Source organism: Sinohyriopsis cumingii, chromosome 1, assembly GCF_028554795.1.
Source record: "Sinohyriopsis cumingii isolate HCF-2022 chromosome 1, ASM2855479v2, whole genome shotgun sequence".
Lineage (NCBI taxonomy): Eukaryota > Metazoa > Mollusca > Bivalvia > Unionida > Unionidae > Sinohyriopsis > Sinohyriopsis cumingii.
Window position 1 is genome coordinate 40058764 of NC_142961.1, and position 72089 is coordinate 40130852.

At 35.4% G+C, this 72089-nt stretch overlaps 2 protein-coding genes across 2 annotated transcripts; both read left to right on the top strand.

The window, feature by feature from the left end:
- Window positions 1–2856: 2856 nt before the first annotated feature.
- LOC149806755 (uncharacterized) lies at window positions 2857–60356 on the top strand. The gene is made up of 20 exons (XM_089961015.1): window positions 2857–3020; window positions 5646–5762; window positions 7917–8174; window positions 10826–10954; window positions 11502–11648; window positions 12299–12424; window positions 19727–19975; window positions 20516–20635; window positions 33521–33643; window positions 34084–34218; window positions 34815–34931; window positions 43675–43788; window positions 44745–45023; window positions 46785–46820; window positions 47133–47245; window positions 52931–53091; window positions 53340–53454; window positions 54212–58079; window positions 59340–59378; window positions 60079–60356. Exons 2-16 carry the CDS (start codon window positions 5741–5743, stop codon window positions 52976–52978), a joined length of 2016 nt encoding a protein of 671 aa, XP_089817141.1. The 5' UTR covers window positions 2857–3020; window positions 5646–5740; the 3' UTR covers window positions 52979–53091; window positions 53340–53454; window positions 54212–58079; window positions 59340–59378; window positions 60079–60356.
- LOC149806756 (thrombomodulin-like) lies at window positions 36300–43302 on the top strand. The gene is made up of 7 exons (XM_089978777.1): window positions 36300–36556; window positions 37393–37509; window positions 37987–38241; window positions 38817–39083; window positions 39529–39642; window positions 40959–41072; window positions 41484–43302. Exons 1-7 carry the CDS (start codon window positions 36532–36534, stop codon window positions 41630–41632), a joined length of 1041 nt encoding a protein of 346 aa, XP_089834903.1. The 5' UTR covers window positions 36300–36531; the 3' UTR covers window positions 41633–43302.
- Window positions 60357–72089: the final 11733 nt, after the last annotated feature.

Consider the following 72089-nt stretch of genomic DNA (forward strand, 5'->3'; position numbering starts at 1 on the left):
GAAATGTGATTACAGCAAACACCGTGATGACATTAAAACTTCCCCATTCATTAAGTATGCCGTTTGCGTATGCAACCCTTACTGGGACGGTAAGTAAATTTAAAGTATGTAATGTATAGCATAGGTGAATAAGAAAGGAAAATCTATTCTTATATATTTGTGAATGATCCTTTTCTTTTACAAAAGCTTTTATCTTAGCACATTCTCTAAAACAATAATTACCTAAACGGCTGGATAGTAACACAGAAACTGATACATCATCGACAATGCATTAAGAATTTGATTTATCTTACAGACAAAAGGCCATAATCTACATTACGCGTTGTATAAGTGATTGTTGTTGTTTGTTTGTCTGTTTTTGTTTTTATATTTTCATGCTGATTTTGAGTCAGTTTTGAAACACTGGATATATTAAGAGAAATATTTTTGTGATGCACAAATATAAATTACAACCTACAGTACAGATAAAAACATTTTCTAGTAGCAAAATAGTAATTTTTTAAGTTGAAATACAAGATATATAATTTTGTTTCAATTAATCAGTTTTGTTTTTAAGACCAGTCGATTACTGCACATTTATATGAAGCGTGATAAAATTCTGAAATAAACTAGTATGCAAACACTTGTTGTGACTCTCATGTAATAATGTCACAACCAATTTATTTGCCATTTTGTTGTAATGTTATTGTTTGCATTGCAAAATAAGGTTTTGAATGTGAGAAAGATAAGGATGGGTGCGCGACCAATCCATGTTCCCAGCGGAGGAAATGTATTGACAATCCTGTAGAGATCCACAAAACCCTTGGAATTGGATATAATTGTTCAGAATGTTATGCTGGATACGTGACAGTCGGCGATGGGCAGTGTGAAGGTATGGCGGACATGTAATAATAAGTCCATGGTGTAAAGAATCATGCAAGTATGAAACGACAACTTGAGTGACAGTTTCTTAAGCTATTTTGCCTGATGGCTCTTAAATGTGTAACAGCACATGCATGAAATAAATTATTTCGCGTATCTTGCTCTGAATGTCCTTTTGACACTAGCGTTTTCAAGCAAACGAAAGAAATAATCTTTAAATAAAAACGAAATAGGCAGATGTTTATTTAGTCAAGATTGTAGCTTAATCCGAATTCGATAACAATTTTTAGAAGATTCAAGTAATTAACATGTTTTGAAAGAATTATGCTGTTGAATAAACAATATCCAACTTGATATTTTGAAAAACGTAATCTGGAAAATATTAAACTATGATCCTAATATTTTATTTTAGACATAAATGAGTGCAATTCCACCACAGAAATCGCATGTACACAAAGATGCATCAATATTGCGGGGAGCTATCGTTGTGACTGTAACGACGGGTTTAGGTTGGTAACATCTGACCAGAAAAGCTGAAGAGGCAAGTTTATTCTTCGTGTAATGGTATCATGGTATAATTGTTTTCAATGAAATTGATTATCTGATAACATCATATGGAAAATGAAATTAATTATCTGCTAACATCATATGGAAGGTTAATGTTACAATGACAATTATAACATAGTATTCAATTTCATTTAGATATGACAAACATTCATATGAATGTGTTTATTTAGCACGTGTTGAGTTACTGCAATATAGCCCTAACATATAGTTATTATTTTTGTCGCCTTGATCAGGATGGCAGGGAAATTAAACAGCAAATGTAAAGCGGTTCAAACATCATTCTTCATGAGATTTATGAGTGACACAAAAACTAAAGATTGAAGCAAGAAACATCTTGACAACAGCGCAGTATTGTGAAATTCACGTGGATTTAAAAAGACAGCAAAAGTTCTCAATAGACATCTGTATCAACAACTTCAGACCTGATATTGTAGTATGGTCAGGAGGTATCAAACAGGTGATTTTGTTAGACCGAACAGTGCCATGGGAAGTTAGAATGGAGGATCACCATGAGAGGAAATTCGCCAAGTATGAGCCACTTATCCATATGTGCCAGCAGAAAGGATGGACGGTCTCCAATCTACAGGTAGAAATAGGATGCAGTGGCTTTGCATCGCAGATCTTTTTGTGTGCCATGGAGTCATCGGGATTACAGGAGCAAACGCAGGAAGTTAGTCACCAAGGTTGGTGATGAAGGCTCACATTTGAATTGGTGAAATAAAGAGGAGTATTGGAAAAGCTATCATTTTCGGGCGGATTCTGATAAACACATTCAGCGCATCTTATGTTTATTGGTGTGGAAACATGGCGGAAACGCTCTAGGAAAGGGGATGCAATACAAGACTATATATATATATATATATATATATATATATATATATATATATATATATATATATATATATATATATATATATATATATATCGACAAGTGGTTCCTTGCGATTATACTGTTGCTGTAGTACAACAGAGTATAACATTACCTATTATTATAAGTCTCGAAATGGTAACATGGATATGGGTTTTTAATTAATTGTTCGTGATTAATACATACTGGTTTGAAGACGATAAAACAAGGAAGATAACACATATGCAGTTGAATTCATGGTGTTTGAAATGACAGATTCACGTCTACAACTACAAGGATGGATTTGAACTTGGTCATTATCACTAGATTTGTCTGTTGTCGAATTCCCCCCAAAATATACTCTCCTTGTGTCCCTTAGAGTTTAATTTCTCAAAGAAAGCTTAATATGATTTGTTTAGGTGCGCTTCCAGTTTTGAACTTGATCCACGCTGCATATGTTCCTGATTTAGCTTTAAATTGTCATTAATGTGTACTTATCGAGATATAATTATTAATTCGTAACATCCTTTTGTACCACACATACCATTTATTAAATTATTATTGTGTTTGATAAAGATACAAAAAAGCTAAGATTGTCTATATCGGTTTCGCTTTTCAGATATCAACGAATGCGAAGAAGGAACGAGCACGTGCAAACAAGTTTGCAACAATATTATGGGTGGATACAACTGCAGCTGTTTTGCAGGATTTGTTTACAATGCTACTACATGGAAATGTGAAAGGAGTGTGTATAATTTATCTAATGTAATAAATTTGAACGATAATCTTAGTGGCTGTATGTGTACACGCCTTAGATAATTTTGACATATCAGCTTAAAAGGTGAACGAATATGTATTTGTTCAAAACAGTTTAGAATGAAACTAAATGTTAGAGAGGAAATATCAAATTATTATTTACACATACACATGAAAATTAATTCAATATTTATTTCACTATTTTATGTATTTTACTAATTTTCAGTACTTTACGATTGCAGTACACCAAGATAAACATAGTGGTATGTAAATGACGCATTTAGTGCAATAAATGCCTTGTTAAATCACCTAAACCATTTGCAACTGACTTTAATTTACACAATTCCATTTGATATTTATTCATTTGATATGGCCTTGCATATTTTCATGTCATTCACTTCTTAAAAGTCTTTAATGAAGGAAAGCCATAATTAACAAACATTCCTGAATAGACATCATAACAATGTTTTGATTGACGTGAAGGATGCTTTGACCGCTATGGGTCATCTTTTCGTCGTTCTTCTAACGCATATTCTATTTCATTTGCGAATGTTTTCTGCGAAATAATCTTACTACTTATCTTCATGTTTCTTACAAGGGAATGTAGTGCTTTGTGTTCATAGTCATTGTCTTGTTGACCTCGATTTGATTATGACATGTTCTTGATGAAAGCATTTGAAATATATGTCATCATTGTTTCGTGTCGTTAATATGCTTCTATTGGTTCTAATGACAACAGATTGTTCCTCCCAGGAAACAACCTGAGTTATTTTTTTAGGTAAGACTTGAAAGAAGATTATGCAAGTTGACGTTTAAATGTTTCCAATGTCTGGAAAATAGTCTATTGATCAACAATATTTAGGGCTTTTTTAATCCTGTGAAGAGCATCCCTGGTAACGCCTTCTCCTACTTTAAAAGTATAGAAATATTAATCTGTTAGTTCAGTCGAGGTAGTGTGACAAAGGTTATTTTGTCTGAATCCTAATCTGGAGCGATGTATCGAGATACAAAAATAAGTGAGTAGCACTGGGTATCTTATCTAGTTTTGACATTATGTGTGGTTTAAAAATGTCTATAATTTGGTTGCTTATGCCATAGTCCGTCTTTACAGATCGAAACATGTTTGTCTGCTTCAAGGCATGTGGAAACACAGTTCCGAAGCTATTACTGATTATAGCATATATTGTTGATTTTGATTATAGGGAACATTTAACATGGGATTGAATACTCTTGAGTCTTCTGTGCGGATTTTGATGGTTTTGTATATATCATCTGCATTGGATTGTGTTACTAATACAGTTTTTATTACAATAGATTTGATTCCACCTTTATGTGGCTCAATGGACTGTTCCGCTACTGACGGTTATACACTCAATCAAAATGGCCAACCCACGTGTTTCTGCAATACAGGACACATGCTGAGCACAAATGGAACAATCTGTATTGTGACGTTTGTTTAATAACAGATACAATTATCGAAATATTGCATCTGTACCGATGGTTTCCGCTAAGACAACCAAGACTGTTTTAGACAAAACTGATGAAGTTTTTTAAATTCTAAAAATATACATATCAGGAACAAAAGTTTAAATCTTAGACCTCAGGTGAAAAAAACCCAAAGTATTTGCATATTGTGTTGATTATGGAAAAAAGATCTTGCGTGTTTTTTTATATTTATTTCCCTTAACCTGTGTTCCTCAAATTTACTAAATACACTGTTTTCCATATACATTATATGTTCCAATGAAGGTTTTACATACTTTCAATCATTATCCAACTAATCATCGTTTAGTAATATTTTTGAATCTCGACTTCAAAACCCAATTATATGTGTCAACGGAATGTTTAAAATGTGTATACTATCATCGTTCATGATGAGGTTTACATTAATGGAAAGCTTTGCTACGAGACCTTCATGAACCTTCATAATTCTTAATATTTGCGGCATAAGTTTACACATGCTTCAAATTATTTTTATCATATTTGATTCATGACAGTTTATTCAGGGTGAGGATGGTGCTCAAGCTCATACAAAATAGAAGAAGAAAAAAACCCAGGAATATTCTTTCAAAAAGAAAATATTGAAGGCCAGCGTAACTATCAATTGGAATCAAATAGGATCCTGCAATTGTTTAGTGAATTAAAGATCTTCTCAAGCCTTAATTTGAGGATCAAATTTAAAATAATGCTATAGTTAATATTGAATTACACTGGTATTTACATAGTGCTGTCAATGATAAATAAGCAATATAGATGAACAAAACATGTGCTTTATATCCAATACTACACTAACAGTAAACTAACACAATACATGTAATCCATTTGGAACAGAAAACATGCAGGTCTCTGATAATTGCACGACGTAGTGTATTCCCATCATGATTTTAGAACTGGTCATATGGGTAACACTCTTGCTTCATTACTAAACTTCGGTTGTGGTTTTATTATTCCAAATATATTTTGTGCAGTATTTATGTTTAAGATTTGCTATGTTTATGAAGAAGTTCTGTTTATTTTAAATATCTGTTGCGAATGTCTATATTTTTGTACATCACAATTTAAAAGTGAATCTTTTATCATACTTGTAAGAACTCTAAATTCCAATTGATTTCAGATGTCGACGAGTGCGAAGGCAATATTTGTCAACAGCAGTGCAATAACACCCAAGGAGGCTATAACTGTTCTTGTTTTCCTGGTTAGGAGTTAGATATGGACAAAACTACTTGTATTCGTGAGTACAATTTCTTAGACCGTCGATAAATGAGTGCACTATAAGCTACATCTTGTGTGATAAACGCTGAAACGTCATGGATGATGAATTAAGCACTTAGCATTACTTATAAGTGACTACAGTCATCATTTTAGAAGCTTCACTTTTTATTTTCATGCCCTTGCACACCTGGATACGCTATAATTTTCATATGGCCTCATTTATTGTTTTGGACTAGAATGGTACATATGAGAGTTAATCTAACCAAAGAGTCTATGTAAGAGTTACTAATAATACAAGTTTGTATTTGATTCAATGACGATAAAATATAATTGAAAATCAACATTGGGTTAAAAATAATGACAATTCAAAATGTAAATGTTGTTATATGCCTTTTGAAATGTAAAATCAATTTGTTGATGCTAATCCATGAATAACTACAGGTAAATGTAGCTGTATCACTTGAATTCTGCATAGTTGTGCATACCTTAACTGTATAATCTTAGGTCTTTCAACACAAAATCTTCTCATGGTGTCACTTAATTAACCTTTAATATGCAATGAAACTTATCTGGCATAGATTAGTGTGCAATGCTATAGTTTTATATGTTAACTGTGTTTTTGCGCTAAACGCAGATAAAATATACACGACAATAATTTCTTATACCAACTGTACGATGCTGATGAAATATGTTTGGGGAATGGAGGGGAGGGGATGAAGTGACCAATTCATTTAGATGAGGTTTTATTTTTACCTGTATTAACTTAAAACTGAAATAACTTTACTTGCACCTCTTTAATTTCCCTCTTAAAGCACGTGCCCAGAAAAATGTTTGAAATGAAGAGCCAGTAAATGTTGTGATTTCAAGAATAAATTAAATGTTGAGCGATAATAGGTCGCCATACATGGGATTGGCACTGTCAGTTAGCAAGTGTAATCTCTGTTCAGTTTGAATGGCAACTGACGTTTGATCTGAAGGAAAAACATGTTTCGCTTGCAATCTTATTTCGATTCTTAGCTATGCCTCGAAGTCTCATATCTTCATTACATTTTGCCCAGAATACTAATTCAATACATAAACAATAATTACATCCTTATGTGTAAAATTGGAATCATTTACAAAATATTACTACAAAGTAAATGTTAAATAAATCCAATAAGGTGGACGTGTGCAAGTCAAGTCTCAGAATCACGTTTGTATTTTACTGACCACAAATTCCAAAGTGTGTTTTCCAGCGGCGGTATGGTGAAACTTTCCAAGACCGAAATTCATTAGGGCCAAATTAAAGTTTCAGTTTTTAGGGGTTTCTTGTTTAATGTAGTTCATTATTTTTGGATAGGAATGAAAAATGTGAGCAGGCGTCGTCTCACCTAGTCGTAAATGTTTATTTATTTTCACCAGTTATTCTACAAATAGATACACGTAGTAATCAAATTTAAGGAGCACCGAGTGGCCGAGTGGTCTAAAGCGATCTCCGTTACGGATCACTGCCATCTCACCGCTGTGTGCGTGGGTTCGACACTCGGATTCGGCCAATGCGGGTATGTGAGAAAACTTGCCAGTAGCTTCTCGTGGGTTGGTGGTTCTTCCCAGAGTTTTCTAGGATTCTTCCTCCACCATTATTACTGGCCGCCATGTATAGCCTATCGTGTGCTGAGAAATGGCGTTAAACCCCACAACAACAACAATAACCAAATTTATATTACATCTTTATGCGTTTCTGTCTTGTGTTTTAGTTTATTAGGTCTGGCTTCAGGGTGTTTAATACTGCCTGACCTTAAAGTGTTGAATAATATCTGGTTGGCTCTGTGGAGTTTATTTGAGTCTCAATACAACATTGTTTGTCAGAAAGCGTCTGTCAGTTTTCAGGAATGGTGGGTTTCAGGTTTCTGAGTTAAAGTTAATTTATAGCATTAAAGGGAATTCGAGATAAGGAAAAATTTTCAGTTTCAATGGGATTTCGCTTTATTTAGTTTCCGGTATTGAGAGGTTTATATGAAGAAAGGATTTTGCGAAATATTTTATTATGAATCGGATTTTGACAAAAACATTTATTAATTACTTCACAATTTTGTATATAAGTATCTAAAACAAAACTGATGTATTTAGTACTAGTTATTTCTTGATATTCACTGACAGCATATCTAAGTTTCTGGAAATGAATCTTTTTCAGCATGTAAATTCCCGTACTACGGACACAACTGTGGCTCAGTTTGTACCTGTGGGCAAGGTGGCAAAGACTGTGATCCAGTGAAAGGATGTGTTTGTGTGGAAGGCTGGACGGGCACGGCCTGTGAAGAGGATCTTGACGAATGTCAGGAAAAGCCAACAATCTGCGGAGATCCGTATAAGTCTTGTATAAACACCAATGGCTCATATATATGCCGATGCAAAGATGGATGCATTCTCGGTGTTGCTGGCCTGTGTCAGGGTATGTCCTATTTGCTGCTCTACCATTTTACATATTTATTTATAACGATCTCTAACTTAATTGAAAAAAATGCGATTCATGCATAATTTTATTTCCTTATTAGTACGGAACCTCATAAAATTTGATTTAATCCATTTAAAATAAACTAAATTGATAAACTTAATCACTATTATTATATTTATTATTATTATTATTATTATTACTATTATTATTATTATCATAGCGGTTGTTGGTTACTGCGCATCTTACTGTTTATATAATATATGTTACTGACACATTTAACATAGGTAATTATGGTAGAATGGTAATGTGTTTGTGGTAAATATAACCTAGTTGAAACTTCTGCGTTATCTTAGTTAACTGCATATCAACTCTATCAGTCCTTTGCAAATACAACTGCCATTTCATCCAAGAAAACCGTACCATTTTGTCACATATTGATCTTACCGAAAACAGAGCAAATAGTACAGAAAACACATCACATGTTTGATTGTCGACATTTGCGTTTCAGTAATATAAGGAATATTCAGATTAGACAAAAGAAGACAGACAATTTTATTGATGATGTCACTTCATTCTTCTTCCTAAATAACATGGAATGATTGTGGTCTCTTCTGATGCAACATCGTTCACAGTATCATACCATTAAATTAAACAAATACGTAAGGTCATTTTGGCTTATGTCGCTGTGAGGCCAAATGCGTATATAGCAATGACCCTGCGTGCCTGTGTCAGCTGTCGCATTTTAACGTTTGCTAATTTTTACGTCTCAAAACAATAAGCCAATATGCAGCACCTTGAACAGAAAATGTGGCAAAAATCCTTGTTAAGTGTATTCCAACTATGGCAATCGATCATAAAATATAGCTGCTATCACTTAAAATGGAAAACATTTAAATGGCTTCTAAAAAGTCCCCGTCGTAGTACAATTTGATCAAAATTAGAATCGGATCCAAGTAGTTTCAAGGTCTTCGATTTTTCTTCAAGAGACCGTTGGTCACTCACCAGAATTTAACTAAATTGAACTGAAAGCAAGATATAGTCACATCCTTTCTGTCTTATTCAAGTAATACCGACCGAATATAGGATATGGCCACTGTCACTAAATAAAAAATAACTCTTAAACAGTTTAATCACTGATGTTGTTATTGTTGTAGGGATTAATGCCATTTATCAGCACACGATAGGCTAAACATGGCGGCCAGTATCAATTTTGGAGGACGAAACTGGGAAAACCCCGGAAAGAACCACAGACCCACGAGAAGCTACTGGCAAGCTTTCTCACATACCCACATTGAGTTTATTCACTGTCACTGAGTGAATAAACGAATTAAGTTAAATTTTAGAGACGGAATCTAGCATGACGACCTTTCAAATTCGCAACAAACATAACAATGAATTAAGTTACAAAGCTTTTCAAGACGCTTTCTCCAAAACTACGGAACCGGATTGACGAAATGTAATCGAAGACACTCATGCATTATATCGTTCATTTGATAGCAACAATGTCAGTCCGCTATAAAAGATGGTCTTTGTTGTTTAAAAAGAAAACATAAACGTTTCAAAATGCCCATTCTGTAAAGCATAATATGGTTCTTTTAATAGAAACAATGTAAATTCACCATCAAATTCGGTCATTGTCGTTATAAAAGAAAAACATGAACTTTTCAAAATGCCCATTCTGTGACAAGAAACATAACATTGGAACAAATTAAAAAGACAACACTTAACACACGGTCTAGCTTTATCACCAATGCCATTTCAGAATCAGATATAACTAATATTACAAAAGCAATTAAAGGCCCATTTAAGTGCTTTCTTAGCAAGAATCGTTCAACAAACGACAAAACATGACGGGTGAAATACCATTATTATAGCAGTCAGGGTTTTGAAAAATAAGTCAATCACCAACTAAAGTTGGGTACCAATACTGAAATGAAACAATAAATAAACAAAATGTTTCGAAATTTACTTAACATAGCTGTATCAAAGTCTGTAAACAAATATTCAATTTCGAAACCCTTCAAACCGTGCAAACGTTGGCTCTCTGTAACCATATACATATTACAACAACTACTTGAAACACGCTCCACAGATTTAAAAGAAAAATCATTGGAAGCATCGTTGCACCAAGCTAGTTTAGGGTGTGATATTGTTGAGATGATCACATCTGCCAAACATGTAGAACAACTTGAAAATAGCAACTTGTCAAACTTTGCTAGAGAACATTTGGCTAAATGGGACAGAGTGCATGTTGAAATGAAGGCCTTTTATAATTGCTCAAATGACACCAGGCTGCCATCACATATGTCTGCTTTAACGAAACGAATGAAGGCTTAAACATCACTTTTTGATTAAACGTTTACTCAAGAAAGTGTAACTGAATTTGCTGGAAAGAATCGATCTGGCATTGGGCTATTGGGTCAATGTCAGACATATAATATGTCTCTGTGTATTTTTCAAAGTATGTTATCTTCTTTAGCTATATAGATTTACTAGGATAAAGCCTTAAATCACGTTTCAATAAAATATATTCTCAATAAATTTTGACTGAATTTGACGTGTAGAATTGATCTTGCATTTGTCTATAAAGTAAACGTCTAACGGGGAAAATATATACGGTTTCTTTCAACTTCTTTTATCTTGTTTAGATATACAAGAATGTGAAGATCCCATTCTGAACAATTGCCAACAAAAGTGCATTAACGAAAGGGGAGGATTTTATTGCAGCTGTAATAAAGGTTATGTAATCGATCCACGAAACAGTAGTTTATGTAAAGGTAAGTAGGTAAAGGTATATTTGATATGTATATATTGATACACTCATATACTTTCAACCACTTTATTGATACGTTTGCATAAATGGAATGCAGGGTTTGTTAACACTCAATTTGCAGCTTTTTTTGTTCAGACACTCACGGTTGTCAGATATAATCAGGACGTAGATTAGACTAAAGAGAGAAAGCTAAATAATCCCTTTCCCAGCGCAAATTGTTCGTGTTCTAAATCGTTTAAATATATCTACTGGAAAATTACACTAATATGTTGGTTTTACAAGCAAGTATGTAAAGGTAGTTTGAAGTTAAAGAATGACAATTGTATCAAACAGAGTCCAGTGGCGTAAATTCTGGCAAATTAGTATTTATCCTTTAGCATAGTTACTGGATTGATTTGCTGCCCTTTGATGACTCTTAACCTTTTCAGAATCATTTGATTCATGTTTTCTCGCTTGGAGAGGTCATGTTTATGAATTTTATACCTTAAAATATGTTTTTCTTGTGATGGAAATATATTTCATTAGTAAGTGATCTTGTTGCACTTTTGCAGACATAGATGAATGCTTACTAGGTACAGCGAATTGTCATCATATTTGCCAGATTACAGATGGAAGTTTTACCTGCGACTGCTTATCTGGATACGGTCTGTTGTCGGACAGAGAAAGCTGCCAAAAAAGGCGAGTTTGCGTAAAAAGAAGTAAATATTAAATATAATTGTAAACATCTGTGTTTGAAAAATGAATGATAATAAATACAACAGTTCCATACTCGATGGATGAGGTATACACGACATTCTCATTTCACGTTTTTCGCAGGTTTGCTCAGTGGAGCTACCATGTATACAAAATATAAAACGTTTTCTCGGATAACATTGATTGTCGAATGGAAATATAATATAACAGCTAGTTTCTCAACAGACGTTGTGTTTCATTGACAGTACCGTCTTCTTGAGCTGCAGTGATTAGAAAATTGATAATGTTTACTGATGATATAATAAAAAAACGTAAGCCGCATACGAAAATTTCTAAAAGCGACTGTCGTAGTATATTAATACACCAATGTGTTGATGTTTATCATAAGAATATAAATTTGTTAACCTGCATTATTTCAAAACTGATTTTGTGGCTTTGCAATTTCTATATTTTGATAGAAGACATCGATTTCAAGTTTTACACAACTAAACCACATTTTGTCATTCGACCATTTGCGTCTGCAGTATCGATATTTATATTCTGTCTAGGTATCTCAGAATTTGGTCTAGTCGTAAATCATTGAATTTGCGACAGCATTACGAAAGATACGGTATTCATGTCACTAAGTGAAATTGCATATTTCATACCACTTCAGTGGAAGATCCTTGTGGAAGTTACCAGAATTTAAACTGCAGTCAGGTTTGCCTTGCCAACAACGGGACAGTCTCATGTTCCTGTAGAAAAGGGTATCGATTGGGAGCGGATAATCAAACCTGCATAGGTAATATATATATATATATATATATATATATATATATATATATATATATATATATATATATATATATATATATATATATATATATAAACTAACAACGAACAGTGCGAAACCAGTATCTACCTAACCTGAGCACTTTCGACTCTTTAATGAGTTTTTTCAAAAGCAAAAACATAGACAAGACAAACAAATTAAACAGAAAAACGGTTATGTTTGCGAAACGTTACATGGCTGTTTTTTTTACAGCAAGTCAACGTTTAACTTTATAATGTTTCAGCTAGATTATTTCAGCTTGTTGCTGATACTGGTAAATATTTGTATTCACCTAGAAATCGATGAGCCATAATGACATCTGTTATTTTAGGTAAATTTATGTAAGCGCAAATTATATCCCGGATATTTCATTGTTATAGTAGTCATAGGCTATTGAACAAATTTAGAGAATTATTTCATAGAAAATGTGTCGGCTGCAAAAGATAATTTTATTTGTGAATGGTTGTCTTTTTCTAGTCTTCTTGAATTAAACCTCTTGGTTTTAATGTTCTAAGGCGGCGTATCCAGTAAGATTCCTTTTCTTTCCTAGCTTGGGGACTCCATTTGGGGTTGTGAGCAATTGCAATAAGTGTTTTATCACTGAAAATGTGGCCGTGAGAGGAGAGTGTTCTGCGACCGGGCTTCTGTACAGCTACTTTGTCATTCAATCAGATCTATCAAGGTTGATCCTTAAGTGTAACTTTTCAGTTTTTCTGACATACTGAAGGCTACAGATCTTTCATGTGATGAGATAAAGGACATTCTCTGTTTTGCAGGTTTTGTATTAACCATGTATGTTTAATTTTTCTCGAGTCACTGTGCTAGAAAATGTCCTGGTCCCTATGATATGTTGATCAGAGGAAAATACAAGCGGCGACCAACCTATATTCATAAAGAAAAATAACTGGACCCCCCCAAAAAGTTCAGTTCCAAATTTTGAAGCCTGTATCAACTCAGTTGAAAACGACACTTCCAGACACATCAATTACCTATAAATTGATGGAACCGCAATGTGTGCAAAAATGGCCCCTTCGTATCCTAATATTTTTATAGGAAAACTGGAGGGTGAACTTTTAGTATTGGTTGAACTTACACCATACCAGTGGGTATGCTTTATCGATGCTATAGAAATGAAGTGGCAACATGGAAGAGAAAGTATGGATGATTTCATAACAAAAGCAAACAACTTCCATCACGCAATAAAATTCACGGCGGAAGACTCCAACTCAAACCACGTCTTCCTGGACACAACAACCAGACTGGTAGAAAACAAACTCCATACAGACATCTACTCGAAACCAATCGTCATCCAAAACACTGCATTAGGAGCATCACATATAGCCAGGCACTGAGGATACGCAGAATTTGATCCGACGATGAAACATTCCAAAAAGGGTCTGAACAGCTATCTAAATATTTAATTTATCGAGGCTACGACAAAGACCTGATTACGGAGGCAACCCAAAGGCCACAACAAACAAACCGCGATGACCTACTTAAATAATGAAAGAAGGAAAAGGCTGCTAGGATACCTTTTAACCTGACCTACCTTCCAGTAAACCCCTAAGTAGGTAAAATCATCGGGAAACACTGGCCCATCGTCGGAATCACTAAAGTCAATCCTCTCTAACGAACTAAAGTCGCCTACCGGAGACCAAAACACCTCAAGGACATCCTAGTCAGGGGGAAGCTAATGCCAATTACTAAACAAGACCACACTAGTCAATCTGGCCCCTGTGACGATAAAAGATGCAAAACCTGTCAACATATCATAGAGACCAGGACATTTTCTAGCACAGTGACTAGAGAAAAACTAAACATACATGGTCAAAACAAAACCTGCAAAACTAAGAATGTCATTTATCTCATCACATGTAAGATCTGTAGCCTTCAATATGTCTGAGAAACTGAAAAGGTACAGAAAAGGATCAACCTTCATAGATCTGATTGGATGACAAAGAAGCTGTACAGAAGGCCGGTCCTCCCCTGGTCACACTTATAGTGATATAACACTTATTGCAAATGCTCACAACCCCAAATGGAGTCCCCAAACTATAAAAGTAAAGAAATCTTACTAGATACGCCGCCTTAGAACATTTAAACCAAGAGGTGTAAACCAAGAAGACTAGAAAAAGACAACCATGCACAAATAAAATTATCTTTTGCAGCCGACACATTTTCTTTTAAATAATTCTCTAAATTTGCCTAATAGCCTATGACTACAATAACAATGAAATATCCAGGATATAATTTGCGCTTACATATATATATATATATATATATATATATATATATATATATATATATATATATATATATATATATATATATATATATATATATATATATATATATATATATATATATATATATATATATATAGTGTGTGTGTGTGTGTGTGTGTGTGTGTTGGCATCCGTTAGTCTCGAGAGACGATAGAATTGCGCCCATGAGAGATGTCGAGGTTGGTGGTTGTGCAGCCTCTGCTGTGGGTAAGTAGTCCAATGCGGGAGTGGCAGTCCCTGCTGCACTTGCTGCACTTGAAGGTTGTGTCAGGTGTTGGTTGGAGCTGCTTCTTCTTCCTCTGCGATCGTCTTTCATTAGCTGGCAAGCGTTGCTTGTCCTCTCCGGCTTTCAGACCAGTGATCAGAGCATGTCGCCAGCTTAATCTGTCTAGAGCAAGCTCTTCCCAGGTGTTGACTTCGATATCAAGGGCTTTCATGTCATGCTTACAGACATCACTGAAGCGGAGATGTGGCCGTCCGATCGACCTTTTGCCAGAGGCGGGTTCCGAATAAAGAATGTCTTTGGGGATCCTTCCGTCAACCATCCGACGTACATGGCCCAGCCATCTGATGGGGCGTTGGCGGAGGAGTGTGATCATGCTGGGAATTTTGGCACGCTCGAGCACCTCGTTGTTTGTTACTCGATCGCTCCAGGTGATCCCGAGTATGAGTCGGAGGCATCGCATGTGAATGGCGGTCAGTCTTTTCTCTTGTGAGGAGTACAGAGTCCAGGTTTCACTGGCGTACATGAGAGTGCTTAGCACGCATGCACGGTACACGGTGATCTTAGTGTTCATGGTCAGCATGCTGTTATTCCACACTCTCTGCGACAACCTGGAGAGAGTTGTTGATGCCTTTCCGATCCGGTTGTTGGTGATGGTAGAGCCGAGGTACATGAACTGACTCACCACCTCAAGTTCGTAGTTGTTGACGATGATGCTTGGGGGGTCCGCGTCCTGAACCATCACGTTTGTTTTCTTTAGGCTTATGGTCAACCCAAACTCATCGCATGCTTTAGCAAAGCGGACCATCAGACGCTGAAGCTCAGCTTCCGTGTGGGTGGCTAGAGCAGCATCGTCTGCGAAGAGAATGTCCCTGATGGTTACTTCTCTGTTGACCAGATTGAATGCCTTGGTGAGGTCTATAAAGGCCAGAAAGAGGGGTCTATGTTGTTTTTTGCATTTTTCCTGCATGTCGATTGTGGACCTCTCTGCACGGAACCCGCACTGCGACTCTGGATAAACTCTGTCAGCAGGTGTCTGCAGTCTGTTCAGGATGACGCGTGCGAAAACTTTACCCACAATGTTGAGAAGTTGTATGCCCCTGTAGTTGTTGCAGTCGCTTCTGTCGCCCTTGTTCTTGTACAGGGTTATGATGTTAGCATCTCTCATGTCCTGAGGCACTGCACCCTCGTCCCAGCACTGACAGAGGAGGTCGTGCAGGTGTGTGAGCAGCACGTTACATCCACACTTGATGAGTTCTGCTGTGATGCCATCCTTCCCTGGGGCTTTACTTAGGGACAGTTTCTTTAAGGCCTTGTTTGGTTCATGTACAGTAGGTTTCTCATCCAGTTCGGCCATGAGAGGGAGGTTTTCAATGGCGTTGAGGGCATCATTGGTCACGTGGTTCTCTTTGGAGTACAGTTCGGAGTAGTATTCCACCCAATGCTTCATCTGCTTGCCCTTGTTGTGGATGGTATCACCTGTGGCAGACTTCAGTGGTGCTGTCAGTTTCTTCGTGGGACCCAGTGCTTTCTTTATGCCATCGTACATGCCTCTGATGTTTCCAATATCTGCTGCTGCCTGGATACTCTGACAGAGCTGAAGCCAGTATTCATTGGCACACTGTCGTGCTAATCTCTGCACTTTGCTTCTGGTAGACCTGTATGCCTGTAGTGTCTTCTGACAGGGGGATCGCTTGTATTGCAGGTGAGCACTGCGACGCTCTTCTATGGCTGGCATGAGTGTGGCAGACTTAGCCTCAAACCAGTCATTGTTCTTTGATTGCTTCTTACCAAAGATCCGTGTAGCTGTGCTGTAAACAGTCTCTCTGATGTCATCCCATCTTTCTTTGGCACTGCCGTTGGGGGGTTCTGAGTCAAACGTCTTGGAAAAAGCATAGGTGAATTCCTCAGCCTTGTCTGGATATGATGTCTTGCTCACATCAATGCGTGGTTGACCCTCTTGTCTAGAGCGGTGGATCTTCTTTGGCTGAAGCTTCATTTTGCAGCACACCAGCGAGTGGTCGGTGTCGCAGTCAGCACTGTGGAAGGTACGGGTAAGAAGCACACCCTTCATTGCTGACCGTCAAGTCCAGCTGGTGCCAGTGTTTAGACTGAGGATGCCTCCAAGACGTTTTGTGCTGTGGCTTTGTCTGAAAGAATGAATTGGTGATGCTAAGTTCGTGGTACGAGCACATCTCTAGAAGGCGCTGCCCCTTCTCATTCATCTTCCCAAAGCCAAACTTGCCAAGAGAGGAGGGCCAATAGTCATGATCGGCACCCACCCTAGCATTGAAGTCGCCCATTAAAATCAAGTTCTCTTTCTTGGGAACTTTGTCGATGAGCGAGTTTAACTCATCATAAAACTCATCCTTGGTATCTGTGGAGAATCTTAGTGTAGGAGCGTAAACGCTGATCAGGTTGACAGGCCCGTTTGAGGTGTGGAGGCGGAGGGATAGCAGTCTCCCATTTCCTTGTTGGCAGGGTTCTATCATCCCCAGGAGAGTGTTCCTGACAGCGAATCCAACACCAAACTCTCTGGCGTCATATTCACTCTTTCCTTGCCAGAAGAATATTTAGTTCTTTTCTCTGAGGGACCCAGAATCTGGTAGTCGTGTCTCTTGTAGTGAAGCGATGTCGACCTGGAGCCTTGCAAGTTCGTCGTTGATGACTGAAGTCTTACGAACATCACTGATTGTCTGGAGATCATCTGAAAGCCCAGTCAGCATGGTCCGGACATTACAGGTACCTAGCTTGAGGAATGAAGTCTTCATTTTATTTTTTATTTTATTATTTCTTGGTGCAGTAGTTGCAATCCGCTTGTCAGGTACTCGCGTACCTTAAGCTTTACGCACCCACCAAGGCAGGCGAACTGTGGCGGGACGGCACCTTATTGGCTGGGGGCTGCCCAGTTTGAGGAGGGCGGTATCTGTCCAGTGAAACATGTTGGTCTCTCCCACCGTCAGAAGCAACCCCTGGCGTCTGGCGGTGTCTTATAACCGGTAAACTGCTGCTTCCCGTGTTGTGTCGACGCTATGGAGCAAAGCTGGAGTGTCCTCTCCAGGGCTCAAGCCTGGGCAGGGTGATTTGGAGAATCAACTGTTGCCCATGCAGATGATCCCTCCTCTCCACGCAGCTGATGGATCCAAGGGAAAGGACAAGCCGATACGTCATGGCACCAGCTGCGTCGCAGGAGTTGCAGAGATGACACTGAAATCAATGCCAACTGGCCTTAGGGACTCCGTCTCCGGATTTTCTGTTGGGGTTTACTCCCTTAGCCTTTCCCACGAGAGGGTATAGTCGCAAGGCAGCGAATGTTTGAAATCGGAGTTTACCTTCTCGAGCCCAATCTGCCCGAAGCATCTAGTTTTGAGGCGTCAGAAGCTCGCCTGTCATCCCTTCTCCAGTCAGTTTAAACAGGTTCCGGCACTCGTTTAGGCCTGGAGCTGGATTTGGTTGTCAATGGCTCTATCAGACGCAATCCATTGGGAGATTTCCAAGGGAAGTGGGTGCTTATCTCCCACATCCGCCCACGGCGATGACAACCCTTGAAACCCATATATATAGTGAATTTTCAGATTAACTTGTTTTTTTACACGGTGGAAGTTTACATCAGTTTTTTGGATTTCGGTTTAGCTTCAAATTGATGTAATATTGGTGCATTCAATATCGCGTTCTCGTTAAGTTCTCTGCATGCACATACCTTTTCACTTCCGACTGTGTCCGTTATTTTCTGTCTACAGAAGGTTCGATATCCTTCTTCATATTCAGTCAGTTGATCTAACTAACCATGTATTGATCAGAACTTTATTTATCCATCAATATATTATGACATTACTATATTAGTCTATTTATATCTACCTATATATGTGTGTGTTGTGAAAATATGCCTGTCTTATTTTAACTGACTGATAGTTGATCAAGTAAAATAATCCTACATTTTATTTCAGATATCAATGAATGCAACAATCTGACATTAAATGGTTGCAACCAAAAGTGCTTAAATATTGAAGGGGGATACATTTGCTCTTGTAGTGATGGTTTTAAGCTTGACAATGATGGAAGAACATGCATAGGTAGTTTGTATCATGAATATCGTAACTAGCAATTATCTCAAGGTCGTTTCAGTCTCATAACTCAATAATGTTCTAAGTAGTCGATGGAAATTAAAGTTGTTTTGGCAATAAAATGACTGTATTCTTACTGCACATTAGGGATAAACTTTGACATCAGTTGGTCAGAAAGTCAAGAAAATGCATACAATTGTTTACCTTATTTGAGCTGCAGTTCCATCTTGTTATATTATTATTAGATACGATGAATGTGTCAGTTTTGATATGAAAGACAGAAATGGAATCATCGTGCTAGAGTCAGTGTTTTGCAGAGTTTCATTTACTAGAACTCTGCAATTATACGTGGTGCATCATTTCAACGATTAATACATATTTATGCTGACATTTATCAATCATCCATCTCCATCTTACTCTCGTGCTGCTTGCATCCGTACAATCACAGAGGAACTCATATGTTGTGGTTCTAAAGCATGCAAAAGAAAAGAAGAATCAAAATACAACTGAATATATGTCCTCACCTATGCTATTATTTATTGAATTCATCAGTGTAAACCTTAATACATGCACCACTCATCTGCGAACTGCATAATTTAAAGTATGTTTAGACTGGGAAAAATACTCTAAAGACATATTCTGGTAGATGGATACTGGCACTGAATCATGCATATTAGTAAGACATTTTCTATTTATCTAGCCTGCGATACATTTCATTTCGGTCCAAACTGTATCTTTGAATGCAATTGTGGAGTTGGCGTAGAAGCATGTGATCCAGATAGTGGCTGTATTTGTAAAATAGGATGGACGGGCAAGAAGTGCGACGCTGATAAAGATGAATGTAGTTACAGTCACTGTGTCGGTCAAAACACAATTTGTGTCAATACATACGGATCATACCAGTGTACATGTAAACCTGGTTTCATACAGGATGGCAATAATTGTACAGGTGAGGAGAAAATATTGTATATATCATCTTGTACCTACGTATTTATTTAATTAAGTATACTAGAATATTTTAGTAGCTGCTTTACTTTCGAACAATTTAATTTTTGATGTTAATATGTTATTCAGACTTACATAAGGTTTAATTTTCATACTGTGACTCTTTAGTCTCTGACAAAATTTCATATTCAGAAATATAAGAAAACGATAGTATCGTATCACAAGAATTTCGTAACATATCAGCAATATTGATGCAATCGAAACGGAATGGTTTTTTCGAAATAAATTCCTTGCTTTATATAAATCATTGGTCTAATTTGTCACGTAAGGGAAAATGTTAAGGTCGAGCAGCTCTAAGACCTAGAAAAAAACAACCCGAATTATAATTTTTATTAAATTCACAGCTTTCGCACCTTTGAATTGAAAACATATATACCGTGATTATTTTGATGGTTTTTGAGTTATCTCAAGATAGGTTTGTTGATATATAAGGTCTGAATTATATGGTAATTACGGAGAAGAGTTAAATCAATTTTATTTGCAGATATTGATGAATGTATGGACAACCGACGGAATGATTGTGAACAGAACTGCATAAATATAGCGGGTAGCTATAAATGCACTTGTAAAGACGGTTATCTGCAAAACGGAACGAAATGTCACGGTACGCAATGGAACCTTCATCATATTTAGTCGTGGATTTCGAAAAGCACTGGCTCGGTTTGCTATGAATTTTATAACCGAATTATAAAGTCTAAAAAGCTAGACATAACACGCACACACACACGGAGACATATATATATATATATATATATATATATATATATATATATATATATATATATATATATATATATATATATTAAGCAATTAAAGGCAAATTTAGAGATAGTAGGTTAATTAGAATGCATCCTTTTGGTGAAATCATTTATTGTTTTAATACCTAGATGTTTTCTTAACAAGCAGCAGAGAGGGTGAACCCACCTCAATAAATCCGAGCAAAGAAGTCGATACGGCATGCCTTAGAGGAGGAAGATTCCATTTTGAAAAATAAAGTCTTCATAAAGAAACGCTCCATTTGAAGGGCCAGGCTAAAAATCTATACGGTTTAACTTAACGGAGGAGAGGTCGCACCATCGTTGCTTCTATCCGAAAATGTTATCAAAACCTATACGATATCGTGATCGGGGGTCATGTAAGTGTATTTTTATAAATCCATGCGGGGTTGACTGAGCCTGACTAAATACATTTCTAGACTTAATTATATCCATATCACCGCTACGCCAAAAAGTAAGGTGAATATTTCGCAGTGTATGTGTGTCAACTCCGTTAAAGACAACTAAAATATTACAGTTGTCTCTTATAACGTTAGGTATTTGCGTATACCGCTGAGTAACATAAATCACGTCCGTGTTTTTATGCCTGCCTCGAGAAAATAGCCTAGCTGGATTTGACTGTTTGTCTATCATTACCTCGTCATATACAACTAATTTGTTTATAAATTCTTCAAGGTCATCTACGGATGGCGCTTCATTAATATCAGTAATAAATCAAATAACGTCTTCGTTTAGCAACTTGGCAGTTTCATTAAAATCCTTAAGTACTTCGTACCATCTCTGATCATCAACTGACGGTGCAACTAAATACAATTTATCCCATTTGATCCACCTCATTATTAAATTAAGTAACAGTTGTGTTTTGCCAGACCAAGATGGGCCAATTATAATCATTCGGACAGAATTTGATAGCGCTGGATGATGCTTGACCGGCTCTTGCTTTCGTGTCGCTGAAAAATCAATTACATCCATGATGTAGAAATATAATAAATATTATGGATTTATATTGTGCCAAATGCAGGGCGCGTACCCCCACAAGTGGAATAACAACTACAACGACGAAAAACAAACGACAAGCACTTACAGGTAAGTGTGAACGATGTTATCCAAAAGAAATTAAGTTTATTTCCGTTGACAAACCAACGGCAAGACTAAAAAAAGAGGGAGGTGATATTGCCGCGCAGTTAACAAAGTTACCAGGAACACCATGAGCTAAGTACCCAGGAGAAAAAAACCTTCCAGGATATAATTGCTGTGGTCCTGGTACCAGACTTGATATCATACTCGATAAGGAAGGTCAGCCAAGGCCTGGTGAGTATCCAGTAAACGCTATTGATAAAGTTTGTCACACTCATGGTGTAGCTTATAAAGGTAAAGATCTTCAGCAGCGACATATCGCAGATGTAAAATTAATTCATGCGCTAAATTCCATAAAAAATAAATCTTTCAAAGAATCTTTAGCTAATGGATAGTAAGATCTGCAATGAAAGGTAAACTAACATTAGGAGCTGTTAATTAATCAACCGATTATTATTATAATGGATAGTCCAAGAGGATACTGGAGGGGTAAAACAGCGATTAGTAAACTCGCCGACGCAGCAAATGTAACACGTGCTGCTGCTGAAAATGGTTAGCACGACAGGCAATATGGTAAATTTAACTACCACCGCCTAAAACAATTCAGGATGCTCATTTTGATATTAGCGTTCCTAATGAAGTTCATCAGGCTGATATTTTGTTTTTATCACATGATACTATTAAAATTGGAAGACGTCGTTAACATACAAAGACGCATTAACTGTCGTTGACGATGCAAGTACGTATAAAGAAGCTTGTTGAGTAGTTATTTGGATATCAGTATGCGAAGGAAATAATTCAAGATACGAGATCTCGCGAATGGGTTGCAAGATTACCAAAGGTCATAGCTGCATTAAATAATGAAATTTCTCGAACAACTTCTATGAAACCCATGAATGCAATTACAAGATATAAAACATATACCCGTACAACGACATGATTTTTCAAAACAACCAGTATTAGGTAATGTGACTGTAAGATATTTATACGAACCCGGTGAACTTGAAGGTGGTAAAAAAAGAGCGACTGATCCTATACAGGAGTATTACAACGCATACAATTTTCAGCGTGGTAAGATCCACGGGTAGACCTGCAAGCTACATACTAGATTCAACTGCCCCTCAACGTGGATTTGTGCGCGAGCTATTACAAGTAATTCCTGAAGACACACAGTTCCAATCGCGATCACTTTTGTAAGCTAGCGGCCGTACTTCGATTACAATCAAGACCGGTCAGCATCACATTTTCGCGTGTATGACCAAGACTACTATCTTTTCTATCTATGGTAAATTGTCTTGGATGTTTATCCGAGTACTGTCACAACATTACTGTATTATACAGCTCGCAAAATGATTATTCCGCTGTTGTCTCAACTCTTTACAAATTCAACATCTAGATGAAAGTCGCGTTTTTTTTGTCACATTGTTTATAACCAGCTAATTTTTTTCTTACTATATCGCTGTCAATAACATCATTGTTAGTTTCTGTGACGTTCATGACAATTCTCAGCAGCTGAGATATTTTTCTGACTCGAGACACTGCGAGATAAACTAAGTTTGACCATTCGATAGGATCATCGCCTATCCAAACAAATGTATCAGGGATATTTAACCTCTGAGAAGAATGAATCGTCATTGCGTATCCCAGTGTCCATGGAGTTTTGTTCGCGCTCAGCACATCCTCAACAACACCAGCATCAACTACGACAACATCATTTAATACGAGATTCTGTTTCTCAGTCTTTCCTGGTATATCAACGTCGATATTCTGTCGTCGTGTATCAACTGGTCCATAACACAATGGTACACGTAGATCTGAAATTGTTTCTTTATGCAACTGAAAAAACCGCTGTTGAAATGTTTCACGTACTATCGTTCTACTTGCCACTGTCAAATCACTTGGTCTCCACACTTGCAGAAAATCGTTCATAGACATTTCTGAAATTATTTTACGCATCATGTCACATTGGATTTTTTCGGTTGTAGTCTGATTAATTTCTTAAATTCTCTTAATTCTGGATCAAGAGATCTATGATCATCAGTTACATCTTCATAATAATCTACCAAATTCTTTATCAATTCGTACGGAGATAACCCAACAAACGGCGGTGGTTGACCATGATCGCCGCACATTATCACAGTTGCATTTTTAAATAACAGCCACTCGAGAAACATTTTAAATGTATCTTTAAATACTGTGCATACTTCATCCCAAATGATGATCATTGGAATATATTTCTTGTCCATTCGGTCAGGAGGCCATGTGTCACCCTTCCATCGGAAGAAGCTATGATTAGTACATGGTTGCACTCCTCGTTGTTTCATTTCTCTTGTGAGTCTGTGTGTAGGTGTTAAAACAACCATATCATCTGATCTGTCGAAACAATTCGATCACTCGAGTTGTTTTACCGGAACGTTCTTGTCCGTTTAGATAAACAATCTTGTGTCTCGATACTGGATGATACACAGATGGTGCATTCGACATTTGTCCTGATAATATTGATATACGATAAATATCTTTGATTTCAACGTCTGCGGATTCAGAAAAAATATGTAACATTCCTTGTTTCATTCTCCATTCGCCCCATGATACATTATAAGTAGTACTTGTAAACTGAGTTAGCAATTCTAAATATTTTCTTTCGTTTTAGAATGAATCTGTAGCAACTGTGACCGTGTTATCGGGGAATCTGTTTATCATAGATAATAAATTTATCGAAACATAAGCAAATATTGAAGATCATAAATGAGCAAACTGAGGCGACTCGCCATCAATATAATCAACAATTGTACCTAATCGTGTTCCGTTAGACAAGTAAGCGTTTTCTCGACTTACAAATATATTTCTCTTCGTTGCATCAGCAATTATAAAATTGAGTTCTACATCGTCTATGATCAATCGTGCATAATGTCGTTGATGATCATATGCTCCGCCTTGAATAAATTTACCAATTATTCGTCTACCAAGATCTTTTTCGATTTTATTTTCATCAGGTGGTGGTAACCAAACTTCGTTCTGAGGACGGTATGACATAATTGCCTCACTTACAATCAACCATATCAGTATTTTACAATCAAGGATATATCGTAACAGCACTACTGGTGCCCACATTTTTTCTGAAAAGTGTCTACCAAATCAGATATAACAGATTGGATGAAGACCTTCAGCAAACTCGAATGACTCAATACGGGCGTATCCAGTTAGATCAAAATCAGGTAGGGGTCCGTTCATTGATACTCTAGTTGTATCGTGTGTGGGTAACAAAATTTTTTAAAATATCCAGAACACTCTCCACAAGCAAGAAAACTCCTCTGATAACACGCGACCATATCAACAGAGATAACATCGTTGTGGTCATACTCGGTATTCCACAATTCACCGTGTCCGTATTTACAACAGCTTAGCTGCACGTTTCAAGAAATTCAAATCGTGTTGGCTTCCACGAATTCTTCTCTCTTGCAAAATAAGCAGCAACTAACGGAACGGTGAAACTATTATTTAGTAATTGCTCAGTATTCGGCGATGAAAATTTCTGCGCAAGATTTTTCATTTCTAAGTAGAGATTCTTTACGATATATTTCGCCGTTAGGTCGTACAAATTGATCATATTTTTCATCATCGGAACTCTTAAAAATCCATGCTGATACATGATCGTTTTTGCTTATTTCGTGAATAAAATCAAACATGTTTTCCCCAGAGTCTTGAGGGTAAAATCTTACGGTACGATCTAGTGGAAATATTGTCACTGCGCTAGTCTACGCGTGCGCATTATGATCAACGATATTTACTGGAGCTCCACCTTTTTATAATGTTTCGAATAGCGTAAAATCTCTCCTGATATCGTTGCTACTTTTATTAAGAATTTTAGTGTTTTTTCTAACTTGGCGACATCATTTATTATAGCTCCGGTATCCTTGACTAACTCAGCCCATTCGTTTAGTTTTTCATGTCGTTTTTCCGTTAACCCATTTCCACATATCGCGTTTGTAAAATGTTAGATTACTCGTTCGGCTATATAATTTAGTCTTGACAATCTCATTGGCGCAAGATCTTCGACGTTGGGTTTATAATTTAGCGAATAAATTCCATAAATAACCGCTGTTTATAGGATACTCTCGTTCGTAATATGGTTTATCAATACCAGTCAACATTCCTGGTTTGGAATTTTTACTTAGGACACATCGGTTTTCCCATTAACAAGGACAGGGTCTCGTTTGTTAATGGTAATCCACCCAGCGCTGGGATTGTCTATATCTGATAATACAAAAAATTTTATTCTGACAAAAATATTTTGATCGCTGCGATAATCGATAATCTTTCTCGCCCACTTATCGGTCATTGTAGCATCAATGACTTCGTCGACACCATTGTCATCGCGTATAATTTTGAATGTTGACCATACTTGAGATTCACCATCGTCGCGAAATTCTTTTTTAGCATCTGGAATATTATTAATGAGATTATTCATCCGATCAGCCAGAGTTCGCCCCAGCAAGTCAGAAGTTATTCTCTCAAGATCGAATCTGGATTCATGAAACGAAGTTTTCCAAGGCGTGATTGTAGAAAATCTCTCAAACTCTTCCATATTATATTTTAGACAAGTATTTCGATTAAGATATTATATATATATATATATATATATATATATATATATATATATATATATATATATATATATATATATATATATATATATATATATATATATATATATATATATATATATATATATATATATATATATATATATATATATATATATACATACAATGATTAAAATAAAGAACCAATGCAAGTGGCTGATCATATGGTCTGCAACTCCTTGTAACAAATCGTGTATTTTATAATTACCAAAATATATTTTTCGAAAATCAATGACGATGTAATCCTTTTTTCAAATTATAACATTATATCACGAATTCGCCAATTAATATACTTAATATCGTCCATAATGTGATTTAAATGTTATATTGTCTCGATAATTTGTTGTTTTAATTCATCAGAATAATATTATGTAATGCTAACAAATAAATTATTTTAATTACCGATTACGCGTGTAAGTTCAGGCCTAATTTGTTTTCTAAAATTTCATTAATATATTCTTCGTTTATAATTACGTCTAGGTCGTTTGAGTCTGGTATAAATAAATTAACACCTTCTTCAAATTTTAAGTAATCACGAGGATAATAAAAATAATAGACTGATTCCGGTACCTTCGTTTTCTAAAAATCTTTTTTTTGTACTCTGGCTCCTTAATAAATTTCATTTCGTCGGTGATAAAATCAGACTGTTTTGGTTCTGGTGGTCCTTGATATTCAGTTGCTACTTCGGGCCATCCTAACACGGATCTGATCGATGACTGATATATATCAACGGTGTAATCCGGTGAATTTATTTCTATCACGGCTGATAATGTCGATTCGTGTACTGTTATAGGTATCTTGGATTCACGCCCCGTTACCGATTTATTTCTACACTGAAATTCATCATTGATTTGTTCGATTTGATAACGGCCGGTCGGTAGGACGACAGCCTGCCAATCAGGAGTTTTCCCAGTGCCATCGGCACCGGGTTTATTTTTATTTGCAAATACCAACGAATTATTTGCTAATAACCCACAAAACAATTGTGACCGGATATTGGGCCAACTGTAGTTTACTCTCAACTGCGAAATAGCTATTCCCTTCACTGGTTTTTGCGGTTGGAAAATTAATACTGAATTCAGGGTTAGTGGAGTTTACTGATATTGTGGTTTTTAGCGGATATGTATTTGCGACTATCTGCTGAAGTATTTTGGTCGTTATTTAAACTGTCAATATTTTTCAAATGGTGGTTTTCTAAATCAATTACTTCATTGTATGTCTTAAGCATTGTGTCAAATTCAAAATCTGATATCGTTTCATCGTTAAGGCTTGATGATATCAACGACGACAATTTAGAAAACGAGTGTATTGCCGTATGTATGCTTATGTTTATGCTCGCGCACGTGGATATCTTTTTCGCGATAATATTAAAAACCTCAGCGATGGTTGCCGATGATGAAACACATATTGTCATTGCTACTGTCACTGGTGTTAGCGCTGGTAATACTACTCCGGTACCAGCAGTGAGCGTGGATACCGATTATACAACAACATCGATGAGAACTGCACGTCTTCGTTATTATTTTACTTTGGTTGTATAATTGTCAACGATGGTTTTTAGCTCTGTTTGCCATTCACGTACTTGATCATATCTAAATTTTTGAATGCTTAACTCTGTTAAGATCATTGTTATATTTTACACAGTGACCAATTCAGGTGTTTCAGCAACAAATTCCAAACACCACCAGTAATATGCTGCGGTTAATTTCTTATCAGGTGCTTGCAATATAAATGTTTCTTCGTCTCCGCTATTTAACACAATAGACACAACCCCAGAAAACTTATTGGTTGAATGACACAAGGGATATGTAGTGTATATACTTAATTTTGCAGCGCTGAACACAGAGAACCTGTACACACCAGTGACTTCCGCGATGTGTTTGATAGTATTATTCTGATGTTACCATGTTGAGAATCCTGATGATATCGTGTATAACACGTTGATGATCTGTTCCGGAGTTACTCCGGGAGGAATTTTAATCAGATTAATTTTATGAACGATATCAGGAATTCCACTTATGACATCTAGGTTTTTTTTAATCGTTTATATGCTCGTCTTGATATCAGAGAGTTTTGCTTCAGCAGTCAACGGGGTGCCAAATAAGTCGTCTTGGATATTACTGAGTTTTTGAAAATTTCTACGGGTGTTCATAAACATACCTACGTGAACATCATACTCGGCCCGCAACCTATTTTATTTCCGTTCATGCTGAGTTCACCTGTCATTGTGTCGCCGGTATTCTTTTAACGATTAGTAATGCTTCTTGCAATTTCATTTCTGATAAAAAACCGAGATTGAAATACTTGAGTCTCTGATCTTACTGTCGCTGGTAAACACAGGGATGTTATCCGTGGTATCATCGAGAACTCTACAAATTATATCATTCCATTTGATATTGCTCGTTTTTAAAACGCCATATTTATCCTGAAAAACTTTATCTCGGTCAACTCCCCAGAGGTTTATAATATCAGCGAGTTCATCCTTTCTCGCATAATTTGACAGATCTCTTTCGTCGATTTTTTTTATACTCTTAGTAGTATCGTCGCGAGATCTCTCCTTAAATATCTACCATTATTGTTTAAACGACGCACTTGTATAATTGTGCATGACTTTGTGAGGTGGTCTTGATGGTGTCTTTGAAATAGCGTCGATTACAGCAATTGCTTCACGACTGCATATTGGTGGATCGGTTAGTGTTTGTGTTGGTAGCGTTGAGTACCAAACCGGGATTTTGTATTGTGCGACTTGGTTGATAAATTTCCTCGAAGTCTCGGTGTTGTTTGGTCGTTGCGGTAACTGATCGTGCATAAAAACACCTCTAAATTATTTTATATTTAGTTGCTTAGCTGCATCAAGTAAATCAAAATTTGACAACGGTGAAATCAACGAAGTGTACCTGGAAGTCTCAGACCATTTCCTTGATGAGTTTCTGGAAGTCTTAAGCCCTTTCCCGTTGGTTTTTTAATGCCATTCCAGCAGCAGTTCCAACAACACCTAACGCAGCTGCCTTTGCAATGGCTAGAGCTGCAGCTGCTATCAGTGCTGGTAATGCCGCGAGTAGTGGAAATATACCTCCAGTTTTAGCGGTATCTTTAATGGTATCTTTAAGTTCAAGTCGTATTCCAGTTCGGGATTGTTTGTCTTTATTAAGATGTTTAAGTTGACGTTCTGTCAACGACAACGTATTTTGACCACCTGTAATCTGACTGTGCTTTAGCGTTATTGTGGTTCCGGATTTTTGTATTGATGAGGATTGTAGTTTTTTAATCTGACCAGGAGTCAGACTGACACTAACATAATGGTATGATGATATTTGCAAAATACTCGTATTTTTAAATCACGTGTTTGGAAAACATTACATATTTTCTCCTGCATCAATGACTCTCATTCGACCACCAACACCTTCAAGCAACATTGCCTTGTCGCTAAGTATGACCGCGATTGCTCTCTAATCAACACACCTGGATTCACGTAAGCTCTGAAGTGTATATCAACGACATATTGCCTAAATAAAACTAAATATTCCAGTGAAAAGTAATAGATCGGATACAGTGTTGTAAAATCCAACTGTGAGATTTGTAAACCGGTCGCGTAATTTGATCTACATTTTGATCACCTCCCATACACGACGCCAATCGATGATACGCGCGCGCAACACTATTTTTCTCAAAACTTAAAATTATGTCCTCGGATGGTTCTTGATGCCCATTTATTCGTAAAGAAACTTCACTAACTCTAAGGTTGTCAAAAATCATGAGAATATGCTCCTGACTACTTAACCGATTAACATTTTGCAGCGCAACAAATATATGTTTTAGTGCAGAAACGCACTGTTGAGTCGCTATTTGCCATGTAAACATCCCGGTAACATTGCTCTGAATGCTATCTGTGGACATTGTATGCCATGACACAACGAGTTACCACCTGTGTTCATAAAAGAAAATAATCGCTGTTCTTCAGCAATCGATGGAGTCATTACTGGCATCCGTAGTGAAAGTTTAAACAGTATTACTTTACCAGCAGCAGCTCTGTCTGATCGCCAGATAGCATCATTATCGCTAACCTTTCTTACAAGCGCAACTGTGCATTTCGCTCCCAAGATAACTTTTCTGACGTTTCTGCAAAATCAAAAAATATGTGACAGTTTAATCGCGCATGAAAATCTTCTACGGGCATCTTTCAGCATTAATTTACGTATAGCAAATCCATCATCGTAATTTTTGTTGGTGCTCTGTAACATCAAAAGTGCAGCAGCTGGTCTATCTATTACTGTAGCCGGTTGTGGGTTAGTTGCAGTATTTCGTGGTACTTGTACTTGAAGAAATTAACTGTGATAAGATGATCAGCGTTATCTTTGGTAAACATCATTGACGGGCCAATTGATCTTGAATAATCCTCGGAGTATTTTGCTAACCCTACTATTATTGTGGCAACTTCAACGTCCTTTTGAATTGTCTCGATGTTTTTTCCATCAACCTTATATGTTGCGCTGTCAATAACGCCATAGTACCATTATTAATAAAACCAACTATATCCCCAGCGTCATATGCAGTATTGAGAGGAACATATGATACAAGCTCGCCTTCTACCTCAATTAATGCCTCGGAGGGTAGAAAATATCTGCTTGTATCATGGACATGCAATTCAATTCTTTCTCGTGCGTTAGGTACACGCGCGTGGTAAGAATAATACTTATAATCGCGCACGGATTCATCTCTGCAAATTGGTTCATCCATATCGAATGCTGTGTCGGATGTACGTTTGAACATCTTATTGTATTGACGTTTTTCCAAATTGTTATAGCGATGTCCTACCAAGGACACGAAGACCACTTCCTAAAATAAAACTTGTGTTTATTTCCTCGCTAGGTAAAATGTCTCCTTGATTTACCAATGCTGCTAGTTTTTGATTTGCGGCCTGATTTATTATTTTTCTGACATTGGCGGACATAACTTCAGTGCTTGGTAATTTTAGCGGTTGTGTTTTTTTTCGTCGTATTAATCGTGCTATTCTGTCTTTGATTGCCGAGAACGCTTTACCAGAAACGTCGCTGATTACATCAAGAGCTTTTTCTCGAATAACGTCTATAGCATTGATAATTGTTTTGCGATTGGTGCTGCTTTTGGAGCCATCCTTGTAAATAATCCCTGAATAACATTACCGAGTCCATGTGCGTAATACGCGCTGTAAACGGGTAATCGTGAATTTACTACTCTGACCATCACGGGTCTATGGTGAGAGTTGTTGTGTATGATCATCTTATTTGTTATTTATTCGTTTAATCGTGGTAACAACTAGTCACTGTAGTCATCAACGAGTTCATCAATAAGTTCCCGATACACATTAATAACCAGCATACCACCTTGGAATAATCGTCGACAAATAACAGCTGCTTCATTGATTATTTCTGGAGAATTATTACCGGCTAGTTTTCCTGCTATGAGAACTTCTAGTCGTTGCACGTCATCGAGAATATTGTTGAGATATGGAGTAAAACCACTTCCTGTAGGTGCATCGTAAAATTCTCCTGGGGATTGGGCTCGAGTAGCTAGTTTCTTTAATCTTTCTGATACACTCTTTATAAATTTTACATACCCGGGATCTTTCATATTAACCCGTGATCTTCTGGTGGCAAAATATAATGAAGGATGATAAGATGTAGATTTTACAAAGTCAACAAATTCAGGTTTAAAAAGAAATTATAGTATCATAATCACGCGCAGCAATATCGATTTATTCAAGAACTTCATCGGTAAACATTTTTGCAGGTAATGACGGTAACCCAGGAAACGTAGATTCAGGTTGAGTTTTTGTTGTTCTATTTGTTGCAGAGGTGGAGAAAGTTGATATGAAGGCTCTTGCTTAGGAGGTGGCGAATAGGGAGGTGGTGGCCCTTGAAGTCGTTGTTCTCGCTGAACGGATTGTTGAAATTGAGCACCTAAAAGATATTTATCTATTTCATCGAAATATGCTAAATGTAATACATCACTATTTGAGACTCGATCCTTTTTAAATTTTATGCGAAATATCCATTTATACCAAATATCTTTACCTTCGGGTTTATCATGATAAAATCTACCTCTTTAACTCAAACTCGAAGCTGCAAAAGCACCTAGTCTGGAAAGATCATTTATCGTATCTATTTGCTTAATAACGTTATTAAATTTATCAAGTAGTTTAATCTGCTCTTCCGGTTCCACTTTCTTTCTTTAATTTAATCGCAAGATTTTCTTATTTCACCGATACCTTCAAGCATTCATCGGGTGGAGGTTGTGCGGCAGCTATTTCAGTTGGAAGTTTTCGTAAAATCGTTTTTGTTTGTTAAGTTCTCGCCGCTATTTTTTCAGTTTTTCGGCAGTTTGTTGTACTGGTGGAAGAGGACCTTCAGTAGCCGTTGCGACTCTTTTAGTAACCGCTGTAACAGGACTAAATAACTGCTCTGTGCTTTTCGCGTATTCAACTTGGGATTCTTGACGAGCTTGTAGTTTTTCTTTAACAGAATCTCTTACGGGGAGAAATTTCTTAATTGCTACTAATCTAGCTGTGTGAGATTTCAGCGCTGGTGCCAAAATCTGATATAATTTTATTTAATTAATAGCAGCAACGAGGGTGCGACCTCTCCTCCGTTAAGGTAGGTCGTAAAGACGTTTTAGCCCGGGCCCTTCCTAATGGAACGTTCCTATTTGAAAGCTACATTTTTCAAAATGGAACCTTCCTCCTTTAAGGTAAGCTGTATAGACTTCTTTGCTCGGATTTATTGAGGTGGGTTCACCCCCTCTGCTGCTGAACTGAACAGCATATCGCCTGCTGTGTGTGTGTGTGTGTATGTATATATATATATATATATATATATATATATATATATATATATATATATATATATATATATATATATATATATATATATATATATATATATATATATATATATATATATTCTGATGTCAGCGTCTAGCTGCTTGATCTTTTTTAAAAGTGATATTTTGCTTCAGATATAAATGAATGTCTAGGCGAGAATAATTGTTCCGACGAATGTGCAAATACAATTGGCGGTTATAGATGTACGTGTGGAGTTGGATTTAAGTTGAATATTACCCACAAGCGGACATGCATTCGTAAGTTAATTATGATTATCCAATAATGAATGATTCAACTTTACAATGTCTATGAATTAGTAATGATTGTGTACGTAGTAAATACTTCCTATTGTAAATCTGATAATTAGAAATGAAAGACAGGGTTTCATTCCTTTAGAGCAATTATAAAAATGCAATCTGGTTTATTTTGCGATGACTGCAAACACAAATGAATAAAAATAGGTTAATTGTAGTTAAGTTCGTTTTAATTACATTTTAGGAAATTGGCATCAAGTTTTCTGATTTATTCGCACTTCTTCATTTTGAAAGCTAACATATAGTTTGATTCAAAAAGCTATTTGTTCTGACATTTAGCTAATGGTGCATTATTGTGTCTAGGCTTTCAATATTATTTTATTTCTCCGTGAACATTTGGATTCTAATCGTTTTCTTTGCTCACTTTCACATTGATACCACAGCTGAGACAGTTTGTCAGACGAATGAGACATCCTTCTGTTCAGCGAAGAATGCCCAATGTACAGTTGTGAACGGCCAGAGTCAATGCTACTGTAATAAAGGATACAGATTTGACACAAACAATACAAGCTGTGAAGGTAGGTCTTAATGTTTGAAGAATATGTATTTACTTTGCACTGAAAGTGTTGATGTTTATTGTAGTACCCCGTTTAATGATGATGTTCTCAGAATCTTTTGTTGGACCACAATTATAGCATCCAAGTTTTAGTCCTTATTTGCAATTTCACGATAAAATCGAGTCTCTTTTTCTAGGAATGGTTTTGATGAGCATCCTGTATTTCAAGTGAGTAAATAATTAGAATAAATTTCAACCCAACTGAATTTCTGGACACAACAATAATACAACCGAACCTGCTAAGATCTTAAAACTAAAATGATTAATGTCTAGAGAAACAAGATTATATAGTCCTTTACCTGACCTCATGTACTAATTAGCATTTTCTAAAACGAGTAACGCACTAAGTTTGATCATCACCGTTCGTATATAAGAGTAAGTTGTGGAAGGTTGGCCCATTTTAATATGTGTTCTGTCCACCTCGCCCTTCAAAATTAAAAACAATCGTAAAGCAGTCAAGAATATGACTTCATGAACAACTTTGCTTTTGCTAGTTTCAGGTTCCATTGATCGTTAAAACTTATTAGTCGTTCTATGTGGTTTACAAAATATTTGCAGATGTCAACGAATGCGAAAGGTCTGTTTGTGACTCAAATTGCACGAATAAAAATGGAACGTATGAGTATGGTTGTTATGTAGGAAAGACGCTAGCCCCTGATGGCCTTACATGTATTGGTATGTATTCCTCTGTAAAACCATTATATGTAGCTTTTTTATATTCAACAATAAAGCGTTTGTTCGAAGTGATCACTTTATCCTTTGTCAAAGTGTGATCTTCATATATTTGTACGGCATTAGTAAAGGAAATTCAATGACTACTGTTGTCTTTCAACCGATAATTCACAGACTTTACTTTATGCAGGTAATATGATTACTATCTAATTCATTCTGACTGTCCCGCCAAAAAAATATAATCTTTCCTTTATCTGACATAAATTACATTTTTCAACCCACAATTCTATGTTTAGAGAGAACACATTTCTGTCAAAGAATCTTTGTAACTACCAAAAATAGCATTCTCTTCTTCTTGCACCTTTGAAGTACATTTTGTACATGTAGTATTTCAGATAAACACATTATATTACATATGACGACTTTACAATAACTGCCACGACTTAAAAACATAAGAAAATTATCGAGATGCCTTATATATATATATATATATATATATATATATATATATATATATATATATATATATATATATATATACATATAATTGCGAAAAAAATATAAAATATACTAATTTAACCTGATTAAAGGAAACTTATTACACAGTTTGATTCATTGTTCAAAATGATTATACATGGCAATTCTCCTAAGTTTTGTCCTCTGGTTTTAATGTGTTTTGTTCTCACCGAAGACTGTTCAGAAGGAACCTTTGGTCTAAACTGCAATTTTTGTCGTGTTCTTGCGTTCCAAAAAATACGGTCACATGTGACAAGAGATCCGGTAATTGTACATGTCATGAAGGGTTTATCGGTGTCAATTGTGAACTGGATGTCAATGAATGCAAGAAAGAAAACGGAGGCTGTCCCGAAAATTCCCAATGTAACAACACTAAAGGATCAAAAGAATGTATACGCGAGACTGGATATATAAAGACGGAGTCTGGACAATGCCAAGGTAAGTCAGGTATGGGAGTAAGCGTCTTTTCGTCAGCAGCAGAATGTGTCAATATTATTATTTTTTTTTCGGGTTAAAAGCAAATAATCAGGATCAATTTCATTATTTATTAGTATGGAGAAAATATAACGTTTGATGGAAAATGTTTGCATTTAAATTAAAGTAGTACTGTTTTAACGATATTGATTATTGTTCAGGCAGATCAATAATCTTGGCACATAATACATATGTTATTGTCATGACTTTAGATTGACAAAATATAATTCTTAACAGACAGAATGTGCTGGAATGAATTTTGTAGAAGTTTGTCGTATCTTCAGTTTACCTACCATTTTATACACCAAGAGTAAAGAAAAAAGTTATTGACAAACTACCGTAGAAGAAACATTTATCTCAAGATAAGATTCTTATAGCATGTGACGGCAATCACTATGGCAAAGATTGTGCCAACGAGTGCACGTGCGTCTTGAAGAATACTAAGGAGTGTAATAATGTTAACGGAACATGCATATGCCGTGACGGCTGGCAAGGCTTTAAATGTACACAGGACTTGGACGAATGTGACAGTCCATCTGCTTGCAGTAAACCAAATACAAGATGCAGCAATACATATGGATCCTTCGTATGTTTATGTAAGGAGGGGTATCGTATGAAAGAACAGCAGGAATGCCATGGTATGTAGCCTGTGTTGTTACTTGAGTCTATTTCTTTCCATTTTCCAGTTTAAAACAAGTCTAAGTCATCTTTCATGGACTATATATATAGTTCCGAATACCTTGCATATACACATTCCTTTACATAGTATGATAAGAAAATTAAAAGGTTCGACTGAGAAAAGAAAGAGACAGTGGTCTAGATAACTTGTATTTTACGGGTTTAAAGTAATTTTAAACGCATAATCAAGTGGAAAGACAGTATGTTAAAGTTTTGTATTCATTTCCTAGTGCATTCATACCGATGTTTTCTGCATTTGATTGTTTTATATTAAATATAACTGCTTCGCTTTTCGTCAAAGCTTATTAAAATATTTCGGCATTTCTTGTCATATCAAACAAGATACTGTAAGTATTTCAGCTGATTAAAATCAAATCAGATAAACAAAAGCAATTTAACTGTTTCTAGAAATAAAGCTGCTATTTTAGAGTAAACTTCGTCATTTCAGAATATGAATAGTTGGCAGTCTAGATTAAAACTTAGGAGTATTGTGTGAAAATCAAGGAGTTACGAAATGTGATAAAAAAGTAGTGATGAAATCGTTTAAATGAATAAACATGGAAACGATATCAAATGCTAAATGTGTATATGCAGATAATGCGTGAAATACATGGTACCAAAAGAGAAATTCAGTCTATTACCATTAAAAGTTTGCTGAACCGTTATTAAAAGTATTATTGTCATCCAAGTTTGATCCAATGAAATAAAAGGAACTGACAATTTAACTAGTGAATTTTGTCAGTAAATTCACATATATACCCAAACCATATAAAACAAAGTGTTTTAAAAAATTCAGATCTTGATGAGTGTTTGAAAGATATCGATAATTGCAGTCAAGCGTGCGAAAACACTCTTGGATCATTCAGTTGCATTTCTGCTTCTGGATTCAAAGGAGACGGGATTACGTGTACGGGTAAGTAGTATATTTAAGTCACTAGTAACCTTTGCGATCGAAACTGCAAACTTGTCATGTTAACAAAGCAATATTTTACCAGCTTTATTGTGCGAATAGTTTCTGTATTAGATGAATAGAAAATAAACGTAACATCCTATGGAAGATGTCAGTGCCATCTTTTTGCTCAAACGAAAACTCCAAACACTAATTCATGAGCTCTTTCCATGAAAAGAACTTTAATACAACGTTTAAGACAAAACCCTATCCATATATCTCAAACATTTAACAGCCACGGTTTAAGTTGCCACATATTGTCCAGAATAACGACTTTTTAGATTTGAAATACATGTAGCAACAATATCTCCATTTTGGTACAGTCAGTTAGCATTAATTCAAAAACAACAAACTACGAATTAGATTTTACGAACCACTCTTGCAGAGATTTACAATCTTAACATGTTTTAATATTGCTCATGGAACTTACTCTTTTGGCAGAATGTGATCTTGGCTATTGGTGTATCGGATGCATGAATGTTTGCAGGTGTAATGTAACAAACAGTTTGGGTTGTGACAAGGCCACAGGTTGTCTCTGTTTTGGTAACTGGACGGGTTTAGACTGCAGTCAGGATGCAGACGAATGCTCAATTCCCCATGTTTGCCCTAAAAACTCTCACTGTGTCAATACCATTGGAGATTTCTCCTGTTTGTGTAATCCTGGTTACATACAAAATGGATCAAGCGGCTGTGACCGTAAGTTATATGTTTGCTGAACTGTATATTCAACTGCAACGTATTAAAATCAGCAAGGTTTTATTGACTGCTACTTTAATAATCATAAATTCTGTCACTAAACTATCTAGTCTATTAACATTAGAAGGCTAGGCATTTGCAGAACAATTGTAAAACAGCATTTTATTTTGCAAGAGCATTTGCTCTGCTCATCTTGCTAAGCATAACGGGTACTGAATACACAATTTATTTAAAAAATGTGCATATCATTGCTGATATTGTAATTATCATTCTTGTTATATTTTGTTTGAAAAACTTGATCAATACAACTCAGATAGACTAGAATAGCACCATGATTATATTTATAGGGTAATGGGGGAATAGTAAAAACCAGAATTTAACTAGACAATATTCTTATATACCATTTTAAGTTTTCATCATGGTTCCATGCAACTTTAATCCTTACTCTCGAACTCTTATTTCAGCTTCACTGTGTTGTTGTGCTTAAGTCTTCGTATGTAATGTGTTTCTGTGCTTCTGCTACGACTACGACTAACACTACGTCGTTACTTAAATTGACCATTTCATTTCTACAGCATGCTTGGCAAACATGTACGAAGCAAACTGCAGCAAGACGTGTAGATGCAACTTGACCAACAGTAGAAACGTTGAACAAACGTGCGACAACGAAACGGGAAAATGTATATGTAAATTTGGGTGGCAAGGAGATTGCAGTATTGATAGAAACGAATGTGAAGACCCAGACATTTGCTCCAATGATCCAACCAAACAATGTCGAAACACAGTTGGTGGATTTCAATGTGTCTGCATTATTCCGAAGGATGACGGCACTTGTCTAATAGGTACCGCAAGGGTCAATATTTTGTTAAAGATCAACCTAATTGTACTTCATGCGTTTACGTACGTGTCCACTTATTTAGCATCATTTATCAAGCGTTATCTTTTGATTTGGCGGTCTATCAACTTGCATCCTATAATATACTACGTATTCAATTTTATGAGTTAACCATAGGTTTAATGAAAAAGAAAAAAATGCTGGCCTTGCAAAAATAAACATAAATAAATCAGTTATTAAAGTACTTATCTTTTGTTATTACGTTTTTGTTGTAAAACGATTAGATTTATGTTTAGAGTATTTGGAAGAGTCTAAAGAGACCGCTAAATCTGAACAATGAACAAAATTCCATGTCTCGGTTATCTCTGGAAGCAATTACTGTCAAGTGCATTTTCTCTTGATCTGTTTTGTCATATATTTGAAGATTTTTTTTTTTTGTGTGGTTCTTTTAGATGTTGACGAATGCTTCGACAGTCCATGTGAAAACAACGGCACTTGCCAAAACGTCTATGGCTCCTATGTTTGTCATTGTGCAGCTGGTTGGGAAGCCAAGAATTGTACCACAGGTTTGTCTCTAGAACGTCGGCAAATAAACGATTTCTGATAAAGTGTTTTCATACACTAGATTTTCGTAATCTCTGTTTGCTTGCTCGTGATTTATTGGAAATGGTTCAGTAATGATAAAGGATATTATTCATGACGATGAATGCAGTTGATAGGCCGAAGGCATGAAGTATGAAAATGAAACGCTTGTTACCTGTCACTCTACTGCCAAATTGAAAAGGTACTTCCCAGTATTTACGTTAAGATAATGACTCTTCTGATTACACCTGATGTTTCACATTTGCTTTGAAGAACTTGTGCGCTGGAAACAATCGTAATCCAAGAGGAGGTATAGGTTCATTTCGACCGTACATTTGTTCCAAGCATGTCATCATTTCTCAATAGTAGGCAAAGGCTAGAAGAGCCTAAAGAGTCACATGGTATATCAGATCTCCTTCAGCACATGATTCTGGCAACAATTACAGTATGAGGAAAATCCATCAATATTAACAGGAATAATTTTTGAAGCTAATCCATGTCTAAACCATGAGCTATACATGATTTACCTTCAAACGGTTACTCAGGGTCATACTCTGTATTATCGGTATTTACATGCCTGTATGCAATTAGTTTTAATCCAAAGATAATTAGCTTTGAAAGGGGTTAGTCATGTTACAAATATGTCATACTTGTTTTTCCAGGATCGATCGCTGCAAAGTATCGATCATAAACCTTTTTTTCTCACAAAGATTTAATCTGTTAAGCCTTGTAAATTACTTCGTGTCAGCTGTGTTTGAATAAACACCGAATCTGCATTATAGAGAGAGACTTTAAAAAAAAAATTAGTCAAAGGAAATAAAGAGTTATCTTGACTCTGTTAACGTTTCTCGGGTAAATGTAATAACATGTATCTACCACGATCAACATAGGTAAAGTACAAGGGCTATTAGTTCGATCGATCAACCTTAAGTACATCACAAAATGAAATATCAAGACCATTTGTTTCTTATATAATTCTTATGGTTCAATGTGAAGATGTTTAGATATATTACGGACGAATAAAATACAATTAACCTTGATATTTTACTTGACAAAATAGAGTATGAAATCCACATACAGGTATGAAAATATATCCATCTGCCTGAGGCATTTCTCGATTCTTTTGTAGACGGCAATGAATGTAATAACCTATTTTACGATAATAACGGTATATATATAAATACCTTCTAAATGTAACTTAAGTGGTTTGATGAGCTAACATTTGGGTATATTTCGGTGGCAGCGTTACTTAATTGTATTTCGGTTGTAGTTTATTTGATACAAGTATTGCGAATTTCAGATATCAATGAGTGTGATAATTTACCATGCAAAAATGGAGGAAATTGTACAAATAGCGCAGGTTCATATGACTGTATTTGTCCTGTCAGTTGGAAAGGGCAAAATTGTTCAGATGGTAAGTGAAAACGTTACCCTTTTAGTATCAGTACTATTTATTCTGATATCTGGGATAGCTAATGGCATTATGATGCATGACTGGTGTGGAATAAGTTTTACTCGTTCAAAATGTTCTTCAATATTACTACGTGAATTATATTGTAAGGCAATAATGCTTTATGAGATAATTAACAAATTCTCCGTACTTTGTGGAATAATTTTATAAATTAATTATAAAGAAATAGGTGTTAATTGCATTATACAGTACTTTCAATTCAGTCATAGCTTTTTATTTTGTAAAACAATGTTTAATGGTTTTGATAGTGACGCATTAACACCGTGACTTAGAGTAATTTTGATTAGTAAATCTTTATGTATATATTTTAGTAATAATTAGATTGATGCTTAAGTTACAATTTTCTTTCCACAGATGTAGATGAATGTGGAAAAGCACCGTGTATGAATGATGGAATATGCAAGAACACAGATGGTTCTTATTTGTGTCACTGTATGAATGGTTGGACCGAATTCGATTTGCTCAGACAGTATAAAAATCTTGGCGTTTTCGGCGAAGAATGAGATCAAAGCTCATGAAAATGATTTTTAATTTATTAAGAAATTAAAAGGATTTTTGATCTAATTATTTTTATAGCATATTCTCAATACATTCACTTTTACATAAGAGGAACCAAACATGTCAGGTCAGATAAGTAACATGTTTTTCTTGCTGTTATAAGGATTGAACGCCATTGTTCAGCACAATATAGGCTACATATGGCGGTCAGTATTAATGGTGGAGGAAGAACCCGGGAAAACCGGGAAAGAACCACCAACCCACGAGAAACTGCCGGCAAGCTTTCTCACATACCCGAAAAGGCCGAGCCCGAGACTCGAACCCACGCAGACAGAGGTGAGATGACAGTGATCCGTAACAGGGAGCGCTTCAGACCACTTGTCCAATCGGGTTCCTTAAGTAGTATGAGATGTAAAATTATGGCTCATGAAATACTTTACTGTCAAAGAATCGTTCCAAATTATGGAACCGGTTCCGACTCTGTGTCACAGGATGAATATGAAACAACGATATCCTCACAATAACTACTTTATTTTCACCATAATTGATCTTGTAATTACATTTTAAGAGCAACGAAGGATTAAAACTAAATTGCAAAAAATATTTATTGCTTTGTTTGCTTTCATATTTTTGTATTTAAAAAAAATCACGTTTCTCTACACAGATGTGTATAAGAAATTAAAACTCGCTAATACTTTTCTTTTCTGTCAAATATGTCAAGGTAAAAGCCGTCTAATGCTAATTAGGTAGAAAAATATATATAAATAAGATTCATTATATGGAGAAGCAAAATGTGCTTATTGTGTATCCATAAGCATGTGTATGTATCATATAATTACTCTGTTTGATTTCTTGTTATTCTTTTGTCTTTTGTATGGGCATATACGGCAATGGCTAGGTATAATTTCGTAGAGCGGGGCATCCTTCAGGACATGTACACTTTGAGCATTTGTTCATGCGTCCGTTGTTGATCATCAGGGACAGGCGCTATCTACTGTGCATATGTATTTAACAATCTGATCACAGAAGGTTTACCGTAAATTGCTGATAGGAGAGTGAGAACATTGGCGGAAGTGACTCTTAATATCAGCAATAGCGTTCATGTTAAAAGTTATTGTTTCACGGGAAACTTTGCAGTACGAAAAGTTGTCGTACATTTACCCACCTTTTATAAGATTCATTTATTTACATAGATATTCTTTATTTATCGCATGGCAAACGAATCCGGCTCTGAACAATCTTTAATGCTGTTGAATACATCCATTTTTGGCTTGGTATTTTAAAATCATATTTGATCTCTCTTACAATTTGAACAGTAAACTCTAGTTTTATTTTCTATTGTGTATTAGAGCGCACATGCTAACCTTAAATCACCCATCTTGTTTTGGGAAGAAACATGTATTTAAGATTATCTGGCTTCATTTCTATTGTTGTGTGCCAGTAAATGTAACATTTACCTTTGTACGCTTTGGAGTGTGTCTCAATTCCCTCACTTCTGTATAGTGTGAAGAGGATATCAGTTCTTATCATGCAGCATTATGCCTATTATTACATGTTTATAACTGTAAGATTATTACATGTCTATAACTGCAAGATTATTACATGTCTATAACTGTAAGATTATTACATGTCTATAACTATTACATGTCTATAACTGTAAGATTATTACATGTCTATAACTATTACATGTCTATAACTGTAAGATTATTACATGTCTATAACTATTACATGTCTATAACTATTACATGTCTATAACTGTAAGATTATCACATGTCTATAACTGTAAGATTATTACATGTCTATAACTGTAAGATTATTACATGTCTATAACTGTAAGATTTATATTTGTATCATTTAGAGTGGTTTATTTGCCTGTAAAGTAAACATTTGATCGTTTATAGAATATTTAATATGAATTGCCCTTTATTTTGATTTTTCATTTTTAATGAATAACATTACATAAACTATACAATTCTGCCCCATTTGTGTCATTGTTTAATTGTATTTAATTTTGATTTATTTAAATCCCAGTTGTTGTACTTTTCAGATGTCGATGAATGCGACGAGTCGCCATGCAAAAACGGAGGAACTTGTACGGATACAGGTGGGTCATATACGTGTGATTGTTTGTTTGGATGGATAGAGCGTAACTGCTCTGAAGGTAATGTTGCATAATTACAATTAATATACATTCTCCTAATTAAAACGTTTATGGCAATTGATTCTATCAAAGTAGTGACTAAGTAGAACTGTTGATGATTTTCTTAATTTATTGTCAATTTCATGAAAAATTGACATTATAATTCTTACACAAAAGATAATTGTAATCGGATAAAATAAAAAAAAACAGAGATATGTGCAGACCATTACCTATAAAATGATTTAAGAGACCTAACCTATTATCATGAACAGCACATTATAGAATACGCTTACAAACGATGTATGATGACGTTTCACAGTGTAATACATAGTTGGAAAAGTCTTTGGATAATAACTCTGATAATACACATTCAGCAATGGAGGAAGGTAGCATGCTGATTCTAACGTACATCAAAAGAATATTCTAACATAATTGACAGACATGCAAATAGAAAATTGTATTGAAAGAACTTGTTTGAATCACATAATATTATCTAAAATCCATTGCGTAATGAAATTACTCTTTAAGCACATCCAGCAAATGTTTCTACTTCTCTAGAACTTCAGGGTGCTAAATACTGCTCGCGCTTACAGTGCCCAATAAGCTCAGTGACTGTACAAACAAGACTAAATAAATATTCCGTTTTAAATTATTTTTTTCCACAGTGTATGCAAAATATGTTTCTATTTTAAGTTATATAATAGATGTGAAAGATTACGAGAAAATACAAAACAAGGAAACAAAATTTAAAAAAAAACAAACAAACACGCGAGGCAATTGCTGCATATGGTTGTATCATTTCCATACTCCTGTTGCGTCGATAATTGAGTCGATAGGAATAAATAATTGCAGTTTTGACCTTGGATACGTATTTGAAGCAATATAAAAATAAAATAAACGAGTATTTCTTATATGCTTCCGAAAGATAAATCAAATGCATTTGCTTAAATTTTATAGTCCTTTAATCCCTTTTTAAGAATGCTCCAATAACACATTTGGTCAGTACTGCGAAAAGGCATGCAATTGCAGCTCTAAACATGCGAAGGATTCCAACCAGACATGTAATGCGACAGATGGAAATTGTTTATGTAAAACGGGGTGGAAAGGTGACTGTAGCGAGGATGAAGATGAATGCGTCCTGAAACCTGGAGTTTGTGAAGGAAAAGAAAATTCCGGTTGCTACAACTTTCCAGGTGGGCATAGCTGTCCTTGTCTCAAGGGTTATAAAAGCGGGAAGGACAATAGCTGTGAACTAGGTATGATACCCGTTTAACCATTTTAATGCAAACTGCAAACAAATATTTAAACACATTTTTTATTGTTGTTTATAACCTTGTTACTGTGTGTTCAGATTTTATTGACATCAGAGAGTGACCGTTTATCTTTAGAATTATAATTACCGTTAAGTTCACGTATTTCCAGCTCAGTTTGCTAATGTACATTTGCTCCTTTGATTACTGGATTATTACAGTATTGCTGCTCCAATAGTCAAAGGAATAGCAAAAAATAGAGTAATCAATACATGGACTAAAAGAAAAACTAAGTATTTATACCCATTTTTCATTTAATTCTATTTAAATGAACTAAAATGAAATGAATTGTAATTTTCATATGGTCAGAAACACGCATCAAGGAATGTTATAATCATAACGATGTCCTAAACCCATTTTGTCATCTCTTGCAACTAATGTAACACAGCATACCTAACACGTTTGAAACACGGCTTCAAATTATAGTACGTAGCAAATGTGACACGATTTAAAAGTGACACATTTCATACATTCATTTCAAAGTATATTTCGTAGTAATTGTGACACTTGTGATGAATATACTTCAAATTTATTACGTAGTAATTGTGACACTTGTGATGCACATACTTAAAATTATAGTATGTAGTAATTGTGACACGCAGTAAATGAGACACGTTTGATACATACACTTCAAATTACATAACACAGGAATTTTGGCACTTGTGATGTACATACATCAAATTATATTACGTAAATGTGACACGTTTCATCCACATACTTCAAATTATTTTACGTAGTAACTGTAACACGTTTAATGCACATAACTTCAAACTATGTTACGAACAAATGTGACACGTTTCGTACACACACTTCAAACTATATTACGTAGCCATTGTGACACTTTTGATGCACACACATCAAATTAGTTTACGTAGACAATGTGACACGTTTCATATATAAACATCAAACTATACTGCGTAGTAAATTTGACACAGTTCATACAGACACCTACAATTATATTACGTAGTAAATGTGACATGTTTCATACACACATCAAGATATATTACGTAGTAAATGTGACAGGTTTCTTACACACGCATCAAATTATATTACGTAGTAAGTGTGACACGTTTCATTCACACACATCAACTTATATTACGTAGTAAATGTAACACGTTTCATACAAACATCAAGTTATATTACGCAGTAAATGTGACATGTTTCATACACACATCAAGTTATATTACGTAGTAAATGTGACACGTTTCATACACACACATCAAATTATTTGTCGTAGTAAATTGGACACTTTTCATGCGATCATCTCAAATTATGTAACTCATTTCAGATGTAAAATGTGCCAATGTTTTCCAAAATCTTGTTTAATTACACTTGATGAAAAAAGTGTGTTTGATTATTTGATATTTAAAAGGCTCGTCGTGCTTCGATTTATCTTTTAGTGTATACATTTTTATCATTTTTTATTTGTTTGCGTTAAGAGAACCAAACAACTATTACTGTATAATGTAAAATTAGCATCAGATTGCTCTAAAGTGATTGCACATGTCTCGTGATAAGTAAGGCTAAGATTTTGTTCTAATCCCCATACGTATTACCTACATTTATCCACAACTGCCATAACTAATGTGAAGGATATGCACATTTGAAAAAATGAATTCCTATGTTTAATTCGTTCAAGAAACTGATATATCTTAAAAGTGAGTGTACCATGAGATGATTAAATTGTTTGCTTTCCTGCACTTTCAGATGTTCTGGGTATTGCTACGCCTGTGCCTGATGTTCGTAAGTTTGAGAGGGTTTCGGTTTTACAAAACGTTTGCAGAAGTTGCTATTCAATATTCAAATTATCTGTTTAGATTTTTAGGTCTGTCAGTAAAATATTTACAACCCATACTTGTTTAACTATATGTGCCACAGACCGTTCAAATAATAAATCTTTTTCATTATTTGATGTCGTTAATATTTGTGATTAGTATGATGAATTAGTTTGAATTACTTATTCCCATTACAAGTACAAATAAATACATTGCTTAAGGTGAATTAAGTTATGTTGAAAAATATTAAACGTAATCATCGCTTCTTATTGTTTCTTAGCTGGACAGAAGAGTATAGAAAGCACTCTTACTTTGGACCTGGACCTTCCAGCCTCTATCAACATAAACGTTCCGGAAATCTACCAAGGATATGAATCGGCTATTTATTATGACGTAAGTTGGAATATATATATATATATATATATATATATATATATATATATATATATATATATATATATATATATATATATATATATATATACAATTTTGTGACGTATATTTAATTTTCATTATTTATTGGCTTTTCTTAATGAGTATATGTTATGTACATCTATATTTTGTACTTGACTTTGTCCAAAATCTAGTTAATGGTGTACTGACCAGTGACATTTATTTTGTAAACAACATAATTCATAACTAATATTTCTCTAAGATTTTAGATTAAATATTCAAATCATTTATCAATGGAGGTAAGCATGTTTGTGGACATCAGTTCGGAAATTCCCAATCTTTTTGACAACGGTTAATATTTTGGAAGAGACTGAACTTCATCCAGGCTCTATTATTGTGTATAAGCTTTTTACTCATTCCGGTCTTAATATCTGATGCATATATGTTCGTACTGTTATGTTCAGTTTGGACTGGAACATTTTTTTGAATTAAAGTGAATTCAGACAAGGACATTTTGGATTATATTATTCTGATATATCAAAAAACTGCTAACAGATCGTCACGCTACAGACCATTGGCACATAAGTACATTAAATACTACATGCACACCAACGCTTTTCAAATCGGAATTCATTGTGGAATATCACTTGAATTCAGTTGGAACTTCATACATTTGGACTTGTGGTATAACTTAGGACAATATGAGATTTAATTCACAATATTGTGATTCATAGCATTGCAATGCAGGCAAGATTTACGAATCGTAACGTCTACCATGTACACATATTGCTATCTATATAATTGTCTACTGGACTAGACCCAAATTTTCTACTATGCTAATCAAAGTTTGACAGTTTATGTTAGTCGATCTGAGCGAATTCAACATCTGACCCGTGTAGCAAACTAACACAATCGTAAGTAGAAACACAAGTTGTGGACATGTATAAGAAATCAACAAATGAGGATTGTAATGTTAAGTAGTTAATGCAAGTCTTGACTATTGCAGACACTTGCAGTTTAGACCAATTAATAGCATAGGCACTACTATTCAAAGTTGTATTGAAGAGTAGTCGTTTTAGACATTAAACATAATATATAAACAAAACCAAATGTATAATCGAAACAACTGAAATAGAGCAAGTATTTAGGCACTTGACTGATATGTTTTGACTGAACTTTTCCTTTTAAGAACATTTTGACGATGCAGTTAATCACTAGTGTGTGTTCTATATTTTCTTATTTCTTTGTCTCTTTCGAGTGTCGCTTATTCGCATATCCACAGCTGGTCTGTCAGGAACATATACAATGGCGGAGGCTGTGCAGTATTATCTATTAATAGAAACGACCTATTGGATGAGCTGTTGCAACAACTGAGGCAAGCAACGTTTAGCCATCGGTTTCTTCATGCATTTTGCGACAGTATGCAACGGTTCCCGGTTTGGTACAGGAGTGCAAAATGATAGCCCTTTTGTGGCATATAAATCGAGCCGAAAATCTGAGTGTATGAGATGTTTTACGGTCTTTTTGAACCACAGGTGTGTCACGTGACATGGAACCTTGCTCTGAATTTTCGCGAGGGGCTATGAGTGAAAAGCTGATATTAGAGTAACAATTGGGGTACTTAACAGAAAATAAGCACGAGCAACAAAAGGGTTCACATTCAAGTGATTCGGGACCGTCTTATCAAACCGCTAGCAAAGTTATATATGGAATCTGTAGCTACAAGTTAACAATTCCTAGAAGACACGTCCGGATTAGAGAAACTGTCACAGAAACATTCTCGAGAAGAAATATTACGAGAAAAAATTATTCAAGCTTTAATGTCAGTATTAATGAAGTAGATGATTTAAAACGGATTAAGCGATTTGTGAAGGAATGAGACTTTATTATGACTTTTTCAGTTGTATGATATGCAAGACGGATGCGGGCCACCCATTCGGATGAAGAGTTAAAGTTAACCCCGCGATTTGGTCAAACAGGAATAAATTCACAAAACGTCTGATTTCAAAATTATAGAATGTACAGGGAAGCGTCACACAAAATTTAAGTTCCCCATCATAGGCTAATGGATGGACTATAAAAACAATGACGTAATGGTAATAAGATACCTACGGCGGCTGGTGATAAGCTGCAGATGCTTTCGTTCTGGTTTTGTAACATGCGGCAAGAAAGGAAGGATCTAATACAACATGTTCTCCGTGCTCGTTACCAATATCTATGAGTCCCACAATAGCTAACCTCCTGTTGTTAGATAAGTCGGCTTTCTAATATTGCAAATGCTCAATGGATGGGAAAGCATGATCAGTGAAGTTATACCGCGAAAAATGTGAAAGAAATGTCAATAACGTAGGTGCTCAAAAAGAACCTACATCATTTTTTATTCACGATTGGATCCAGGTCTTTCAACTAAATTTAAGCATTCTCTAGTATTACTGATTCACCTTCCTTTTCACCTTCCTTTTCACAAAAACTGTAAAGTGTCCCTTATCATGGTTTATTTTCTGGACTGTTACAGAATACATCAGAAATTGTCTTTTACTGGTAAATTAGTTTATGTGCCAGAAAACGGAAGAAGATAACTTCTGATGAAGGCTTTTGACTCATACTTGATATCAATTCAGTCTAAATGCCAACCCCAATATATTTAATTTTCTATAAAAAAGGCCGTTTCAATTAAATTGTTAAATTGCTCAGTAGGGGAATCACTGTGAAAATATATTTAAAGTCATACCCAACTTACATGCTTTCAATGCAAATGTTGTATATCACCATTTTAAATAGAAAAATTAAATGTTGCCTTACCCATTGTTCGTAAAGGCTTCTTTTAATCCATAATACCCTTACACTGTTTATTTTGCTGTTCCTATTAACATTATCTGCATTGCATATTTATGTCATCTCTGGGAAGGCAAATGTTTTCAATATACCTTCCTACCAAGTGGACATACAGCCGCGACACGGGTATAAACCAATTAAGCCTGTCTTTTCTAACTCAGGTAATGTAGTCAATATCAACGTGTTATTACTTGGATCATAGTTCAAATATCAACTTATTCAGACTCGAATGACAATGTGTGTAATACCATACCATTATTGGATAATTTAGACTCTACAATTGATCCCAGAAAATCTGTTTTTGAACCCACAGAAGTGTCCGGTTTATGGGATTTCTTCGTAATTCTGTAAGCGTGAGTGTTCGATTGACAGATTGAAAAGCATATTCAAATTGTTCATCAGTCATGAACTAATTTACACAAGCGACAAAATCAAGGCAATCTGATTTTTGCTTAGATAGCCTTGCTGCAAAAGTGCCTATTAGGACAAGCTGTAGTTTGCTTCGATGCCTTGCTTCGTAAAGGCGCATGAGGACAAGCTGTAGTTTGCTTCGATGCCTTGCTTCTTAAAGGCGCATGAGGACAAGCTGTAGTTTGCTTCGATGCCTTGCTTCGTAAAGGCGCATGAGGACAAGCTGTAGTTTGCTTCGATGCCTTGCTTCGTAAAGGCGCGTGAGGACATACTGTAGTTTGCTTCGATGCCTTGCTTCGTAAAGGCGCGTGAGGACATACTGTAGTTTGCTTCGATGCCTTGCTTCGTAAAGGCGCATGAGGACAAGCTGTAGTGCCTATTAGGACAAGCTGTAGTTTGCTTCGATGCCTTGCTTCGTAAAGGCGCATCAGGACACGCTGCTAGTGTGTGTCCTTTTTGTTTTATGGAGAGAATTGATTATTATACAATATTGGACAAATCTCCAAACATGGTTACAATCTTCAATCAGGAAAAACACGAATCCCCTTAATCGATCTGTAAGTAATGTTTTGCTAGCTATGACATTTTGATTCAAGTTTTAGGCTGTAGCTCCATCCATATTCCCCGGTCTGTCTATCGTAACAATGAATACTAATGCAGAGCATTACAGTGACGTAACACAATGATTTTTGAGAGGTTTACCGATGTTTAAGATGATATGAATTGTCAGAAATGTTTTTCAGGATTTGGAAATATTTTCTCCATTGGGTATGTTTGCAGTTGGCTCAATATTTCGTCATGCTGTAAGAATTACTAAGTGATTAGTGGTGCATTTTTTGGCGTATATTAACATTAATGACATTAGTTCTCCAGAGTTGTTTTTAGAAGAGAGTTTTTGAAGCCGTTTCTAATAGTTCAGTATCAACATGGATTAGAAGCAAGAACTGATATGTCTATATGGCGCGCATGGCACTAGACCTGCTTCAGGTAGTGCGGCAACTCAGATGAAACTGGTTTTGAACACTATTGAAAAGAGAGTATGGTGGAGTAAAGACTTTACATTTCGTACGTTTGGTCATAAACCTGTATCTGATGGATAAGGCTTCAGGAGCCTTGTGATAGCGAGACAGTGTTAAAAATATTTTAGGTAAATATATCCAATACATGTGTCATGCTTATGAAGATTATCAACTGGCACTTGTTTGTATGCGTTTGGTCTTTACCTCTAGATTTATGCCGTGTTTACCCGAATGCACAAACTCTGAAATAGCATGGTATCCCATGGCGTTTACAGGCGAAATTCTGTCTCACAGCGAATCAAGACTTTCAAAGCCAGTAGTCTATTTGGGAAACATTGATCCTGACGGATAACTTGCCTATCCATATCTATACAAATTACCATTATGCATATTCTTCCATGCAATGTGTTTTGAAGCATCCAATCTGATCACGCTCTTAAGGGTGACTCATAGCTGGTCAATTCCATCTCGTGTAATCCCTCACACAGTTACAGGTTCATCAAATCTCAATGATGTTGCGCCTTTGGTAAGTCCATTTTAACTTTGGAAGTATTATTTTGCTTGTTATGTACGATAACTCAAATTTTCGTGTCATTAAATCTTATCGCTTAACCAGGTGTACACTTTACAGGTTCTACAATGTTTTAATGAACTAATATATTTACCCACGAAGTTAAAAAGTAACAAAGCTGAAAGTGAACTACACAAGCAGGGTAAGTGAATATAAGCCTACTTTGCAAAAAGAAGCAGATCTGTTCGAGCTAAGAAAGTGGCATTTCGGGAAGATTGTTTGTTTAGATGAAGGTATAATGTTTCATAATTTTATCCCCGTTGTCATGGATACTCTTTGTCTTATTGTCATTCACAGCTGGATGAAAAGTAAAGAGCTTCCATGGGAAAGTTGTTTGTGTCCTTACACATCCTTACAATGAGGTGAGCATAAATATAGATTTCTCCTGCTTGAATAGTTGCTACCAATATGAGCGAAGTCTTTAACGAGTTTATTTACTTACCAGTTTTAACACGTTGTACTTATTTAGTTACTAAGTTTATTAAATTACTTATCTATTTCAAACAACAGGGAACCTTACCTTTTATTTGAGGAAACAACACTTTTTCCGCTTCAGATTATAAAACGGATTCAATATCTTGAATAAGTATGAGCAAATTTGTCCGAATGAAATGTTAAAAAATATATTTGTCGTGAGACATGCATTTAAGACCAGATTACGATTTTAATTTAGATGCCTTTAATTTTTGTATATCCAACCGTATCACAATAACTAGATCAGAAACCTTTCAGAACTTTACGACAGAAATGATGAACATGTTATTCTATGTTTTCTTTCTCATTTAATATTCATTACTACGTTTTATCTTTAAAAGGAATGCATATTTAATTTTAGACAATCTGTTTCAGACGTGGAAGTTTGATTGTGGATTACACAACTGTACTGTAAGACTCTGATGAAGCCGTTCTGAGTTTTATCAACACTAATTCGAGACTTGCAGCCGGTCAACCGGTAGTTATCAATCAACAGGAATACAGAGTACAAACACTGAATGTTCAGGGACAGCAAGGTACATATATCGGACTCAGTGCACGTATTTGAACCTTGTGGGTAATAATTGCCATTAAATTCAAGAGAACTGCACTTCAGTGTATTCCATGTGTATGTTATTGTAATGTTATTTACTATACATTTTATAACAGTAACTTGTTATTAGCTTCAAAACTATCAAATGGTTTAGAAATTCTTCTTAATTTAATCCATTACTATGAAAAGCACTTTCGTCTTGGATTGATTTTTGGTTGATTTTGACGTCAGTTCTACCAAGTGGTGAAGCATCGAACCAGCAGCTCTGTACCATGTATCAGTCAATAGCTGGAGTGTGTCCTTCTTCCCATAGATGTGTTGTTCAAGATTCCCAACCCAAATGCATGTAGGTTGTCGTTTCTAATATTGGTTCCAAAAACGTTCTGGCTATACTGAACGCAATGCATCTCTCTCTCTCTCTCTCTCTCTCTCTCTCTCTCTCTCTCTCTTCTGTCTGTTTATATTTCGCTGTATCTCTGCTACATAATATAACTGTACCAACAAAATCATAATCATTGTTTAACAGCAGTTTATCTAGAAAATCTATCATCGTGAAATTTGAGAACTAATTTAATCTCGGGCTGCTTATTATTATTCCTTAGTGCTAATAACAATCTCGGGATGTATATAATGATCTCATGTATCGAGAACATATTTCTGAGATTAATTCCATTCAGAGTTTGATTGTTTACTTGTATTCACCATGCCATCTTTATCATAAAAAGATAAGATTTTAGATCGCGAAAACACTGGATGTCATACATTCATTTACGTAAACCATATATAATAAATTGGATCGTCCTATATATATATGTTTATTGTAACAGGTGTTCAAAAATGTTACGCAAGGTGGGTGACAATTTTCTTAACCTCTATTGGATAACACATTTAAATTGCCATAAATTATTCTGTTAAATTGTTTGCAAAGCGGTTGCACATAGACTTTACTGGTATTTTAAGTGCACAATCATATATACCGAGGAATGAATTGCTGTACATATTAACTTGTTATATAGTTTGAAAGAAACTTTCCCTTATTATTTACTGATACTTTATTCACGTCACTGTCTCAAAATCTTCCTTCATTTAATTTTCTCCTTCAGAATCATCGTGACAGAAGGTAATGTAATTGGTTTATATAAAATTGAATGGTAGATGAAATCACATTTTCTATTTAAACGAACGTCATCTGACTTCGTCTTTCTTGTGAGTGTTACTAAAACTAACATTTTTCTGAATTAAGGTTCCTCTTACAGTTTCAATTGTTGTTGCACCAGTTCCCTTAAAATTGCATATACGTGCCTATGTATGTGCATTTTTTCTGTCCATTACTCGTGTTAAGTCAGAAATAACGCTATATTCTGTACAAAGGCTTTAAGTCTATGCAGATTAATTAGTTTCTACAAAATGTTTGTGTAAATGTTTACTATAGACAAATTATTACTTGTGATAAAAATATTAACTGTTGTTTAAACTTTTAATTGTGGATCTTCTCATTTTACTAACCTACTTATTTCTTCTGATTTTGCTTTACATATAATTTTGAAGTTTTAGTTGGACTCGGTGTAGGCATACCATTGTTTCTGTTTGCTTGTGTAATTGTATGTGTCATGGTTATAGTTTATGCGAAGAAGCAGAGAAAAAAGAAGAGTAGCTTATCGCACAAAGCGGCAAGGTATGTTATTATAATATTTATAGATATGTTATGGGATTAAAGCAGCATGAAAGTTATTATTCTTTTATAATACATAATGTTGTAATATTAGGATATTTAGTGACTAAGCCATTTTAAATATGTAATGAATGAATGAGGAAGCTAACACACGTTTAAATTGCGTTAAAACACAAGATTCGAGAAAGCAATTCATGTCTTATATTTGTGGAAAAGGTTTAAAATGTTGTTAAATAATGTCAAAACATAAACTTGAAAGTATCTGATGAGAAGGTTGTTAAAGCTACTATACATCTGTTTTCAGTCAAGGCAAGCATTTCACTAAACAGATGGATATTTCGAGATATCCAAAGATATATACCTCGCCTTCGTGCCATGAAGACCCAAGGAACAGCTTTTATGGTGCTAATACCCCACGCCCAATGAATACTTCGAGATATCCAAAGAGCTACATCTCCCCTTCCTGGCATGAAGACCCTAGGAACAGCTTCTTTGGTGCTAAAAACCCACGCCAGGTCGCAAGGGAATCAAGTGGTTTATGACAAAACAAATATTTCGTTTAATAAATATTTAATGCCCTGTATTAATATTTTAGTTAATGCAAATAATGTCTTAACTGGGCAAATATTGCATAGCTATTCTTGATTTATTTATTATACAAAAATATATTACATTTACGGATAAAATAATCAAAATGAAACAGTAACAGAACAAAACATAATTACTATTGCTACTCACATATGTTCATACTGACATCGCTTTCGAACATCTTTAAAGTTATAATTGAGAACTAACTGACCATACGCAAAGCGATGTACAAGTCCGTCAACTAATCACGTGTTTCTCTCTTCCACAAGCTACTCTAAAACATGTCGACACTAACTGGCCTCGATACTCTATCCAACGATTTATCCGAGGATTTTCCATCATACAAAGTCACACTTTGCTAGAATAAAAGCTTTTCAGCAAAGGTGGATATGTAAACTCGTTGATATTTTCAAACATTGGAGATGACTAGGTTGACATTTCTGCCAGAATATTATGCAGTCAACTCGTCTGAGGAACCAAATAGAGTGTACAAAACTGTGCAGCATCTAACGGAAAGTCAGAGAACCTTATCACGGTTCCAAATCAAGGTAACCATATTTCTATTTATGCGGTGGTATTTAATTTTAAAATGGATCGAAGCCATGGATTAGATTGGTGCGGACAGGTTTGAAAACATGACTCCCTCTCCTTTCTCTCTCTTTTTCTCTGTCATGATATATCTAATGTATTCTTAGTTATTTTAGTTTGTTACGCATTTATACTTTATTTATCTACCTATTGATTAAATAGTCGCTATTCATTTATTATTTCTTTTGTATTCATGGTAAATGTGGATTAATAACCTCCAATCTTAAGTTTATTTCAGGGTTAAATGCCATCGCGCGCATCTTCTTATCCTGCTCACGACTATCCAGGACTGGATTATTGATATGCAAAATGAAGTCCCAAGTCATCCGAGTTGCTGAGTAGCGGACAGGCTAGTACCTACAATGGTTATAGAGAGAACAATTGTGGCTTAGTGGTAGAGTGTAAGCTCGTAATCCAGGGTATGTGTTCAATATCCGTTCAGACCATCCTGGACTGGTGTACATGTATATTGTTGAGCGATATGCTTGACTGTACTTGCCATTGTACCATGGAATATACATGTATTTATCTTTCATTAAATGCCAACCCAAACCATATCATATTTTGATCTAGGCTTATTTGTTGCGAAAGATGTAAAATATACATTAAACATTAATGTGATAATACAAATGCACAAGCTCTGCAAAACAATGTTTGTGCATGAACGAATGTACTATCATGCTAATGATTTCCACTTCGTGTTGGTGTTGCTATATACCGTGATCTCAAGTACAGACAGTGGTTATTGTTTAATTAAACACATTAGAACGAATTACATTAAAATAATCAATTTAATTTAAAACGGATGGATTAAACAGTTATATTATTTCAAATAAAAATCAAGTTTCGTCTAAATCAATATTTATCAAGAAATCAAACTGAAACATACCAATCCGTCTCCAATTAAAGCAACAGATCTTGAATAAACGAGTGACTGTTTGTTTAAAATGTATTAATAACACAAAAATTACAAAACTGGATTATTTTACTCTATCTATTATTTAGGAACAATCGGGGCAAATGACAACTGTTACATATTTATACTTCCTACGAAGAATTATCCCAACATTTCTTGTTTGTTTCGTGTGTAAAGAACGCACTGAAATTGGGAGTTAAGTAAGAATTATGCCTCAAAACAATTATACAGTGATGTTGACTGCAATTGATAATGTAAATGTTTCCTTTAACAGGTCTTTGCATACTGGTCGCCGTTATGCATGGGTCTTTGTATACTGGTAGCCATTATGTATGGCTTCCTGCTTAAGCATATAACTATTATTAAATATAGATGCAATTAATAAATATATACCGATACAGATTCACATCTGATAACTACATACTCATCAAGATGTCTCATACAAGATACACACCGCCCCTTTCATGTAAATTGCATAAACGAGTATATGCAATCAAGCCCAATATACGAATCGGAATTCTTGTCTGATTGCCACATGACCTAATCAATTTCTGATACGTTTCTCATATTACATACCGCCCCTACCCCGACCCATTTTACACAAAGTTAATTACATATATAAAGTCGATAAAGACATTGACTGTTCTAATTATTTTATTTTAAATAATATATTTTTTGTGACACACATTCGTACATACAGACAAGTGAAACTTTACATTAACTATTTTCACGACCACATGAAACTGATATCACCTAAAATATTTCTGCAAATTTCGATAAGGATTTGTTAACCGAACAAATTTCACCTCGTCAACAAGTCGCTATGGTTATCAATTAGTTGCGTGAAAAGTCTTCTGAACGTTCTTGTAATATTGTCACAAGTTATTATATGGTTGATGACGCGAATAAATCAAATTAAGCTACACAACGTGGTAGTATTTCTAATCGCATGTCGGAAGGGCGGATGCCTATGCTACTGGAGATGTGTCCCGCAGACGTAACTTGCAGCTAGCGTATGGTCAAGTTCGATTTGAACTACTATACTTAAAAGGAGCTCATTTATTTGATTTCGCACTGATCTAAAAGCAACAGTAATATAAACTCTCTAAGCAACTCGTATGTTCTCATTCAAGATCCATAAAAGAGGATTGGTCGGGGCATCAGTTTGCAAGGATCTCATGTGAATCTAATGTCATCAATTGAAAAGGTAGGCCTGAAATTATATTTTGTTATTTCTTGGATCTACATAATGATCAGGTCACCTTATATTGTTACTAACTCTTTGGTGTTGCTTGAGACATGAAAATCTTTCCATTTTGTTTCGTTTAAATGTAATTGAATTAATTTACCTGCCAATCAGCATCTCGGATTCTGTTGTTTTTTTTCTTCTTCTTTCTATTGTTCATTCGTTCTAGATTCTGGTATCCCAGGCTATTTCGTATAGTTGTTAACCCCATTATTGGCTTTTAAATCGTACAAATGATGAGAAGTCTTGAATGTGCAATTATCACTTTGATTCTGTTTTGCCTGAAAACCTATTCGTGTCATTTGTCCGGTATTTCCAGTTTAAGACATCTCAAAGGTTCCCTTACAATTTTATCCTAGCGATCTCTAACCAACACTCCGGGCACCAACATTTCCATCCGTCCTGATTTTCTGTGTTACGCAGCCTTCGATGTTAGTCATTCTTTCCTTTGTTTACTAGTTACAGCCATCTTCCTGAAGGAAATTTTGACATTCTTGGTCACTCTAGCCAAAAGATCCTACTTTATTTGTTTGATGCGACATTTTCAACGCTTACAAAACCATTTCAGCAGGATGTTCGTGGAGGATTTACTTTGTATCGGCCATTTGGTGGGGTGCTGTTTCGACGGATATGAACTATATTTTCTTCCTATGTGCAATAATAATAATAATAATAATAATGATAATAATACCAACAACAACAACAATGTTGTGCTTTAAATCATTACATGACTAGCAGGTGTTGCCAACAGGATGGTCGTGCCTTATACTCGGTAATACATGATGCCGTCCTCTCTATGGACTAATGTTTATGAAAAGTTGAAGAATATATGTAAGTCAATGGAATATAACCCAACGTATTTAAATATCTAATTTTTGGGAACCATATTTCGTTTATCACGTATTTTCGCAATAAAAATGTAATCATTTTGTTAGCAAAACAGTGGCTGTTATTTAGGTTAGGTATATTTTACCAAACACTGATCTGGACAGGTTGTAATATTTTAGTTGCATATTTTTTACGATATAACTTTCGTGCAATCTCATTCTGAGATTGCTAAAATTCCCGTGGTAAATGTTTTATTGAATTCACGTGGTTTTAGGTTTATCCTGGAAATATCAAACATTTCATAATGTAAGCATTTCTTGTTAGATATGCATAGGAGTGCATCAAATTACAGGGTACAGTCCATTATCCTCACACTGTATGCGTATATTTCAGTTATAGATAAGAAGACCTAGAATTTTAAACCCCAGCGATGTAAGTTCACCTTATGATTGATAACTCAATACTAGATAATACCTAGCAATACAAATAAAACAATTTTCAGTAAGATTTTTTTAAAAATAAAACAATGTCAAGTTAAAGAGAAGTTCGTCACGTAGCCATCGATGAAATATATTTTTCCAAACAGACAATATATTTGCAAGACTAAAGGCTGCAAAAAACTTGGTAACAAATAGATAATATAAGATAAATGATTCTTGCAAATGTTGTTTATCTTTTCGCATAAGTGTTAAAGCTTTAAAAGAAATATACAAGCAGGATGATGGAAAAAGAACGTATAGAAAAAGTTTAGATTTTATTGGTTCTTTATGAAAAATATAAAAATAATAGATTGAATGATTGAACATTTTGCTGTATAATGCCTAATTGAAGAGAAACGATCACTATTGCTTCGCCTTAATGAAAATAGAAACTAGTTATATACTTCTTTCCAACGCTTTGTTTCTGTTTCACATAAGGATTATATTACTAGCGTTGCATTATACTGTCTGCCGATCGTTTTAAAGTAAAAATGTTTATCACATTGTTTTATGGATTTTTTTTCCTATCAGAGTAAAACGTGAATTGTTTGAAATGTCTATATTTTATTCAGCGGAAGAAATAAAAACGTATCTTTCAGAAAAGACAAATATGCAAGATTCCTTTTGTAGGTGGAAATATATGTACATTTCAGGAATTCTATCGAGGCTCAAGAGAGGACATTACAAACAACAGGCTCTGAACAGATACTGCTTGAAAATGTTGATGGTGCGGAGTCCCGGATAATGAAAGAAAGAAAATATATTTGATAATCGTCATACCTTTGAATATTGTCAAACTGTTAGTATATCTTGCCATAAGTGGATGATCAAAACACACAATAACAAAGAAATCACATATTAGAAATATAACGCTACCACTCTTGGTGTACAAAATGTAAACTGTTTTTTACCAATAAATGAGAAAAAAATGCACATTTTTGTCTTGAAGGCCATTACGACATAAAGCACATAATTTCTATAACACTTCGATTCTAGTATTTCCAATCAAACAATTCTAAATTGCGTACAGTTTCTTTGTGAAATGTGTCGCTATGTAGTATATAACATGCCCTAAACTTTCTTCATTTTAAACTGTAAAGTTATCACGTATTCAACATTATTTTCATTTTATAATATTGTCAAATGCTACCATTTTGAGAGTAAAAAAGAAGCATGCGTGTTAATTTAAGCAGAATGAAAAGAAGGGTCATTTGACTTACTGTTATCAAAATTATAATTGTATGTAAATAATTGCTTTGCTTGTAGTCAAGTTTGATTTCTACATAAGTATATATATACTGAAAGCTAATACCTTCATTTGTATCCAAGTTATTTGATTGATAGACTGTGTGATCTCACACATATGTGAGATCATCTCACACTTAAGGGATATCACCAAAACTTAAAGTTCCTTTTTACTGACCACTCCGGTGGTCTAATGGTTAGAGCGTCCTTCTTGGATGAAGGAGGTCACCGGCCTAGTCATACCAGATTTATAAAACTTGTACAGGCAGCTGCCTCGCTAGGCGTTCAGCATTAAGAGTTAGTGTCAGGACTGGTCGGCCTGGTGTCAGGATAATGTGACTGAGTGGGATATGATGCTACATGTCTGCGGCATGATGTCCCAGTGCTACACATCGCTGTAAACTGTCACACTGCAGACATGGTAGCGATATGACTGAATTGTTTTTAAAGCTACGCTAAAAATCCAAATCACACACAGACACACACACAGACATACACACACGTTTTTACAATGGTGTTGCCATCAATGTCAGTCTTAATATACAACAGCTTCCACCACTGCCGCCTTCAACACTTTACGTCTTTCCATTACAACTACTGCTACTACTACTTCTACTTACAATAATATTAATACTTCCATCGCATTCAACGCATTTACTACCATTCCTGTCCCTTTTCCTGTTAATGATGCTTCAACTACAATGAATTTTTTTAAACCACCACTACTACTTCTACAAGAACATTATATACTTCAAGCTCTACTACTACTGCAAGTAACTCTTACTAATATGACTACAACTACAAATACTACATCAACCACTACTTCTACCACTATTGTTACCGCTAAGTTTGCATGCTCGCCGACGTCCCACATCTTCTCGTCGGCCTCCTTTACAATCTTTGGCAGCAACACTTGTCATGGCAACTAATTCCTTGCTATTATTGGCTTTTTGTGTTTGTCCATTGTACGTAAACCAATATTTGTTTTCGTTTAACTTACATCTAATAGAAGAAAGTTCCTATACTGGTTTCACTTTTAATGTTCCTTGAAAATCATTGTCATATAAATTAACAGTGTACACAGCAAATAAAGGTAAAAAAGTAAAAAAAACCTGTCTTTTATTTGTATGGTAAGTTTGATTCAACTGAATGAGAATCTATTCTTTCAGCTTCAGGAAACACATCTTGATCACATGATCGAAGCATATGGCACTATTAATTTTCATGTTAATAATTTTAAGGCATTTAACATGATTTTTGGCATAATACGTGTATGAGGGTGAATAAATAACACCCTCAGGCAATTATTATGTCTGAACTGTGTTGAATGTTAAACGAAGAAACATATATACAAAGTACAAAGAGGACTGTAGTTAATCCAGATTGTGTCCCTTTGTTTAGATCTTTTAGATCTATTATTATATGTAGTCTTTAGCTGAAAGGTGATGTACATCTCTCTTTACACGCATGATATCTCTCTTTACAAGCAACAATTCTCTCTTTACACGTAGCATTTCTCTCTTTACAGGTAGCATTTCTCTCTTTACACGCATCATTTCCCTCTTTACAGGCAGCATTTAAAAATGCTTTAAAACACGTACACATTAAAAATGGAATAGCAATACAAAGAACACTCAATTCAATATATATGTTTTTTATTTACTTATGATGCGATTTGATTAAAATTTTACGTATGAAACATCTGGAATATTTTTCGCTTCGCGAAATTAAGCTTGACTTTGGTATTTGATGTGAAGAATAATCGCGTGGACAGATCATTGATGCAGTGGCTAACTTGCTTATTGTAGTCCTCAGTGAATGGAATCCCTTTACGTCTTCTTACATATAACGTCTCAGAACGGGGATGAAGTTTTCGTTTTGTTAATGAAGAGTCTGACATTATCTAAGCAATGATATGAAATCGTTTATACACATATTTCTTTGCATTCAGTTAGTGGATCGCTGAACTAAACGGCGTTAGGTAAGACATTTACTCTATATTTTACACAAAAGAATTGGGTGTCTTTTTCGTGCTAACGTTTTACCAATGTCAAGCAACTTTATCTTCTGTAACAGCCAGCGAAATGGCAACACTAAATCGGTTAGTAATCACTGTCCGCTCGGCAATTTGCTAAGGCAGCTGTGCTCTTGATAAACGATATATACATGAGATCATATTGCATGGAATTTGTTTTGTCTAAATCTAAGTAAAACTATTATTTTGGGTTACCAATATCGTTTGTAGTCGCCATTTATGCATGTTAGCAAAATTAGGTCTACGTCACATGCCTAGCAACGGAACCTTCGTAAGTTCGGCTATCACTCCACACGGGTAAATATTGAATAATTTGACTCGATTTTGATTTAAAGTTTATAGTATAAAACAACAAAGATTCCATACGCTTAACATTCATTGCCTCATGTGCGACCAACACATTTATTACTAAATTATTACACATGTATGCGTGTGAGTTTAAAATACAGACCGAATAAACTTTAAATAAAAATCGAATTAAATTACTCAGTGTGTACCAGTAATGAGTGATAACCTAACGTATGCAGGGTCTGTTGCTAGGCATGTGAAATAGAACTAGTTTGCTAATATGCATAAATTGCGATAGCTGACATAATGGAGAAAGTAAAATTCCATAGGAATTATTTCGACTTGATCTTTGTGTCTAAAATTGACCAAAACAAAAATAATTATCAAATCACTGGATTTGATACTGCTAGGTTTCGACCGGTGCACATATTCATATAAAAAGAGTGCCTTTTGCACAGTATTCCTAACCATTCAGCCATTTTCATGAGTAGGATAAATGAATTAAAATCGAACACGAGAACCGTTACGCAAGTGCATTAATCGCTTCGTCGATAGGTCTTCAAAGTCCTTGCAGATCCGTCCGTTACGTGAAAATTTAAACTTATCGAGTTTAATTGTGCACGTGCCGGATCTGCAAGGCATATTACTTCCGTTTGTTTGTCCGTTTGGTTTTAGAATCATTTTCACATTTAATATTAATTTAAGGGATGACAAGTGAAATCGAAGTTCTAAGGAAAACCTTAATGCATATAGTCATAATCCAATTGATGCTTCCTTCCCCCCTCTCTTTCCATGAGGATTAAAATACTGTAAAATAAACTATGATTAAATACATTTATTTTGAACACCGGCCAAGTCATACCTAAGACGTATAAAAATGGCGCACAACATTAAGAGGTTAGTGTTAGGACAGGTTGACCTTTTGTCAGGATAATGTGACTGGATGGGACATCATGCTACATGCCTGCGGCATGATGCCCCAGTGCTAGACATCAGTATAAACTGCCACATTGCAGACATCGTAGCAATATGACTGAAAAATTGTTAAAGCTCCGCTAAAAATAATCCAAACCAAATCCATATACATTTATGCAAGTAAAGAGGAGACACCATGACAAATATGCCTTAAGAAAAATCCAAACAGTACCAAGTATATTTCAGGTATTAACTTCTTAAAAATAGTTTCTACGTGAATCATACATATCGATATCAGGAACAAAACATGCATGACCTGTTTATACTACGGCATATGGTAAACGTTTTTAGAGCACACATTCCTTCAATAAAAATAACATATAACATTATTTTCATTGAATAAACATGTGTGCTCTAAAACGTTTACGATATATATCAAAAATACTACAGCGTTATTTGACCTAACCAAAGATAAACTTATCTCCATCATGGATCAATTACACTACAGAATCCTAAGAAACGAAAATCCAGCAATGCAGACAAGCAGGCAGATTGATAGTGCGAACGGTAGACTCACTGATAAAAAGACATTTGAATCAGATGTTACCCATTTTTTTCCGTATTTTATATTTCTTTTAATTTTCAAAGGGATTATGTACCTAATGTTTTTGTATTTCTTTTTAATTACATTTTTCGAACTTTACTTTAATCGCCATCATAAATTAGCTATTGTACTAACGTGTTAATAAACCCGAATATGTAATACCTGAAATAGTTAATGAACTTCGCGAGGTCTCAGCAATCGATTAAATGGGAAAGCATAGAAGTTGACAACCCATTAATTGAAGATAGTTGTCTCCCTTATAATGTATTACCAAATAAAAAGACGAGAATAGGATTAATTTAATGGCAGGACAAACACCAGCCCCAACCCGCACCCTGGAAAGAAGATATCATAGTATTTTGTTCGAAAATAAAAATAATATAATAAAATAATGAACTCGTTTTTATAATAAAATATATTATTGACGCATTTCAATTCAAATTTTACAAGCTAATCGACTTACGTCTCTGTGACTATCGTAGTGAAGTACAGTACAAAATTGCAGTTTTTCTTTATCTCACAATGATTACAATTTTGCATGATAATTTTATTGAAACGATGGTTAGTCATTAACCGGTTTTAATTGTAGAATTACGCGCCTTTGATTGCGTATTTTTTCCGTTATCTGCTTCATCTTTACTTTAACAGGGATACGAGGTATAGTTCTCATTTCTTAACTTGTGATTGTGACTGTGCGAATTATTCAGAATACTTCCCAGTGAATGAAGAACCAAACCTAATCTGAATGAAATTTAGTGTATTACACCATATGCCAGGAAAGTAACACTACTCACGTCAGTTACATCCTTCGCTAGTACCACCCTTGAGTCAGTCACGTTCTTAGTAGAGACCTTACTTTTCGAATATACTATTATGGGAATTTATATCAACTATTTCTTATATACTATACTTTTATTATGTCATTTGAGTTGATGACATTTATATTTTTAATTCTATATTGTATCGTAAAGTAGATGCACCCTACGTTGCAGGAATCTCATTCATAAACCAAGACCGATCAAGTCCACATATTCTTCAGTCTATGCCAGTTGGTGTGAAAGTCGTTGAGAAGAAATAACGATTTATTTATAAATCTTTAATTTAAATAGTTAGTACTTATCAGATTGTTTGATTCTATTCAAGGACTTGAATATTTAAATAATTATATTGGATTATGTAAAACTTTCAAGGACTTCAGCGATATTCTACGTTCACGGGATTACATTGAAACAAAAGCATTTGAATTCAGAGTTGTGATCCTTCAGTGGTACTTGCACGGTAACATACTACTACTACTACTACTACTACTACTAATAAACTTTCTTTAATAAGGATAACACATTTGGTCATGACTGACACATCTGCCATGTGGTCCTCAACTTTTTATTTGGCTATGTTAAAAAAATAAAAAATAATAATAAAAAAAAAAACAACAAACAAAACATCCTAACCCTCCCCAAAAAACAACAACAAAAAACAACAACCCCCCCCCAAGATCATACATAATCAGGTATCGTCGTACACTCACTCATACATACTTAACATGAATGAATATGTGTAACTATACTGGGAAACATACACATATGAACAATACTCAATACACAGGTACATACATTTCAGCATAACATAAGTCGTTCGTGATACATACATCGAATAAGATCTGGACATATTATTTATGGACATAATGAAACAAATTTCGTTTCAGAGCCTTTAATATGCCATTCCAGCTTGTCAATAAAGAATTTATTTAATGATATTTTAAAAGAAGCAAGGGAATTTGAATTACGTATCCTCAGTGGTACGGAATTCCATACAGCAGGTGCTGATATAGTAAATGAGCTTTTGTAATGGTTGGTTTTCGACCACGGAATCTGGAGATCGTTGTTAGTCGTCGATCGATTAAAGACTTATATGTCATGATTCCATTAAAATAAAGAATGCGTTTTTGTATGGTAGCCATTGCAGACGTCAACAAAAATAGTCGAGGGAGTCATAACAGTTAGATTCTATATTATTCAAGCTGCCTTTTTCTAAAGTTTATCAATTCTGGACACATTATAATTGGACGTGTTTCCCCATATGGTACAAACGTAGTCTATCAGTGATAGTATATATCTCGAAAAATAAAGTTCAAGTGATTGTGGATGTAGAAATTTAGAAAGCAATTTTAACAGAGTTATTCTTTTGACTACCATTGCACATAGGTGATCGATATGCGCATTCCAGCTGAGATGTTGATCAATGTAGATACAAAGAAGTTTTTGATTTTCATCAGTAGATACGTGATAGCCATTTTGAGTTAGAAGCAAATCCATGTCATTAGATTGGCGACGCCTTGTTCAGATTGTCATACATTTCGTTTCAGAGATATCAATATGCATTTTGTTTTGTTGCCATCAAACTGATATATCGTTAAAGTTGACTTAAAGTTTATTTGTAATGGAGTAAAGAGATTTACGAGATGAATGCAATGTAGAGTCGTCAGCGAAAATATCTATGTTAGAGTTCAATGGATACAAGGCTAAGTCATTGATAAACAGTAGCAGCAGAGAGGGTGAACAGACCACTTGATCCGTCACGTACCCATTTTAGACATAAAAAAATAGTGACCTTCATAGAGGTAACTACCATTACCGCGTCCATGATTGACCCAAACAAAGGATGCGGTCGTCACCCTCTCTGCTGCTATTGAAGATCTTCGTTTGTTTTATGCTTCAAGTAATACTCTATCTCTGTTGGTGGTTTTTTGTATTTTTGGGTTTATTTTTTTTCTATTTTTATAATATATCATTAAACTTCTGTATCGATCTCCACCGCCATTTGCACAAGTCTGATATAATCCTCTAACGCCGTTGTTACATCCAACACACCGTCGTGGACTAGCAGATGGATTTTTTGATATAATGTAATTATGTTTCTTGCAATATTCTCCACGGCATCTTTTATTACATATATTGGTAGTCCCCTGAAGCAACCATAAACAATTGTGCATTATGTTAATGATATCTGTTTAATTAAATTTACACCCTCTCTGTTGCTATTCATCCAAATATTTTATCAAGACCTACACGATATCTTGTTCTAGGATCGTGCAAATTTATTGTTATAAATCCATGCGGAGTAGCTTGTGCTCGTGAAAAGAAGATTTTAAATTTAATTATATCCATGTCACCGCTGCACCAAGTTTGATGAACATTTCTCATCGTGTGTGTATCAACTCCATTAAACACAACTAAAATATTACAGTTATCTCTGATCACTTTTGGTATTTGTGTGCATCGTTGAGTAACATAAATGACATCAGTGTTTTTATGTCTACCACGGGAAAAAATCCTAGCTGGGTTTGTTTGTTTATCCAGCATCACATCGTCGTATACAACCAAATTATTAATAAATCCGTCTATGGAATCAACGGATGGTGCTTCATCAATATCGGTTATAGACTTGATAACATCGTCATCCAGTAATCGCGCGTTTTCATTAAAATCCTTGAGCACATCATAACATCGTTGATCATCAACTGACGGGGCTAACAAATACAATTTATCCCACTTTAACCATCTCATTATAAGATTAAGTAACAACTGTGTCTTTCCACTTCCAGATGGGCCAATTATTATCATTCTAATTGAATTTGGTAACGCAGGATGGTGTTTGACAGGTTCTTGTTTTCTTGTCGCTGAGAAATCAATTATATCCATGCTATATAAAATATCTATGGATTTATATTGTGTGAAGTGCAAGACACGTAACCCGACGGATACACTAACAACTATTACTACAAAAAATAATAAATCAGCGGTTACGGGTAAGTGTACGCGGTGTGGTACAAAGAAATTCAAATTTATCTCTACTGACAAGTCAGTGCAGTCAGGTGAAAAACCAAAACCAAAGTCAAAACCAAAACCAAAGTCAAAACCAAAGTCAAAACCAAAACCAAAGCCAAGGTCAAAGCCAACGTCACGTAAAAACAAAAAACAACGCGGAGGTGATATTGCAGCAAAACAAAGTTACCGGGAACTCCGTGGGCCAAATAGCCAGGAGAAAAAACATCTACCAGGATATAATTATTGCGGTCCTGGTACTCGACTAGATATCAGGCTTGATAGTCAGGATCAACCAAAACCAGGCGAGGAACCAATACACGCTATTGATAAAGCATGTCATGCTCATGATGTTGCGTATAAAAGCAGTGATCTACAACATAGGCATATTGCAGATGTGAAATTAGTTCATGCGCTAAATTCTGTAAAAAACAAAAATATCAAAGAAAAATTAGCTAATTGGTTAGTAAGATCCGCGATGAAAGGTAAATTAGCACTTGGGGCTGGTAATATATAAAATTGAATCGATTTATTATTCCCCAATTGGATATTAGAAAGGTAAAGCAGCATTTAGTAAACTTGCTGATGCAGCAGCGGTTAAACTTTCTACTGCTAAAGCGTGGTTATCCAAACAGGCAATATGGCAAATTTACCTACCACCACCTAAGGAAATTCGATTTGCACATTTCGATGTTAGTGTTCCTAATGAAGTTCATCAATCTGATATTCTGTTTTTACCACATGATACTGTACGTAGAAAAACGTAACATCAAACATGTTATCATCATAAAATTTAACAGTTCGATTTCGTGGAAACGCTGTTACTGCGCTGGTCCATGCATGCGCGTTGTGATCAATATTTTCAATCGAAGCTCCTTTTGATTTATATTTTGATTCATACAAAATCTCTCCTGTTATCGTCGCTATGGTTATTGGGAATTTTAATCTTTTTCCTAACTCAGTGACATCTTTGATAGACGCCCCGGTATCTTTAATTGTTTCGCCCCACTCATTTATTATTTTACGTCTTTTATCTGTTAAACCGTTTCCACGGGCCGCGTTTGTAAAATGTTATATTACTCGTTCAGCTACACAATTTATTTTTGAAAATTTCATCGGCGCCAGTTTATCAACGCTAGGTTCTTCATTTATCACATAGATTCCATAAATAACTGCTGTTACAGCATACACTCGCTCATAATACGGTTTGTCAATACCGGTCAATAGACCTGGTTTGGAATTTCTACTTAGTATGACAGTTTTATTATTACCGTGGACGGGATCATATTTGTCACGGATAATCCAGTTTTCTGTTTCTGCAAGTATGACAAATTTTATTCTGAAAAGATAACTTCTATCATCGAGCTGTTTAATAATAGCTGCTGCTCTTTTGTCATTCATCGTAGCATCGATGATACCATCAACACCTTTGGCCTTGACCTTGTCATTGCGAATAATCTTGAACGTTGACCAGACATGAGATGCACCATCTGCGTGAAATTCTTTCTTGGCGTCGTGAATTTTATTGATCAAACCGTTATTTTTCCCATCAACCAAATCTCGTATCGGCACGTCAGGAGATATCCTGTCGAGGTTGAATTTACTTGTTTTCCAAGGCTTGATTTGGGATAATCTCTCAGACTCATCCATATTATATTTCAGACAAGTATTTAAATAAAAAATATTATAATTACAATGTCTCAATGCAAATGGTTGATGATCGGATCATTAACTCGTTGTAATAAACCCTGCAGGAAGGAATTCTGCGGACAACACATGCAAAACGTTCACCGTGGAAGCTTAGGACCAATACCATGTCTGCGATGTGGTGCTGGAGTACGAGGAAAAACACAGTTGTGTGCGTGTTGTGGTGGTAAACGATACAGAGAGCTTAAAAGATATTATGACAAAAAAATGATGTCAGTGACAACGCTACAAAATCCGTGGAGGATTACCTAACTAAGTTTTCAGACAAATTATGATTTAAACAAATGATATTATTGTATAATGGAGCAAAATATGAACCACGAGTTTATAAAGCATCCTACAATAACAAACTACGAATCAAATATTGATGGTGTGATCAGAAATTGTCAGAAAAAAGTACCAGTTGGTTATACTGAATAAATGATCACGTCGACGATAACTAGTCGTCGTCGATATTTCTTTACTTTTACCGTGTATTGTTCGACTCGATCTTTCAACGCTGCCTGCCATTCACGCTCATGATTGTACCTGTATTGAGATGCATCGTCGATTGAGGTACTCATTATTATTTATGCAGTAACCAATTGAGGTGTTTCAGCTGCAAATTCCAAACACCACCAGTAAGATGTTGTGGTTAATTTCTTAACAGCTGCTTCCAGAATAAATATTTCTTCGTTTCCGCTATTTAATATAACAGATACAACCCCGGAAAACTTATCAGTTGAATGACGTCATGGATACGTTGTAAATATTTCAAATTTTGCAGCACTAAACACAGACAACCTGTACACGCCATGGTATATTTGATAGTTTTATTTTGCTGCGACCATGTTGCGAATCCCAATGATACTGTGTATACGATGTTGGTAATATGCCCGGGAGTTATTGGAGCTGAAATTTTAATTAAATTGGTTTTATTAACGATCTCAGGAATGCCCGCTACGATGTTTGTTGTGTTTGTTTGATCGTGTCGATGTTCGTCTTGATATCAACGAGTTTTATGTCAACGGTGTGCGGAGCGCCGAAGTCTTCTGCGGTTTTTTGATGGTTTCTGCGAAATCTTGCAAAAGCGCTCACATGAACGTCATACTCGGCCCGCAACGTGGATAGTTTACCATCTACGGTGTTGTAGTTGACGTCAACGTATTTTTTTGTTGCTGCGTCTTCGTTGGATGCTGGATCTCTTAAAGCTACTATCTTATTCCCGTTCATGCTGAGTTCACCCGTCATTGTGTCACCGGTATTTTTCAAGCGATTAGCAACACTTGCTGTAATTTGATTTCTGAGGGTTGTAAACGATATACTTGAATCCCTGATTTTGCCGCTGTCAGTAAACACAGGGATATTATCCGTGACCGCGCCGAGTACTCGTCGAATTATATCATTCCATTTGATATTGCTGGTTTTTAGTTTACCATATCGATCCTGAAAAATAACAACCTCATCTGGGTCAACTCCAGCCAGGTTCATGATACCGGAGAGTTCATCTTTAGTCGCGTAATTCGACAGATCAACGTCGCCGGACTTTTTTTAACGCGTGAAGAAGATCTTCCGTAAATATCAACCATTATATTTTAAGATCTGTTTAAAACGAATCGATTGCTTGTACAATCATGCACGACTTTATGTGGTGGTTTGGATGATTTTGATATAGCGTTAAGTACATTAATTACTTCACGGGCGCATATTGGCGGATCTGTCATTGTTTGTGTGGGTAGCGTTGAATACCAAAATTGCGGGTGAAGTGGTGCAACATGCTTGATAAACTCACGCGGTGGAGCTAACCCGTATGAATCAAAATAAACGATTCCACGTGGATCAACCGCGTATGATACCCAGTGAGTACCAGTCCTGAATTTGAGTCAATATTAATAATACCTGTTTCGAGTTTGTTTGGTTGTTTCGGTAATTGATCTCGCATAAAAACACCTCTGAAGTTTTTTATTTTTAATCGTTTAGTAGCATCAAGTAAATCAAAATTTGATGCTGGAGCATCTAACGAAGTGATCCTGGAAGCCTCAGACCTCTTCCCCAACAAGATCTCGG

What these genes read in the sequence shown, in the direction of transcription:
- LOC149806755 (XM_089961015.1), top strand. Translation starts at nt 5,741, where the DNA reads ATGGACAAAACTACTTGTATTC. An exon ending in CCACAAGCGGACATGCATTC is followed by an intron (nt 33,644 to 34,083) that starts GTAAGTTAATTA and finishes TTGATACCACAG; the next exon opens with CTGAGACAGTTTGTCAGACG. An exon ending in AGAGCGTAACTGCTCTGAAG is followed by an intron (nt 43,789 to 44,744) that starts GTAATGTTGCAT and finishes TCCCTTTTTAAG; the next exon opens with AATGCTCCAATAACACATTT.
- LOC149806756 (XM_089978777.1), top strand. Translation starts at nt 36,532, where the DNA reads ATGAAAGAACAGCAGGAATGCCATG. An exon ending in AGACGGGATTACGTGTACGG is followed by an intron (nt 37,510 to 37,986) that starts GTAAGTAGTATA and finishes CTCTTTTGGCAG; the next exon opens with AATGTGATCTTGGCTATTGG. An exon ending in TGGATCAAGCGGCTGTGACC is followed by an intron (nt 38,242 to 38,816) that starts GTAAGTTATATG and finishes TCATTTCTACAG; the next exon opens with CATGCTTGGCAAACATGTAC.